Source organism: Corylus avellana, chromosome 7 (assembly GCF_965113065.1).
Source record: "Corylus avellana chromosome 7, dhCorAvel1.hap1.2, whole genome shotgun sequence".
NCBI classification, from domain to species: Eukaryota; Viridiplantae; Streptophyta; class Magnoliopsida; order Fagales; family Betulaceae; genus Corylus; species Corylus avellana.
In genome coordinates, this window is record NC_142496.1 from 5949081 (window position 1) to 6017321 (window position 68241).

The window sequence follows — 68241 nt, forward strand, 5'->3', positions numbered from 1 at the left end:
TATGGTTTTGATCAATTGGATTATGGGCTAATAGTAACATTAAGAATATTGTTCATCTCAGGGACAGTGGAGTTTTCAGTTGGATTAAGGGGGCTAATTTTCAATAAAATTAATCTTTTGATGGAACAAAGTGCTTGTTAGTTCTTCCTGTAATTCACATTGGCAAAGTTTGGCGCCATGGCTGATTCATTGAAGGTATTATTTACCTCTCCTTGTGCTCATAACATGTATTGGTGGGACTGTTGCTGATTTATGTTTGAAATATTGCGGTCATCTCCAATATATTATGTATGAACGTATGTTGTGGTCACTCACATTTGAACCTTATTTTTATATATTCGCCCTTTTCCCTGCATCTCATCCATGGCATTGTATTGGCCACTTGAATATAGTATGTTTATAACTGGACTAATCATGTAGGCTAGCTTACTTTCATGAGGCACTGTAACCCAAAGTTGTTCACCAATGTATAAAAATTGAGAAACGTTTTAGTTGACAAACTAATTATCCTATGTAAATATTATGTGGCCATGGATTCACCATCTAGACTATTGCATTATTGTATTGCTAACTGTATTTGTTCTTTTGCTTATTTTTCTTGCATTTGTTCACTTTTATATGTACTGTTGTAGCTTTGACATGGTTGATTTGAAAGAGTAATCCTTGATCAGTGGAAAAGCTGCTTGGTAATGGCGTTATTGCGTGCATTTTCATATTTATCCTTTACAAATTAGAAAATCTTCCTTCTGGTGTTTTAAGCATTTTCTTTTGGACATTGTGAATTGTAATGGTCATATTTCTCTTATCAGCAAATTGAATTTTTGTACTTGTAATCATTTCACTTTAGATTTTTCAATTTGATAAGCAATATGCATCACTATAAACTTTTAGTTGCCCTTTTGGTATTCTTTTGTCTTGACATTTTTATCGTTTCTTTTCATTATGATCATTTATATATCTTTTGAATATGCCCTCATCTTTTAAAATTGCTTTTTTTTTTTTTTTTTCTTTTTTTTTAATAATAATAATAATAAAACATTATTAGGGTTGAATTGACCCTAATAATGTTTTATTTTTTTTAGAATGTCAGACCCATTAGCATCCACTCAACCATCAGCCTCCACTTTAGTTCGGACACTGATGGTTACTTTTTTTTAGGGGTAATTACCTTTTGCCCTCATGAAGTACAGCGTCTTGGCACTTTCCTCTATGAATTACCAATTATGACACATGACCCCAGCAAACTACTATCTTATGACAAAAAGCCTTATTCCATCAGTCAAAGATGTTAAAATTGACGGTTAACAGTCATGTACAAGTCATGTGTTATTTTAAATTTTTTTTCTTCTACTTTTACCCTCACTTTAGACCGAGAGAATGACGCTTATACCCTTTTAAACCCTAATCCAACACATGAAAAAGTGAAGGCAAATGTGGAAGAAAAGAATTTAATATGGCACATGTCTTGCACATAACCGTTGACCATCAATTTTAACCCCTTTGACTGATGAAAAATGGGTTTTTTGTCATAAGATGGTAGTTTGATCGGGTCAGGTCTCATAGTTGATAGTTCATGGGGGGAAAGTGTCAAGACGCTCTAGTTCATGGGGGCAAAAGGTAATTTTTTTTTTTTTTTTTTTTTTTTTTCGGATCATTAGTGGACACTAATAGTTCACCATCAGCGCCCGCTTTAGTTTGGACGCTGATGGTTACTGTTTTTTTTTTTAAAATTTTTTGGGATCATTAGCGTCCACTTTAGTTAATAGTTCACCATTAGCGTCCACTTTAGTTTGCACGCTGATAGTTGCTTTATTTTTTATTTTTTGAGGATTATTAGCGTTCACAAAAGTGGACGCTAATAATTCAACTATCAGCGTCCACTTTCCTTTGGACGCTGATGGTTGCTATATTTTTAAGTTTTTTTAGGACCAAAGTGGACGCTAATAGCAGCCCATTAGCATCCACATTCAGTTGACGCTAATAGTCCACCATTAGCGACCACTTGAGTGGACGCTAATAGTAATCATTAGCGTCGACTTGTAAGTCGACGCTAATGATCAACGGTTGATCATTAGGGTCGGATGATTAGCGTCCAACATATTAGCGTCCAAAAGTCAACCGCGTCGACTTGACGACTTTTTGCGTCCAAATAATGTCGCCCCTAAAGACCTATTTTCTTGTAGTGTATTGCGTATGTCATAGATAATGTTTGAGGTGTGAAGATTTCAAATTATATCTTTGGCATTGTACGGGAAAAAAGTTTAAAAAATAAAAAATAAATGTAGTCTTTTAATTTTCATTTGCAAAAAATGGTGAGATAAAACAAAAAATGGAATAATTCTTTCCACTTTTGGCATTTGGCAAAGTGAATGAACAATACAATTTTTTCATTTCCTTTCCTTTTGGTCCCCTCTTTTATGCATTATCATTGAAGGTTCCGATTAGCGTTGCAGCAAATAAAATCGTATGAGTTCATTCAACTGATTAAGACCACTCTTTTCGCTGTTGCTAACCCGCTTTACTAGTTCAAGGACTAAGTCGTATGAGTTTTGCACATAAAATATCATAATTGTTTTTTTGTTAAATGCTTTATTAGTATTTGTTGTTTACTTCTAAATCAAATAGACCATTTAGTTTCAAAAATTGTCTTGTAAATGGTATTTGTAGTAATCTGATAAACAAATATGATTCTTTCGTTCATATTTCATTCAATATTTTAATGATTCATTGATATTATTTAAAAATATCTATAAAAAAAAAAAATGGCAAACAAAAAAAAAACGAAAAAAAAAAAGTCTAGTCAGTAGTCACCCAACACAATATATACAGCCATGCATGAATAAATGAAACTAAAATGAAAGGAAAAAAAAAAAAAATAGACATTAAAAACATATAGGAAGATCTCCGACAGACTAGTAAAATGGTTTATATATTAGTTATATTTGTTCTTAAGGCATAACTCAATTGGCTGGGGCGCTAGTTCGAATCTTCTTCTTCTCTCCTTATACAAATATGTTAAAAAAAAAAAAAAAAAAAAAAAAGGAGAGGTTATATTTAGTTAATATGAATCATTTTTTTCCTTTATACAAAGTCAAAATAACTTTTGTCCTAAGTAAATAGGGAGTTCTAAACTATTCACGGTAACAAACTTTATGAATAAAATATTAATTATTATTTTTTCTTTATCTCTCTTTTTTTTTTTAAAGAAAATAATAATAAAATTTTTAAAATGTTTTTTTATAAAAAAAAATATGTTAAAAACTTCATCATATATATTTAATTTCAACATTATAATAGCATTAATAAATAAACAAATGTGCTTCTTGCATGTTTTATTTATATCATAACACACTTGTCATTTTATTAGATTAATTTGTACCAAGTTTGTAGCTAATTCATGTCCCCATTTATCCCTCAATGTTAGGTAGAGGTGGCAAAACAGTTTATCGGGTAGACTTGTTTAGGGTATCCCGGACATGACCTGTTTAGCTAACGGGTTGGCCGCACCAAACCCGGACACGACACGACACGACAATTTAACGGGTCACTCGACATGACCTGCTAACCCGTTTAACTTAGAAAGTGATTTTTTTTTTTTTTTTTTTGAAAATGAAAGTGATGAGTTGGGCCATAAATGAGTCCAATGACCCGTTTATCGACATAATGACCCAAACCTGTTAAGGGTGAACCCAAAAAAAACAAAGGAAAGGCAGGTCACCTACGGGTTGAACCGCCAAGAACAAAGTAAATGGGTCAACCCGTTTATGACCCATACCCGTTAAGGGTAAATCAAAACCCGATAATTTCGTGTTGTGTTCGTGTCGAGTTCACAGGTCGTGTCAAAATTGTCAGTCCTAATGTTAGGGTTAGGAGACTCCCATGCATCCTTTTGTGATTATAATTAATTTAATCTAAGAAATAAATAAAAATCACTTGAATTAGAACCATCAATTTGCAATTCTAGAACCCTCACAATATATCGGATAGTGATAGATAAAGAGTTTTGGACCTATCTATATCTCACCTTCATCTTTTGACTGATGGATATCATAGGCTTATTTATAAGCCAAGACCCTTATCCAATTAACATTACATTGATTCATAAAATAAAATAAATTAAACTTATGTTGCTTCCTTCCATCAAGGGAGACAACTTTTAGTGAAATGAAATAATCTTTCACCTTTAGTAGTTATCTGTATATTAATTATCCAAAAGTTTTATTTAAATAAGAACTCTATTAATATTATATGCTATATACATATAATATATGTGACATGTGTGCCACCTTAGAAGATTTATTCTAACATTCTCCCACTTGGCACACATGACACATCTTTAAAATCATTTGGGTTACTAAAATTAAATATGGACATAATTAAAAACTACTCAAGCTTTAGTTTTATTTAGAGATATACAATACATGAATCATGACGGTTATGTTATTATATTAACATTTCCTTCCATGTATTACAATGTATTAATCTTTCTAAACAAAATCTTTATAAGGTATAATTCTTTATGAATAACTTCCAATAAGTCATTCTGGGTCTAACTTTATTCATCCCAACGGATAATACATGTACACAAAAATTTGATAACAATAACTTTATGTCTATAGACCAATTAGAGAGAAAATTAACACGAAATGAATTAATGAGTCTTATATACTCAACATGACTATATATTTCTTTACCGGTAAGCTTTTAGTCATGGGATCCACAATTATTAATTCAATGCTTAATAGACATTTTATGTCGCTTAATATTCTCTCTCATAGTGAGATACTTTATGTCGAAAATCTTTATGGGTTTCGTTATAAAATCAACAATCTCGAGACCTTTATTAAAAAGTCTCAACCATAATGCCTGTGAACTAAATTCATAGCATACAATAAATTATGCTTTCATAGTAGACGTGTCAGTACTTTAGTTTGCTTACTGCATCTCCAGGATATAGCCCCTTAGCAATAAGAAAATATATCATGAAGTAGACTTTTTACTATCTACATATTTAGCAAAGTCTGAATCTGAATAACCAACCACCTCTAAACGGTAGTGTAACTATAGGTCAATCTCTTGGTTTCTTGCATATACTGCAAGACTTTATTTGCAGCTCTCTATCAACCCAATCCTATTGTGATTCCAATATCATGTTTAGTGCATACTTGTGCATACACTAGACTGCCTACTATAGATGCATACAAAGGATTTTTAATATGCTCTTGTTCCAATGCATTTTGGGACATTGATCATTACTGAATTCATCACCTTTAATAATAGGTGCTACTGAAGATTCAAAGTTCTCTTTATTCTGAATCTCTCAAAAACGTTTTTTAATGTAGGCCTTTAGAGGTTTCGCCCAAATCCTTTATTTCAAAGTTTAGTGAGAAGAACTTTATGTAGCAAACCTAAATCATTGCTTGCAATAAAAAATTTATCTATATACAGTACTAAAAGAAAGTAACTTTACTCCCACTGACCTTAAGATATAACATTGATTAACAAGGTTCTTAATAAAACCATATGAGGTAATAACCTTGTAAAATTTTGTATAACATTGACCGGAGACCTATCTTAGCTCATAAATAGATTTCTTTAATTTGCAAGCTTTTTGACTTTTGTGTACCTACCATAATGTGCTCATGCACACTTTTGGAGGTGCCTAATGTTTTTCTTGAAAGCTTTTCTATTAGGGTGTTGGCTAAGCATTATAGGAACTCACCAAATGTTCCTTAATAACCTTTATAAAATCTTTGGAAAGTATTCAGGAATATAATCCTGATACATTTTATAATATGAGATTTTTTGAACATCAAACTTAGGCAATTATATTGCTCCCACTGTTCATGACTAGTAAGTGATTTGTCCACACGGAGTACCAAATCAAATTCCAAACACTCCAAAGTGAAAAGCACATTTTCTTTCAATCAGGAAAATTATCGCTAAAAAGTATTGCTACATAAAATACCAATAATTAAAGCAGTAGGAATGCATGCAATGACCAAGACAAACAAAATACTTTAATGCTATGAAGTAACTTTATTTAGATTAACCAATGTTAATTTAGTAGTAAATTCCAACCTACTTGTGAGCAAAGGCTACATCACGCATGAATTTACTAAATAACTTTATTAATAAGACTAGTAAATTTAAACATTAATAAATAAAAATTTCCTGTACCTGTGGGCCTAAGAAAATTTTATTTTTAATATCAAATTTACTATATTATTCTAATTAAATCATAAAAATAATAACCTCCATATGGAGCAAAGTCATTAAATTTATGAATTAATCACGACATAGATGTTTAATTTTCTTTATGAAGTTCATGTAAATAATCTTTATTTGATTATCATTATAAAATTAAGATGTTGTGGCTATTCCTAAAAATATTATAATAGTGACAACTTCAATAACATCTAATAACCATATAGACGCCAAAATTCATCTTTAAAATTTTTACAAAAATTTCTTTACCTTATTGTCATCATGACTTAGGATGCTGTGACTATTCCCAAGTCACTTTGATTTTCACAACCTCATAATGGCATCATGAAACTTCAATCTTTATGTTGATCACAAAATATCCCATAGCATAATACTTTAATAAATATATATGCTTTAGATCACATGGGATTTAAATAACAGATGTTTTCCAGAACAGTTAAGAACTATATATATAGAGTAAATGATTTCTGAACCAAAACTAGACAATGGCTTGATGGTTGAATGCCAATATTTCATTATATGTACTTGTGAAGGTTCGAATCCCCACTCCGGTCAAAATGGAACTACAATTTTGTCCCTGTTATGGCGCGTGTACACGCAGGTTCGGGTAACGAACTTCATCCCCTACCGTCAGTCGGGTCTAAAAATCAGATCTTGGTTGAGTCTCGCCCCATACGTGTCTAAAAATGGATTTTTTCATTATTCATCAAATTTCGCACTGAAACCTATTGAAATGCATGATTTTGGTTCATAATCATAGAATCTTTTGATTTATGGGTTAGAAAACATATGGGTATTCCAAATATCAATCAAAAGAAATCTTTCTATTGAAGAAAATACATGACCGAATCAAAAGAAATCATTCTATTAAAGAAAACACATGACGAAGATTTCAAAATTGGTGAAAACAATATTGCGTTTTACACAATCAAACCTTGTAACATACCCACAAAAGAACCATTAAACATTAAACTTCAAAAGATTTGGCCAAACCATACCCATTTTGAAACTTAAAACCCAAACCTAAAACCAAAAACTCAAAACTTGTAAGTAAAATATTCATATATTCTGAACACACAAATGTTCAATCACTCAAGAACCAATAAACAAATCCGTACTAAACAACATGGCACAAAAGTAGGCTCTGATACTACTAATGTAGGAATTTTGGAGAATATTTCACTTATAAACGTCAAATAAAAAACACTAACCTCTGACCATTGTTGCTTAAGTACCTGAATTGAATAATTCAGAAATTCATAAAGTTCTGTTGAATTTGCAATTCTAGAACTCTCACAATATATTGGAGAGTGATAGATAAAGAGTTTTTGACCTATCTGTATTTCATGTTCATCTTTTGACTGATGGATATCATAGGTGTATTTATAGGCCAAGACCCTTATCCAGTTAACCTTACGTTGCTTCCTTCCATCAAGGGAGACAACTTTTAGTGAAATGAAATAACCTTTGACCTTTAGTAGTTATTTGTATATTAATTACCCAAAAGTTTTTTTTTAAATAAAAACTTTATTAATATTATATGCTATATACATATAATATATGTGACATGTGTGCCACCTTAGAAGATTTATTCTAACAGGATTGACTACCATGAGACATTTAGTCCCGTTATAAAATCAGCCACACTTTGCCTTGTCCTTGCCCTTGCTATTAGTTTTGGTTGGCCAATCCGTCAAATGGATGTCTGGAATGCCTTTTTGCATGGGTATCTTGAAGAAGTGTATGTGGTTGAAGAAGTGTATGTGGAACAATCTCCAGGCTTCATTGATCAGCAATTTCCTGACTATGTGTGTCACTTACACAAGTCTATTTATGGACTTAAACCAGCTCCCCGAGCGTGGTTTACTCGGTTATCTTAAGCCCTTCTTAACATTGGTTTTATTAGCTCATAAGTTGATCATTCTTTGTTTATTTATCATACTGCAAAAGTTCATATATTTGTCCTTCTTTATGTTGATGATTTAGTGGCGATAGGTAATAATGAAGCAAACATTGATTGTTTAGTTAAGAAACTAGAGGAAGACTTTGCTATGAAGGATCCCGGCCCCTTGGGATTTTTCCTGGGAACCCAAGCAACTCGTGACTCAACAAGCCTTCATCTCCAACAATCAAAATATGTGTTGGATCTTCTCAATAAAATTAAGATGACTGATGCCAAGCCTTACAGATCCCCTTGTGTCTCAGGTACCAAAATGTCCAAGTTTGATGGTGGGCCACTTGTAAATCCAACTGAATACTGACAAGTGGTTGGCGCTCTTCAATATGCAACACTCACTCGACCGGATATAGCCTACTCTGTCAATCAATTATGCCCAACATATGTACAATCCCACCTCTACCCATTGGACCGCTGCAAAGCAAGTTTTAAGGTACCTCAAATAATTCGTTAACTGTGGACTACTTTATTCCAAGGTCCCATTGCCCTTCAAAACCTTTTGTGATTCAGATTGGGTTGGCAATCCGGACGATAGATGATCTACTAGTGGATTTGGCATCTCCCTTGGCTCTAGCTTAATTTCATGGTCCGCCAAGAAACAATATGTAGTGATGAGTGTCAAATATTGTATATTTGAACGCCTTCATTTGCATTTGCTAAGCCTTTAACTTTATTATTTTCTGATGTTTTGGTTAGTTTTGGTGTTTTAGTGTTTTGTAGGTTGCTAAGGAAAAAATGCGCTTTTAAAGGAAAAAACGCGACTCATTCCATCAATTCTGGGGCTTAAGACACTTTAGGGAGAATTGGCAGCAAATTTAGATTGAGAGATTATTCGCACCTAACGAGTCCCACTAAAAAAGCCATATCTAGAGTTGTAGAGCTTGGATTGAAGTGATCTTGATGTCATTGGAAAACTAACTCAAAATGGAAAGTGATGCATGAGTGTGTTTGAGCGCACTTGGCCAACCTGGAAGCGCTGAAATCCTAAAAGTAGCTTCTAAATATCATTCTTTTCAATTGTAAACATACGGAAATGCGCTGGGGGTGTTGTACTATGTCAAAATTCATGTTTTCTGGGTTTTTGGAGCTTTGACCTCCAATTCTTTTGTAAGTACTTTTATTTTAATGAGAATTTTTGTTTTATTAAGATTTATTTTATCATGAGGCTAAAACTTTCAATTAAGGTTGAAGATTAAGCCTCGTTATTGATAAACATTCATGTTCTTGTCGTTTTATGTATACGATGTGATTTTTAATTAAATTGTTGTTCAAAGTCAATTCAATTGTTTGATTAATTTCATTTGATTGAATGTTATTCTTTTATTCATGCTAAATTTTATATTCGTTGTGTTTCGTCTGGGGGTACATCGAATGATTGGATTGAGACTAATATCCATTGTGATCTACAGATACAGTGGATGATTTGATCTCAATTAAATATTTGTTGTGATTCTTTTAACTGATGGATTCATCGAATGATTTAATATGCGTATTGACGACTTTTAAACAATGTATAAACTTTTTGGGTGTCTATTGTATGCATAAAATGCAAGAACATGTTGTTTGATTTGGAGAGGCGGATTCGGAAAACCTTAGTGCTTTTCCGTTAATTGTTTTTGAAATCACCTTGTTTATTTTATTTTGTACGACACAATTTGAAAATTCGGAAATAGGTTGAAATATGGTTAATTTAAATTAGAAAATTGGTTTTTGCAACATAACTCCTTGTGGTTCGATCTCGCATTTGCACACGACTCGTGCGCATGCGAGTACAATTAAATTTGAACATCATGTAGTCTCTCACTCAAGCACCGAAGTAGAATGTCGCTCCATGGCACTGACAATTGCTGAATTATTTTGGCTTTGAATGCAATTACAAGAACTCAGTATTCCCATATATTCTCCTCCAACTTGATGGTGTGACAATGCAGGTTTCCTTGCTCTCGCATCTAACCCAGTGTTCCATGCTCATACCTAGCATATCGAGGTAGATGTTCATTTTATTCGAGAGATGGTTGCTAACAAACACATTTCTATTCGATACATCTCCACCCTTGATAAAGGTGCAGACAATTTCACTAAGGGACATACAACTGTTAGATTTGAATTTTGCAAGACAAACTGAAGATCTATGCGCCCTATAGTTTGCACGCCATGGGGGGAGGTGTTAAGCACTCTCCATCTAAACCTCCAGGAATCACGCCTTGCATGATGCAACAGCTACAACACATAATCTCCCACAATCATCTCATAATCTTCCAGAATCATCTCAATGGATACTGCCTATAATAGATGAGTTCCCATATACACAAGATCTAGAACCCAACTGCTACAGCTCATAATAGAAGAACTACCATTTACAACACACTCCAATGGCTACTTCCATATGATACATAGTGTTCCTTATTTACATTCTCACAGTGTGTATTCCTCTTCTACACATACAACTGCTACTTTCCTTCTGTATATTTTCCTTTTACACATATTGTAAGGAATCATGGACTTGATTATAAATATACAACATTTTACACTGTTTTGGTCAAGTTTGCCAAAACAACTTCCCTTCTATTTTACACTTTCGTGCTCGATGGATTGGCGGAGATGAACATATAACCATGCTTTTTGAATAGTCATTATGAATCTTACTCAAACCCATTACAAAAACAAATTACTAACAAAGAAGAAGAAGATGAACATATGCTCTCTCTCTCTCTCTCTTTTTAATTAATTTTTTTAATTAATTTTTTTAGTTTCAAATTTTTTAGTTTCATATATATATATATTTAAATATATTTTTTTTATTAATAGTAACATATGTCATCATTTCTTTGGTGATGACCTGGCACACTAACGGAATTCATCAAGTGTTTTGACCGAATTTGACTACATGAAGTAAATTGTTATTTTGGCCTACCTAAGGATTTCTGAATTATTTTTTATACCACATAAAGGGATTTGCAATTTAGGGTAACCACATGGACTGATTTTGCATTTATCTCTTTAGAAAATAATATTTACCTAGAACGAGAAGAAAATTATGAGATCACCCGGAAAATACTTAGCATTTCCATTTAAAATTAGTGCATTTAATTATATATTTGATGGTCAAGGGCTGTCTACTTCGTTTTCCGGGTTGTTTGTGAATAACCATCCACTTCAATTTTTTTTTTTTTTTTTTTTTTTTTTTTTTTTTAAATTAACTTCAAAACATTCTCACTTTTTATATTACATCATTCATTTTTTACTACTATTCAAATAAAATTACAATATAATTTTTTTTTTTCGCTTTTTTATACCCATCATTAATTAATTTATTTTTTCACAAAAAGCATAAACAGTGCTAGAGAAGAGGCGAAACGGATCCTCTCCATTTCAAAATCCCTCAATTTCCTCCATTTAGTTCATTTTGAAGGGTAGTGTTGTTTAAAAATTTTAATGATGGTAATGCATTAAATGCAATACCCTTCAAAATACACTAAATGGAGGAAATTGAGGGATTTTGAAATGGAGATGATCCTTTTCCGAGAAGAGGATGGTACTGATTATAATTTATTTAATCTAAGGAATAAATAAAAATCACTTGGCAATTAGAGAAACAAATAAACGTAAAATATATAGTTAACATTTATTTGCTTTATTCTTTTTCTTTTTCGATCTTATCATAATTGAGTAGGCCTATAGCATCCCGATATTTCTCTTCTTTTATCTTGTAAATAAATTCGAGTTTTACGCTAAAATAATCTCACATAGCGAAAAAATTGTATTTATCAATACAAAACAATACCGTTAAAATACTTTTCCTTATACAAAAATACCCAAAGCTATGCCGTACAAGGCATTTATACAAATAGTCCGACTGTCTAAACTGTAGGCAAACTTCACCAGCTTGGAATCTTTGTACATCTTAATATAAATCTCTAATCATAACTGGATAATTATCTTGACTTTCTATTCTTGCAAGCACTACAAAAACTGTGAAGTAGTGAGTCAATCGATTCCCGATAATATAAATCATTGTTAAATCACACACACACACACACACACACACACACACACACATATATATATATATATATATATATATATATATCAAAGGGCCGTACAAGTTAGAAAACCACAAGAATTCGTATTATTGGATATCAATATTATACTCAGTAAGTAAGAATACTTACCATGGGTTACAAGAATGAATCATCAAAAGTAATTACTTGTTGAAACTCATTCTACTGCAATTTATCATTATCCAAAAATTTCCCAATCACTGACATTCTCTCTCTCTCGCCCAAACTCTCTTTCTCACCTTCTCTCCCTCAATCTCCTTCTCTGATGCATCTGATTCTCAATCTCTCTATGGGGTTATAAAGGAAAATAAAAATAAATATATTGATAGTGGGTAGAGAGCTTTATGTGTGTGAGAGGATGAAGGTTAAAAGAAAGAAAATCAAGAAGGTGGGGAAAGTAGGAAAAAGAAAATATAAGTTAGGTATTTTACCTAGTGAAAAAGTACAACTCTTTACTTTAACTATTATTTTTTTACTATACACTCTAATAGATTCTCTATTTCATTCTCTACTTGATTTAAAATACTATTTCTCATTCTTTTTTTTATTATTATTATATTACTGCCAACACTTATTTAAAGGGAAAAACGAACACTTATATCAAAATCATTCATAAAAACAAAAATAAACACATATGAGGAACATTCATCTCACATGCCGGTACTAATTCTTAAAATTAATAACATAAATAAATTTTTTCATCCAACTGCAATTGATTTGTTTCCATCCATGTGTTTCTATGCATTCAATTTTTTCATCCCACTACAATTGATTTGTTTCCATGAACTAAATTTTTTCAGCATTTAATTTTTTTCATCCAACTGTGTGAAGAAATTCTGTGAGCAAGCGAAATAAATTTTGTTGGGTGAAAATAGGTAAATAAAGAAACAATAAACAAAAGAAAATTAAACAATATTTTATTAATCTGGTGTGGTACAATGAATAGCTCCAAATTGCTAAAAAAAGAACAATAATAGCGAAATGTAACTAATATTACTCTTTTAGCTAAGCAATTGGAGACGCTCTAAGGAAAGAATAAGTGGGTTATGCTCCAATTTAATAAACCAAATCTAATAAAATCCTAACTTCCATTAATAATCTTAAACCAATGAATTCCTCATTAAATCACGACTATTATAATCATACTCCAAATTATAATAATCAATTATCATATCTCTTAAATCTCCCAATAAAATAATCAAGATATAATCTCTCATATAAAATCAAACATCATGATCTAATAACCTCAAATCCATATTCATTCCTTTAATATTCATAAAATCTAATAAATTTCCTTAAGAATAAATATCATTACCTAATATCATCAAATAAATCTCCAAAATAAAACTTTTAAAATCTGGGGATATAATAACCTTAAATCAATATTCATTCCTATAATATTCATAAGATCTAATAAATTCCTCAAAAATAAATATCATTATCTAATATGAATAATATATCATTAAATAAATATCTATAAAATAAGACTTTTAAAATCAGGGGCGCTACAAGGCCCTACTCTCGTGGTGGTTTAAGGCTTTTGGGGAAAATCATGAGTAATATTACAAACATTAAACGTCACCAATTAACGACATATTACATCAAGCTCTCTGAAGTGCGCTCTGCAGAGATACTTGCCTAGCTTCTTTCCTAAAGGGATCGAAGGAGGCCATTCAAGGTTTTCCAGGCACAAAGAAATTTTACAGAAAGAGTAGAAGGCAAGTGATGGGCATGCATGGAATACTTGTGCAACAACAACGGCTACTTGAGGCCATAATTTTAGCAGCATTAGCTGCATCAGCATCAGCAGCAGAACCCACCAATTCAAGCTGCATCAGAACATGTGGATCGCTTCAAATCCCCTACCCATTTGGAACAACCGAAGGCTGTTACCTCGATCCAGCTTTTCTCATCACTTGTCATGACTCAACACCATTTCTGCGCCGCGGCCATATAAAAGTCCTAAACATATCATTGGATGGTGAACTGCGAGTCACAACCCCCATTGGCCATGATTGCCCCAACAACGAAACCACCTCCAGCTATAATTACGAGCTCAGTCTGCTAACGTTTTCTGTCTCATATACGAGGAACAAGTTCACTGCACTCGGTTGCGACACTTATGCAATTATTAGAGGTACATTGGAAAAGCAGAATTTTGCGACTGGATGCATATCAGTCTGTTCCAAAATTGACAGTGTGGTTAACGGGTCTTGCTCTGGGATTGGCTGTTGCCAAACTTCTATTCCACATGGAATGAAGAATTTTCGTGTGGTCCTCAGGAGCTTCAACCACCACTCCAAAGTAGGCGACTTCAATCCATGTAGTTTCGGTTTTATAGCAGAAGAAAAAGCATACAACTTTTCTTCCTTGGATCTTATAAATTTCCAGAACAGAAAGACTCTTCCGCTTGTGCTTGATTGGGCAGTTGGGAAGGAGACATGCCCAGATGCTCAGAAAAATTCGACAACCTATGCATGTAATGCAGAGCATAGTGAATGTGAGAATTCCCCCAACGGTCCTGGGTATCGTTGCATATGTCGGTCAGGTTATGAAGGGAACCCATATCTCTCTAATGATTGCAAAGGTAATGATATATTGTTTTTTTTTTTTTTTTTTTTTTTTTTTTTCCTTCTTTTATTTTTTCTTTTCTTTATATTGCGTAGTGATATACGAATGACTTACGAATTGATGATGATGAGGAATATAAATTTTGAAAATATGATGCTTAGAGAAAGATAAATTTTCAAAAATATATCATTAGAAATTGACAAATCTTCAAATCTATGAAACGTTGGAGCTACAAAGAATAAAAAATTGAAGAAAAAAATCTTAAAAATAACATTTAAATAAAATAATGAAAGCAGATCCTTAATTTGAAGAGCCAAACGTAGGTGATTTGGAAAAGTAAATAATTAAAATAAAGATCTGTGATTTTTTTTAGCTAAAATAGGAAATAAATTTAAGGAGACGGATGAGAATGCTACTAGCTAGTTTGTCCCAAAGGAAATAGAAAGAAATGGTTAGTACTTAGTACAATATAGGAGGACAAAATGATCTTTTTAATTTTTTTAAGACCATTTTACTCTTTTATTTTACTAAATTGGTGCCTCTCAATTTCCTTTAAAATCGAGAGGATCGCATTCCCTAGTTTGTGGGGGTGAATTTTCATTTGAACAAGAATATTACAAGTTCCTTTATATAACTACTATATTAATGTATTGTGTTTCAGATATTAATGAGTGCGAAATTTCAAATCCCTGCAATACGACTTGCACCAACATTCCGGGGAGTTTCAAGTGTGATTGTCCCAAGGGCTACGAAGGTGATGGGATGAAAAATGGAACAGGGTGCCGTCTTATAGTCACCCGCTATAGGAGTATCCCTCTTTTACTCGGTAAGTATATATAAATATATAAGAATTGTATTATAATTTTTTGGGAGCAGTTATTTTTTAAAATAAAAAATAAAAAATTTATTCCATGAAGGGATTTAGTTTCCCGATATCCAAAAATAGGTCATCCATTCTTTTGCCATTTGAAAGTCCTAGACACTACTTTTGCTTATGCGGAGAAAAGAACTTTTTAAATAAAAATAACAAATGTCAATCCGGGCCATTTTAGGTAATATTAGGATTTAGTCATTTTTCACTCAATTCTTCCATTGCATTTTCAATAGATTTCCTAATAAAAGCCATTTGAAATATCAACTATACATTATAAAATTCTTGGAAAAACGTCACTTAATTCTGTGAATTTTAATTATTTTTGCAATTACTCTTCCTAAAATTCAAAAACTTTTGATTTAATGTATCAAACTTTAATAAATTTGCCATGTCACTCCTCCCATTAGGGTTTAAAGTCATATTGGAGTGATATGCCTACCGCTGTAAACTTTATAAATTTACAAACCTATCTTAAAAAAGTGAGTTTGTTGGTGGCCCACAGCTTGCCGCATAACCCGGTCACAAGGTGGGTCTGGTGACCCATTGACCATTTCTCTTTCTTTTCTTTTCTTTCTTTTTTATCTTTTTTATTTTTTTTAAGAAAGGGTATTTTGAAAATTTTCAAGGCTTCCATTAGGATTTAACAAAAAATTATAATGATGGGTGAGATTGTAAATTTTTAAACGTTGAATACACTAAATTGATTATTTATTTATTTATTTTATACCTTTGAGAGGTGATTGAAAAGGTGATAAAAATTTGGAAGGCTTAAATGAAGTTTTCTTAAAAATGTTTTAAAAAATTGAAACAAAAAGGTGAAGCTAAAAATTGAGGGTGGAGGAGGTTGTTGGTTGTTGGACCACCCTAGCACCCCTTAGATGAGTGGTTCCACGACCCGTGAAACCTCTTAAGGATGGTTTGACCAACCTCACAGGAACAGAAGGTGTAAGCTCTGGGAGACGTGAACTTAATTAAGAGAAGTCTGAAGGCTGGAGTCCGTAAGATGATCAACCAATTCTCTTTAGGTTTTTGTATGATGCATCCCTCTAGTGGAAGCAGCACTCGACTAGGTCTTTAATGACTCAAATCTTGGTTTTTTTTTTTTTTTTTGAAAAAAAAAAAGAAAAAGTGTTTTAAAGACTGTAGTTGACATTTCACAAGCTTTGACATAGGCATCTTATTATCTTCAAAATGCAATATATTTGGTTCTCAACTGTTTCAATGCATCTGTTGTAACAAAGACGATGGTATTCATTTTGGTCCAAATGCATGTTTTTACATCTGTAGGTATTGGCATAGGCTTCTTAGTATTGCTCGTTGGAGCTTCTTGGATATATTGGGGATTGAAAAGAAGAAAGCTCATCAAGCTTAAGGAGAAATTTTTCAAACAAAACGGGGGCTTAATGTTACAACAACAACTCTCAAATTTCGAAGGGTCTGTAGAGCCAGCAAAAATCTTTAGTACAAAAGAGCTTAAAAAGGCCACTAACAATTACGACGAGAGTAAAATTCTTGGCCAAGGAGGCAATGGAATTGTTTTCAAAGGAGTATTACCAGGTAACAAAGCGGTTGCCATTAAGAAGTCCAAAGTTTTTGATCGTAGCCAAACTAAACAATTCATAAACGAGGTGTGTTTACTTACCCAAATCAACCATAGAAATGTGGTTAAGCTATTGGGTTGTTGTCTTGAAACAAGAGTGCCCATACTAGTTTATGAATTCATCACAAATGGGACTCTCTTTGAGCACATTCATTATAAAAGTCACTTATTCTCACTTTCATGGGAAAACCGTATGAAGATAGCAGTGGAAAGTGCAGGAGCACTCGCATACTTACACTCTGAAGCTTCTATGCCAATTATTCATAGAGATGTAAAAACTGCAAATATACTTTTAGATGATAACCTCACTGCAAAAGTGGCAGACTTTGGAGCTTCAAGGCTGATTTCTCTTGATGAAACACAAGTAAACACTTTGGTGCAGGGAACTTTCGGGTACTTAGACCCGGAGTATTTTCATAGTGGCCAACTAACAGAAAAAAGTGATGTCTACAGTTTTGGAGTTGTTGTGGCGGAGTTATTGACAGGTAGGAGGGCAATCTTGTCTGATAAGACAGAAGGTGAAAGAAATCTTGCTATGTACTTTGTTTCTTCGGTGATTGAGGATCGTCTACTTCAAATTCTTGACAATCACATTGTAAATGAGGGTAATATTGAGGAATTAAAGGAAGTGGCTAATCTTGCAAAAAAGTGCTTGAGTGTAAGAGGAGAGGATAGGCCCTCTATGAAAGAGGTGGCAATGGAGCTCGAGGGTTTGAGAAATATGAAAAAAAATCCACAGGAAAAGGTCGATCTCAAGACAGAAGAGACTAAGTACGTGGTCACTAACTCTACACAATCTTTTAGCATTGATGCTGGCACTAGCAATTCTTCTACGGTCACAACTACTGTCGCGTACGATGGCACAATTAAGGGCAGATAGTTTGCTAGTCCACAGCATACATTTTCGACATTTTGGCTGATTTCCTTCGTGGAAATATGTATGAAATTTATGGTGTCTCATGTAAGTGTAGGGGCGGACCCACCTTGCAAGGTGGGGGACCCTAGCAACTCCTAAGTTTTTAAACTTCTTCTAACTATTGCAGTTTTATACCAAGGCCCCTGCAAGGTTTTGTGTTTGGCCACCCCAAGGTTTGGTCTTGGTCACCCAAAAGTTTTTGTCTGGCAGAAGCAGCAGAGTTTAAAAACAAAATAAAATGTCATCTATCAAATTTGAAGCTATCTCAGTTTTTTATGCGACTAGATCCAAGGTTTATGAGCTACTAAGACTAGCTCATCACTAGCCATGATGAGGCCCTTGCATCAAACAGTGTGCTTCTGCTTATTCTGACAATAATGCAGTAAGATTGGCTTGAATTTGTCCATAAAAAAAAAAAAAAAAAATTTTATCGACAAGGCCAAGGTGCTCCCTCACCATGCCTATTTGACTATTTGGCGAGTGGTAGTGCTTAGCATGCAAGTTATGAGGAGAAGGTGTGCTGAGGATTGTGTTTTCAAGAAGATGAACCACATATGTTTGCTACCCTATTTCAAGATGCTATATTAATATATTCACTTAAAAGAAAAAAAGTCATTAGCGGTGATTCAAAGTTGCCCCTAATGAGTACAAAGTCGCAGCTATTTACAAATAGTGACGACATGAGGCCGCTATTTGGTGGCCAATACTAATCCGCCACTAATGCTAAATAGCGGCGACAACTAGGGTCGCCGCTAATGAACTTTTTTTTTTTCTTTTTCATCGCAAAAATAGTTTGACATGGGTCTTGGGTCACCGCTAATGAGGGGTCTTTAGGTTGCTGCTATTTAAAAGATCATTAGCGGTGACCACAGAGTCGCCGCTAATGACCCCTCATTAGCGGTGACCATAGAGTCACCGCTAATGACCCCTCATTAGCGGCGATTTTAAGGTCGCCGCTATTTAAATGAGAAAAAAAAAAAAAATTATTAGCAGCGAAATTGAGGTCGCCACTATTTAAAACATCATTAGCGGCGACCTTGAGGTCGGCACTATTTAAATAAAAAATAAAAAAATCATTAGTGACAACTTTGCGGTTGCTGCTAATGAATTTTTTTAAAAAAATTATAATTATAATAATTATATCTTTTTTTAATATAATAATTATAATAATAATTTTTTGACTATTCAACATAACCTAAACCAACTTTTCTGTCTAATTAAGAGTTAGCCAATTCGGTGTTAAAAATGCATTAAAACAAAGTACTCAAACAAAGATGACATACAAAGTAACATGGATATTTGGTTATCACATAACACGTACATGCATTTGAGGCACAAAGCACACAAGTGGTGGCACCCAATGCTTGGCCATGTTAAGATATCGCTTTTTGTGTCATAGATAAAGTATATTCTCCTATGATATATTTTCTCCTTTAAAAAAAAAAAAAAAAAAAATGGTGCCAGGCAAGGAGTCAAGAAGGACGAGCTTGACATTGAAGCCTTCCATAAAGCTCAGAAGACTCAAAAAATTTACAACATTTCATACCAGAAACAGACAAATAACTAACTATATACAGAGCAATGTGTTGGGATTAGAGCTTTGCAAGTGGAAATGAACCGAGTAATTTCATATAATTGAACAATGTACAGAGCAGCATCACCAACCAAAATGAATCAGAAATATGCACAACTTCATGCAATAGCAATTAACAAAGAAGAATATCTTTTATTTCCCTTTCAAGCTGAGCAACAAGGAGAATTAAATTTATGAATCCAAGAAAAAACCTGCCTCACTGTTTTTCATTTGCAAAAGTGAGGAGATTCAAGCCCAAACCACAACTTAAATTGAAAACTTTACGCTTAAATAAGTAAAAAAAACCATCCAATTTTCAACAAATAAAATTAGCCTATTGAGTAGCAGTGCTTTCGACAAAGAAGTTTATTTACTGCAGAGTTCAGTAAATGTAGTAAGTCCACACCTTAGTGACAGGAGAATATTGTGCTCTTGAATGCATGAGCTGAGAATCACAGAGAATGCATAGTAGATGAAAAAAGTGTCTGGAAAAGAACAGAAAAAACAAATCAAACAAGGAAGTTATATAAGTTGAAGGTATAGGAAATTTCCCAAGCACCCAACCAATTCACCAGCACCACCAAACTCCCAGCAGCCCCCTTCACAGCTATTGGGAAAATCTGGGAGAGAACAAGTTACATATAAACCCAATGATTTCTCTGCTCTCTTTTTTGGTATCCAAGAGGATAAAGTAGAAGAAACGGGAACACTATAGAGTCCTAAGTTGTCTAAGATTTGCACAAATTCACTTTGAAATGTTGAAAGTTACCTCAGACATGATCAACCAAGTGACTGATCCCAATCCAATAGAGGAAGATGCTATGTAAATCTGATTTCAATAGAACAAAAGAAAAAATAAAAATCCATCTTGAATTTGAATTTGAATTTTTACAACAAAACTTTGTAGTTATCATAGTTAATTTACCAGCACTCCAGCAACAGCAAATACTGGTACCCACTCCAGCAACAAGCTGTGGCTCTGATTCATTTATAACTTAATTATAAAAAAATAAAAAAAACAAATAAAAAAACCCTCGGCCTTAATTACCATAATAAAACACAAACACTAAGAAAATCAAGAAAAGAAAAGAAGTGAACTATATTTTGATAGAAACAGACATGTAGTTTGGCAGAAAACGACAACCATATGCTTGCCATAAGAAGGGATAGATCATAGAAAGTTTAGCATATTGATAGTTATACTCTCGCAAGACATTATTTTTAAATCACCAAACAAATATAATCAAAAGCCAAACACTCCAATTCACACAAATATAATCAAAAGCCAAACACTCCAATTCACATTCTACTCATCATTATAACTCCATGCAAGCCTCCCGCTCGCTACATTTCACAGTACTTCCACCAACAAGTGAGAGACAATAGGATTGAAATAACTTATCATCAATAGAGTCCTTTAGTGCAACAGTTTCTTGCCCATCTTTCTCTCCTGCCATCCTACATACACTACAAAAAGAAAATAGTGTTATATACTTGTATTAAATGGAATTAACTTCCACCAACAAGTGAATGACAATGGGATTGAAATAACTTACCCATTATTATTTGAGTCTTTTAGCGCCACAACTCTTTGCACATCTTCCACTAATGCCATCCTGTATACACTTAAAATGAAATATTGTTATATAAGATTACTCTCTTGCATTGTTTACTCAACTTGATAAACATGTCAAGAGAGGTTCACTAACTCAAAGTTCTTAAACAAAAAACTAGTCGAAGTTCTTACCTTCTAACACAAACTAAATTTGTTATAATCTTTATAATATTAAAACAACTTCTTCAACAAAGTACAACAAAAGCTCCCTCCAAAGTTCTTAAACATTCAAACTATTTAAAGTTCTTACCCTCTAATACAAGTCAAATTTGTGCCAAATCTTAATAATATTAAAACAAAGTCTTAAACAAAATACAACAAGAGCTCCTTCAGACGTTGCTTTTGCTTGCTTCAGATCCATAAGAGCCCCCTCCAGGCCTAGGAATAATAGAATTCATATCATAATCAATGATCTTTCTAACAATTACTTGATATGTGTGTAAAATAAAAAAATAAAAAAATAAAAAAAATTAATAATTGATAGGCAAGATTCTCTTACCTTCCTAGATGTTTTAGTAGCCTTTTTCATTTGTGCCTGCATAGCAGCTTTAGATGCTTTTGATTCCATAATTTCTGCCTGAAATGCAGCTTTTGCATCCTGCATAGCAGCTTTAGCTTCCTGCATTTCTTCTTCTGCGGCTTGCACTTTTGACTCCATAGCTGCTTGTGCTTCCTGCATTTCAGCTAGTTTCTTTTCGGTGTCTAACTGTTTAGTCAAACATTCATCATGGTTGTGTTGGTTGTGTGCTGATGAGGAGTTTGACCAGGTAGGTATGGCACCACAACCTTTTCCTCTAACATGTCCTAAGCGGTGTCCACCTAGCACCTTTAAGACAATGTCTTCTTGGCTGGCATTAGCGTTGTCAAAGTTTGCTGCTAATGATTCCATTTCATTCTACACAAGCCATGCAAGTTCATTAGACATATTTATCATGAGTACCAATTTCATTCACTTATATATTTACTCTCAGCATAGTCACTCACAAATTTTCCATCCTTGTTTGTGTGCATGTCCTTGTATATTTCTATGGGGTTGGGTATGGCCTTAATAATTTTTGCCTGCACGTAATACACATAATTAACTGTTACACTGAAGGACATTACTATAAAAGCTTAACACTATATATTCTTACCTTCTTGTGAATAACATTGACGAACGTCGAGCTGCCAATGGTATGATTTGTTTCCATCTGTGCTCTATTATTCTTATTTCGGTCAAATTTGTCTTGCAAAAATTCAATCAAAAAACATATTCATTTTATTTTTTATAGCTGAATACAAATCTTAGAAATAATAATTGACTATTTATTTGAATAAGATGCATTTAACTTCCACAAGGCGGTTTCGAATGAATCACATATAGCAAGCCATTGTTCTGGAGAAAGTCCATCTAGAACATTGGCCATCGCCTCGACTTCAGCATTGGCCACCCCTACTAAATCCTGGCTGTTCACATTTTGGAAATAAATTTTGTATTTCTTGGGGTGCAATTTGGAGTGATGCCTCTTATAGGCCAGATTTAATTGATGCTCTAAGGCATCCTTGTGCTTCTTTAGCTCAATATCCAAAACGAACTTACCCTGAGACATAGTAATTACGAAAATAATGGTCAAAATTTTGTCACATTATTTGTAGCAAGTGACATAATACACATACACAATGAGATTTATACCTTCACACGTTCTTCCAAACTCTTCACCATTGGATCTGGGACCTCGCTCCAACTCTAATAATTGAGGTTGCAATGATCAAAGACAATCGTAGAAATTATCCTCGACCACGCCTAGGCTTTTCATCCACAGGTACTTTACATTTATCATCCTATTCCAAAGTGATCGGACCATCCTTATTTATCATAGCATTAACACAATTCCATCTTGAAGTGTTGCATGTTGGACATTGTACTTTATCAGCATGTTATTTCCAGAAAAGGACACAATCATGAAGATGAAGATGTGGAGGGTTACGCACGAGGTAAAATTTTGGGAATATAAGAGATTATGTTAATTTACTGTAGCCGTATGATGTGGAGTGAGGGCTAATGTGTAATCTTATCTAGCGTCGTAAAATGATGTGAAAAAATTTAATTGTCTTTTTTGAAAGTCATAAATTAAAAATAACACGTGTGCGTTTTATTGTGCATAACGTGGCAAAGTGACAGATTTTGTTAAGTTACTTAACGAAAATTGATTTCAGGGAGTAAACTATTATTCTAGCATATCGTGAGGACCTATATATTATTTTCTATACCACGTGGAATGATTTACAATTTAGGCCAGCAACAGAGACCTATAAATTATTTTTTATACCACATGAAATGATTTGTAACTTAGGCACACCACAAGAACCAATTTTGCATTTATCCCTATATATATGGTTATCAAGTTTTTAAACGCTCTAACGCAATTTCAAATATACCTTCACATGTGAAAAAACAAAAAAAAAAAAAAACCTCGGAAAAGACTAGAAAATACTTCTAAGTCAATTGACATCCATTTAAGACCAATAGCCCACTCAGATACTAAGAGTCTGTTTGGGTTTCCAATTTGAAAATGTGTGATTTAAAAACTTGATTTTTAAAAATATAGTTAAACATTTTGCAAAATCACGTTTTGGCCTTTAAAATTGCAATTTAGTCTTTAAAATTGTACGTTTTCAAAAAAGAACTTATTTACCGGCAATAGGTTCTGCGTTTTCAAATTGCAATTTTTTAAAACGTAATCCCAAACTATCTACTTTCTGTGATTTGGTTTAAAATCGCACTTTTTTCTCTATGAAATTGCAATGCCACACGTAACCTAACACTTAGCTAAAAGGTCACACTTGTTTTATGAAATTGGGAGTTGAACTTAATTTTTTTTTTTTAATTTCAAAAAACTTATATAAATGGATCAAGGGTTGATCGATGTGACACGTTTATTAAACGAGTTGACCCATTTAAGAAAAATCCAAGCCCTTAAACTACTTGTCATGTTCGTGGGTTGCAGATTAAATTGCCGAACCTAATTGAGACTATTTATTTCTAGGTCAATATTTGAAATTGGTAAATATTAGGCGCTCTCCTGGTATCCTCATTATGGTGAAGTTGAAGGTGGATAATAACCGACAGCATCTGCTATCCGCATTTATCCGCTAATTGCTACCCGCTATCCACATATGCGGAAGTAGATAGAAAAAAGTAATATCCGCAAATGTGGATGCGGATAGCGGTTTTAGGGAGTGCGAATGCGAATGTATCTGCATCCGCCTTCCTTTATATATATATATATATAATATTTTTTAAATTATATTTTTCGGATTTGTAATTTGGGAAAACCTTTAATCCGATCTTGCTACAAAACCTTCCTTTTACAGCACCAAATAAACACTTGACACATCAGATTTGAGTACTGTTAAGCGCCAAAATATTCATATTTTAGCCCTTAACTTATATGTGTTAATTCCTTAGTTTTGTTAGTTTGTACAATTTTATTTCATTTTTGCATTTTCCTAGTTTTATAGGTTTTTGGAAGAAAATGAAGTAAATCTGAAAATATTGGACTTAAAGAGCAATTTTGAGAAAAACTGGAGGCTTTGGTAGTGCGATCGATCATAGTGAAGTTGTGATCGAGTGCACTACAAGCAAGGACCAGACGAGCGCAAGGGGTGCGCTTGTGCGCACAAGAAGCAGCCTCAATCGCGATCAAGTGCCCAACACAAAAGATCGATCACAGTCCTACGATCGATTGCACACGGGATGCGATCGAGCTCACCCGTGCGTGAGGAGCAAGTCAGCCTTAGCCTTATTCTAGAAAGTGTTTTCTTTTAGGGTTTTGAAGCCTTGTGCAAACTATAACTCAAACCCTACCATTTTTAGGGTATTTAGAGTATTCCTAAGGCCTATAACTAGACCCTTAAATCTTTAGAATAGACAGATAATTTCCAAGAAGAAGAATTGGAGCTCTTCAAGTTCAAGTTTCGGGTTTATTTTTTTCCTTTCTATTTTATTCTATGAAGATGTTTAACATCAAAAGTATGTGTAACTAAACTACTTAGTAGGGCTAGATTGAAGCCCTAAGTATGTTTATTTAATATTTCAATATTGGTGCCTTTGCGATAATCATATTGTGTTGCTTAACTTGATTAATTCTTGTTTTATTGAATTCCTCATATGTGTTTGTCTGATCAACATATATATGTAGTATGAACTAGTTAATTAAATCAATTTGAATGATTGAGTCCTGGGTTTAATAAGAGTAACAAAAGAAATCCATACCGAGTTTTTGGGTTAATCAACATGGGGAACCGGGAGTAGACACCCATGCCCTAAGCCTCATGTGTTTGTCGATTTTCACAGATTTATGCTTTTTTAAAGAACAACTTAGTAGACACTCATGCTAAATCCTTTATGAAAGAAAATAATTAGAGTAGACACCCATGCTTAATTCGTTGCTTAGGGAAATCAAAAGCTTTAGGAGTAGACACTCATACCCTTACGTTGGCAAACATTAAGTGTTCATAATATGATTGGATCATTTGCATATTGTTATATTATCTAAGTATGATTAGTGGTGGATATCAATGCCCTACCTTTTATTATTATTTACTCAAAATTAATATTTGTTTTGTTTTACTTAAGAAATTTTTTTAAAGCAAAATTTAGCAATTTTCGTGAGAACGATCTCGTACTTGCACTCTATGCTACTGCTTTAACCTTGTGCACTTGCGAGTTAAACGTACAATTATTTGTCTATTAATTTAGGTAGATATTTGCACAATAAGTACTAAATACAATGAAAATAAAAGCACTTGATCCAACCCAATATCACTTTTCTAGTTCAATACCAACCCCATTAACCAACGCTTAAACAACTCCCACCTCCTAGCCAAACATTGCCGCCAATAGCCACCTCCGGTGGAGCCTAGCCAAACACTGCCAAACAAAAAAAGAAAAGAAACCAAACAAAGTGTCCATTAAAAAGGACAACCTAATATTCATATAGAAAAATTTTACCTATCTCATACTATTATGTGCTAAAATATTCAAATTTTAGCCCCTTAATTTATACTTGTTAATTTCTTAGCTTTGTTATGTTGTGCTATTTTATTTCATTTTTGTGTTTTTGAAGGTCACGGAAGAAAAGGAAGCATCTCCGGAAATTTTGAGTATAATAGGCAAAATTGGGAAAAGTTGGATTGAGCGCTTATGCGCTGAAGCGCTTATGCGCTGAAGCGCCTAACACAGAAGATCGATCACACAACTGCGATCGAGCGCCCAACCTTGCGATTAAGCGCACCTGAGCACCTAGTTTCGGAAAGATCCTTTTTCCATATCATCTAGGTTTTCAAAGTCCTAATTGAACTTGGACTTTCAATTTTACTAAGGTTTCTAGGGGCTTCTAGGGTTTTTCTAAGCTTATAAATAGACCTCTAAGCCTCTTAGAAAGGGAGAGAAGCTTTGGATGAGAATTTGGAGGCTACTTTTAGGAGTTGTTTTCAATTCTTTCTTTTCTCTTTATTTTAATTACGTGCAACTAAATACTTTTGTAGGGCAAGATTGAAGCCCTAATCATGTCTCTTTAATATTTCAATATTAGCACCTTTGCTACAATCATATTGTGATGCTTAACTTGATTATTTCCTGCTTTATTGAATTTCTCATGTGAATGTGCTTGATCAACATATCTATGTGGTATGGATTTGTTATTTAAGTAAATTTGGATGACCGAGTCCTGGGCTTAGAACCCCATCACAGGTTCTTGGATTAATCAACATTGGGAACCGGGAATAGACACCCATGCCATAGGCTTCATGTGTTTGTCAATTTTCATAGATTTATGATTTCTTAAAGAACAACTTAGTAGACACCCATGCTAAATCCTTTGAAAAAAAAAAAGAATTAGAGTAAACACCCATGCCTAATTCGTTGCTTAGAGAGATCAATAGCTTATGGAGTATACACCCATGCCCTTAGCTTGACAAACATTAAGTAATCTTGATATGATTGGAACTTTGACATATTGTTATATTATTTGAGTATGATTAGTGGTGAACATCAAAACCTTATCTTTTCATTTATCTTTATTTCTTTTTTCATTATATCAATTTCGTGATAAATCTTGATATTTAATTTAGAAAGTCAATTCTAAGCAAACTCAACAATCCTCGTAGGAATGATCTCGTACTTGCACCCTATACTATCGTTTTGATCTTGTGCACTTGCAAGTAAAATGTACCAAGTATTTGCCTATTAATTTAGGTGGGTATTTGGCACAACACATACATCGAATAAGTAGAGAAGAAGATTCAACAAAACCCAGAACACAATCTGCACACCAAATTATATATTCAAACATGGATTACAATATTCAACATAATTCTTCTTTCTTCTGCACCAAGAAGTTAGAAACCAAATAGACCCCAAAACACAATCCATAATAAGCACACAATCCCCTAAAACACAAGACATTATTGTCATCTTCTCTTTCTTACACTTTCCCATGAACCAAAAACACCAAAAAAAGAAGAAGTGGGGTTTGATTTAGTTGAATAAATATACACACAAACACAGTATTTACTTAATTGAAATGAAATATTTAGCAATGATAATAAGAAAACATCATGTTGTGGATAGTTTAGAAAACAAATGAACCTATAGAAGCTGAAATTTGCCATTCAAACTCTAACTAAACATCATGTAGTGGATACTTTAAAAAAAAAATAAAAAACCAAGACTGTACTCAATGTACAAATTGCTATGCATACAAACCAAAAATAGACATTTACAATTCAATATAATGCTTCTAAAGCTGGAGCAACCAATCTCAGCCAAAGTAATTTGCAATACATTAATATATGCAACTTGCATCTTGGACAACAATGGCAATTTGGCAATTTGGCATTAGTCAAATAGCTTTGATACCTTACTAAATCCGTGTAGTAGCTTTCCGTCGCAGCCAAAACACTTTCTAAAGGTTTTAACATAGTACTTTTGGTCGAAAAAGGTACAAAAATATTTTTGTAAATCATGACCCATCGAGAGCCTAAATTTCTTTTAGGGACACTTTACCTCTCTCAACTATTCATCAATTTGCACATTTAACTACAATGTTTAAAAAGTGACACTTTACCCCCCCCCCTCCCCCCAAACTTTTAAATTGTTGCAATTCGACCATTCTGATTTTTTTCTTCGAAAACGCCCCCATCCCAAGTTAAAAAAATTAAAAATTAAAAATTAAGGAGTGGCCGGTCTGGGGTGGTCGAAGCCACCCCAGGCCCAACTGGGGTGGCCAGCTACCACTTAATTTCTAATTTTTAATTTTCTAATTTTCTAATTTTTATTTTTATTTTTATTTAACATGGGATGGGGGCAGTTTGGGGAAAAAAAAAAAGTCAGAATGGTCGAATTGCAACAATTTAGAAGTTTAGAGAGGTAAAGTGTCATTTTTTAAACATTAGGGTTAAAAGTGCAAATAGGCGGCTAGTTCATGGGGTAAAATGTATTTTCCCCTTTCTTTTAAGGTCACCACTTTGGTGGTATATATGTTTATTTATTATATACATTTGGTCTTCATGGGGTTTTTCTGAGTCATTTTCTAGAACTAGCTGAATCGTAATGTTGGAACATTACTAGTTATAGAAAATTTTATCAATTTCATATCTTAAAATGAAATTATATGGATTTTTTTCTTCTTCTAATTTTTAATTTTCTATACATGAGAGGTGATCAATTTAATATCAAAACCTATTGAAAATATTCATTATTAAAATTTATAACAAGAGTATTTATACTCATTTTATATTGACTGACGTAATGTATTTTAAATAGTTTATCATCTTAATTACTTATAAAATTACTTAAAATACCTTACACCTAGTAATATAAAGGGTTAAATACTTTATTTACCCATGTGATTTAACTTCTTTATTTTTTGACCCTTAGGATTTACTTTTTATCATAGGAGGTCCTTCTGGTTGGCCTAAAGACGAAGATGGTCCCTCCATCAAAATTCAGTCCAAAATTTGACAGAACGCCATGTCAACACCAGTCACGGGTCGACATGTGTCCATATAATTAATTAATTAAAAATAATAATTTTTTATAAAATTATATTTAATTAAATTATTAAAAAATAAAATAAATAAAAAAACAATAAAATAATAAAATAATAAAAAAGGTAAAAAAGTTTGGAGGTGGCCGTAGCTACCCCCTTGGCCATTTGGGGGGTCGCTGGCCACCTCATTTAGCCATGGGGGTGGCCAATATTCAACATTTGATCGTGTTTGGATTTCTAAAGTTTTTTGTTTGTTCAGATTTAGAATATCAGCTTTGTTTGATTATCTAAAGAGTTTGGTTAAGAATCTAAACCAGATCTGTTGGTGTATATAGATTGATTTGTGGTTGCAGAAGCTTGCACTGAAGCTGAATTTACAAGACGACAAAGCCAAGCAAAAGGCCTTGAAGACTGTCTTTGGGCTTTCTAGTACTAAATCATTGTTTCGACTCAAGGCACATGCACAGGGATGCCAGTGATCGAGCCTGGTGACAGAGACATGACCGATGAAGTGAAAGAAGCGATGAAGGAAGGCGCGGAGAGGAAGAAAGAGCATACACAGGAGATGAACAAATTAATTATTAGTCGAAATTCATTGAAGCTGTGTATCAGCAATCAAAGAGAGAAGTACTGGATTGATAATCTACCATAAACTTCATCCAAGTTTTTTTGGGTACCCCCATATTGTTGCCATTTGGGCTCTGGGTGATTGTTAGGAAAAAAAGTTTACACTCAAAGATATATTTTTCTCATACCTTATAGATTGTGTTTAGTCTATTTTGCTAGTTTTTTCTTTTCCTAAGCTATTTTGCTTGTTGTTTGTACTATTGTGTATTTACGATGATATGAGTTAAATGTAAGACTTATATGCTTTATTTTATATAAACACGCATAAACACATATAAAGAGATTATATGTACCTATGTGGTTTTGTATTTATATAAGTTGGTCCATCTCCCCACCCCCCCCCCCCCCTCCAAAAAAAAAAAATCGTCTCCCCCACATAACAAATCCGACTTCCACCCCTGGATCGAGCCAATTAAAGAAGAAGTAGCAAGGGAACCCGAGTTGCAACAATTGGCTAAATGCATTGAAGATGGAGAAGCTCTTAGTCCACGGAGTTATAAATCAAGCATTCTTTTACAAGGATCATATATATTGAAGGTCTAACATGCCACTAACTATGGCCATAATTCATAAATTTCATAGTGGCACTCATGAGTGCTTTGTTGGGAGTAGTGTCCAAAATTCCAATTGGTTGGATGATAGTTTGGTTATAATTGAATAATTATGTTTGTTCTTGATTTTATTATTGAACATTGGACATATATATTGATGTCTTACATGTATATATTTATATATGTGATATTGATGTTTTTTATATATATATATGTTATGAAAAATGCTACACTTACCAAATTTGGTAAATGTAGCATTTCTTGTATGTGATTGTGAAAAATGCTTAATAGGTAAAATATCACAATTTATGCGGAATTAACGGATATTTAAATCTAAGCAAACAATCATGAAAATATGAAAAATCAAACACAAGGATTTTGGTGACGAAGAGGAAAGATTTTAGAAAACGTTCTAAAAAGAAAACCTCTCCGGGGTAGCCAAACCCAGAAAATTACTATCAAAAGATTATCTAGAGATTACAGACACTAAGAACACTTACAACCCTTTGCAAGACCTTGGCTCTGTAAGTATGACAAGCCTAAAACTCGTCTTCTTGCTCACAATCTTTTTCAACGTGATTCTCCTTTACCGGATCCTTCCGATAGACTTCTCAATGAAGCACACAATCAAACTAACAAAATCCTCTACAAGGAACAATTTGCTCTTAACAAATATTCTCTCTCAGCACAACCTCTCACGAAACCTAGCCACCAATTTCGTACATCTCTCTTCCAAAAGAGATATATTTGTATGAGCCCCCTAAAAACCTAGACACGTCACACACTTTACACACGTTTAAAAACAAAATCTGATGCGTGGTGTCTGAATAGGGGAAGAGCCTATCTGGACAAGGCTTGCGTTAGGGGAAAAATAATGCTTGCTGGAATTGCTATCCAGACAAGCTATCTTGTTGTCCGGACAGCCTCGGCAGGGAGTGGAACTTGGTGTTTTCGAACTTCCGTTTCATCACCAAATAACAAGAACTAACAAACTCCCAATTTTGGCAATTCGGTGACAAAACCAATATGCCGAGCCATCCCATCATCTCTGCATATTTACTCCCCCTTTTTGTCATAGAATGACAAAAAGTCTTTATGTTTCCTGAAACAGTTCATAAAATATATCAAGGCATATGTGGAATAGGAATAACACAAGAAGAACTCATGATGACATGTAAATGAAAAATGCATGAAGTTTAATGCAGATCATGGCGGCACATCAATACAAACTCCCCCTCAATGTTTAACTCATTTATCAACAAGAAACTGGTCAAGAAAAAAAATTGGTTTTTCCTACTCAAACGTCAAATGAACACACATGATAAACACATCAACGACTCATGCAACAATAAATATCCTAAACATGCTCAAAATATGCAAAACATTCATGAGACTAGAAATGGCAAGACACTCATATTACTTAACCCAAGCAAAGAAAAAATGTTCCATTCAACCTAAGGTTGTGTGATGTGTTTGTAAGCCATTCAAAGACAAAAATTAGCAACTTACAAAATGAGAAAAAAGTTTCACCACCATGAGGTTTTGACAAGTATATCAAATCAAAAGTCAAACCTTAACATACGAGGGCTTAGCTACTCTCATCCTATACATTTCTCTTTATAAAACAATTTGCACAAGTTTGACACAGTGAAAAACTAAAAATAACAAAACAAAGTAAAAGAAAACAATATGCTCTAGGATATTCATAAGAATGCATGACAACCAATCCTAGGTATGTGGGTGACTCACCTAACATCAGGTGAGATCACCACCACTCTCCCTCAAGGGGTGAATGGTATAATCTTTCCTAACCTATACTTGAGAAATCTTAGGTCTAGACTTTGCTCAAACTTATCTAGCCTAGATAGCACTTCTCTCGTCATTATGACCAAACTCTCACTTTCTTTCCTAGAATAGGAATTTTCATTTATATGCACATGAGGTATCAATTTAAAACAATTTGGTCGAATATGATTAACTTTGCCACAATGATGATAGGTGGGAACAAACCTTTGAGAAGGTAGCCTTTTATGAGGAGGGATATATTTAGACTTTGATCTAGGTAAACACGACTCTATATCACATTTTTCTTTCTTAGGAGAAACCGAGTTTTTCCAAAGTCTTTGGGATTTAAACTAAAAACGGTTTGGTCTGATGTGACCAATAATCCCACAATGGTGGCAGGTAGGAACAAACTTAGCCTCAGTTTGTTTCTTAGAAGAAATCTTGGATTTGGGCTCAATACACTTATTCAAACAAGAAGTTTTGCCCCTATCCAAGCAGACTATATTAGCCTTGACTTTTTTAACATTCACAGGCTTAACATGCAAGGTATTTATGTCAGATTTAGAAGCATGTGAAGTAGAGCTACCAACATTATCAACAATCATAGGAATCCCAGAATTATCACCATCAGAGTTGTGAGTATGCATTATTTTCTCAAGGGAATTGCTAAAGAATTTTTCCAATTGAGTTTCTAACTCTTTTAATTAATTCTCTAACAAGTCAACTTTAGAAACTATAACATGATTTTCAGATCTTAAAGAATCAATTAAGACATGTGATTTAGACAATTTAGTTACAAAAGATTCTTTCACATGTTCAAGATCTTGAAAACCGTCCAAACAATTTGTGTATTTATGTCTCAAAAACATGAATTTTTCCAATAAATTGTTGAAGGGGTTTATAAGTTCATATCCCCTTGAGAAGTATTCATAGCAAACAAGGAGTCAAAATATCTCACTCAGGACTTTCATCCAAACAGAGTGAATCCACTCCGATACCAATTGAAAAACACTTAACAGGTCAAATATTACAGTTTATGCGAAATTAACGGACATTTAAATCAAAGCAAACAATCACCAAAATATGAAAAATCAAACACATAGATTTTGGTGACGAAGAGGAAACCTTTTAAAAAACATTCAAAAATTAAAGCCTCTCCAGGGCAGCCAAACTCAAGAAATCACTATCAAAAGATTATTCAAAGATTACAGACACTACGAACACTTACAACCCTTTGTAAGACCTTGGCTCTGTAAGATTGATAAGCCTACAACTTGTCTCCTTACTCACAATTTTCTTCAACGTGCAGTGATTCTCCTTTACCGGATCCTTTCGATAGACTTCTCAATGAAGCGCACAATCAAACTAACAAAATCATCTACGAGGAACAATTTGGCTCTCAACAAATATTCTCTCTCAGCACAACCATTCACGAAACCTAGCCACCAATTTCGTACCTCTCTCTTCCAAAAGAGATGTATTTATATGAGCCCCCAAAAAATCTAGACACGTCACACACTTTACACGTTTAAAAACAAAATCTGTGGTGTCTAGACAGGGGAAGAGCCTATCAAGACAAGGCCTGCGTTGGGGGAAAAATAATGCTTTCTGCAATTGCTGTCCGGACAGGCTGTCTTGCTGTCCAGACAGCCTTGGCAAAACTAGCTTGTATGCTTTTATGGAATTGCTATCCGAACAGGCTGTCTTGCTGTTCGGATAGCCTTGGCAAGGAGTGGAACTTGGTGCTTTTGAACTTCCATTTCATCACCGAATTCGCCAAACAACAAAAACTAACAGATTGTATATTGTTCTACCATATAATGTACATAAGGTTCTTAAGTTACATTGTATTTGACTATGATATAAGTAAATGAACTTTCACACAGAAGATCCTAGTCATCGGTCCTTATAACTTATAAAATTATTGTTTGTAGTTGTAGATAGAATTGGAAAATCTATCTAGGCTATAAAATGTCCACCTTAACAATTTGTCTTGATTCGAAGAAGAAGTTGGTTTCGGATTGATATGTTGGTATAAGAGCAAGATAGTGCCATGCATCGAACAGACCATGTGAGATTGTGAATATTCATTCTTTTAATACTGTAATAAGAATGATGTACGAGCACAATGACTTATTTGACAGTTACTCTAAATCCTGATAAGATCATGAATTCAAATGTAAAGTGTGGGTTACTTTGATGCTTCAATAAGTGAGATCTTCCTACGGTCAACATCTCAATTCATTAGGTGAAAGCATGTAGCATTATGAGAACATCAACTTGAAGAAGGAATCAAAGTCTTTTGTCAGGAACAAATGGATAAAGAATATTCTCCTTTATGTAGATTTAATGGGAAAGATTATTTTAAAGCTTGGGCCTGAGTGTTTCAGTTGGATTTGTTGAAACTTTTGTGTACATTGTGAGATGGAGTCTTATAGAGTACAAAAGGATAATCATGTAAGTAAATCAGGTACTCAAATATAAGAGGTAGTGAATAAAGTAACAATTTGATGTCTTTGATTCGACTACGGAAAATTCACTGGAGGGGTAATATGTAGTAAATAGGTATGTCACGGGGATTAATTGATTAATTCAAAAATACAAATTAGAGTGTTGTCACATTTGTTTAGTGGAATCAATTGTGATTAATAGTATAGTGTGACAAGTCATGGACGACAAGTCACTACAAAAAAACAATTTTTTTTTTTTACTGGAAATTTCTGACCTTTTTTGGTGTTCGACGCGTCAGAAAATTTTTCTGACATGTCATTTCTGACGCATGTTGATTGTCAGAAGCATAGGTGTCAGGAAAAAAATTTTCCTGACGTGTTAGTGGGTAGAACGTCAGAATTTTCTGACGTTCTACTATATCACACGTCAGAATAATTTTTTGACGTGGTAAATGTCTCCACGTCAGAAATTTCTGACGTGGGAGTTCTGCCACGTCAGAAAATTTTCTGACATGGTAGAGATGCCACGTCAGAAAATTTTTTGACGTGGTAGAGATGCCGCGTCAGAAAATGTGGAATTTTTTTAAAATTTTTTTTGGAATTTTTTTTTTCAATTAAAAAATTTATTAATTTAAATTAATTTTCAATTAAATTATTTTTTTTTTTAGGAATTTTTCTGCACCACTCATGGTGCAGAGAAACGAGAATCAAAAATCTTCTCTGCACCATTTGGGTTTTTGATTTTAGGAATTTCTCTGCACCTCCCTTCTTTTCTCTTCTTTTCTCTTTCTCTCTCTTCTTTTCTATCTCCGGCCAGCAGCTCTCCCTATCTCCATTTTCTCACTCTCTCTCTCTTCTTTTCAATCTCCATTTTCAAAAACCCAAACCCAAAACCCAAACCAAAAAAATTTTCAAAAAATCAAAAACCCAAATGTCGAACCCAACAAATCTTCAAAAACCCAAAAATCTTCTTATCTTTTTTTATTTTTTTATTTTTTTAATTTCTTATTATTATTTTTTTTAACGTACCCAGCTTCTCTTCTCCTTCTCCTTTCCTTTTTCTTCTTCTCTCCTCTTTTTCTTTTTCTTCTTTTTCTGCTTTCTTCTTAGATCTGCTGCTTTCATTTTTTCCCTCAAGATCTAGTGGGAGCTGTCATACGTGCAATGTGCAGAGAAAGGAGATTGAGAAAGGAGAGAGAGAGTCTGTGGAAAATAAATGAAGAGGGAAAGAATAAGAAGAGTGAAAAAGTTGAGGGGAAAAAGAAGGGGGAAAAATTTTAAAATCTCGCCCATTTTTTTACGAAAATGTCAATATCGGGTATCGAGGGGATTTCTGACATGCCATGTGTCGCACGTCAGGAATTCCTTATGTGCCACACATGGCACGTCAGGAAACTACTTTGAAAAAAAAAAAATCTGACGTACGATATATATCTATAATTAACTGTTTATATATATATATATATGTAGTGTTCTGATGTGGTACAGTGCCACGTCAGAATTTTCTGACGTGGTACGGTGCCATGTCAAAGTACAGTGCCACGTCAGAATTTTCTGATGTGGTGCATTGCCACGTCAAAAAAGTTCTGACGTGGTAAATGTCGCCACGTCAGAAAATATTTTATTTTTTATTTTTTAAAATTTGTAACATTTTTTAGGTGTTCCAATATTTAACACGTCAGAATTTTCTGATGTGTTAAAACAGGCACGTCAAAAAATTCTGACGTGCCACTATTTACACGTCAGAAAATAATTTTTTGACGTTTTAAAATACACACGTCAGAAAATTTCTGACGTGGCAACAGAACATGTACTGTAGCCACGTCAGAAAATGCTATTTTTTTTGCACTACAAAAAATTAAATGTTTTCTGACGTGTCAGGTAGTCTGACACGTCAGAAAATGTCCCTGACGGGGCCTTTCTGACGTGTTTCACGCGTGAACATTATAGGTGTCAGAAATGGAAAATTTCTAACGTATCAAGTTTTAACCTGTCAAAAATTTCTGACATGTTATAATTAACACGTCATAAATTATTTTCTGACGTTTTAAATTTGACATGTCAGAAATTTCTGACGGGTCAAATTTCAACACGTCAGAAATTTCTGACATGTCACAAGTTGACACGTTAGGAAAATTTCTGACGTGTCAATTTGTGACACGTCAGAAATTTATGACGTGTCACACATTGACACGTCAGAAAATTATGGTTAGTTTTTCAATTTTTTTTCACCCCCTCAATATATTTTTTTGAATTTTTTTCGAGACTATACCCGAATTTTGGATTCCAATTAACCTGATATACAATTTATCCATCAATCATTGCAAACAATTCTAGCTATTTTTCCATCAATCTATACAAATAACCTAAGTCATATCCATTAACATTAAGACACACAAAATAACATATATACCAAGTGCGAATAACCAACCACAATTACCAAAAAACTATCTTTGTTATCATCCAAAAAACTATCATAAATACAATTACATCAACAAAGTAACTTTTATACAAGTATGAATGGCAAACCAGACGGTCAATGCTGATTATTGACATTCATAGCATCCTCTCCATGATGTCTATCACCTGCAAACGATAAAAACAAACAATCACCAAACAATATTCACTATGTAAATTAAAATGAAAAATGTCCGAATATTCACCCAACTCAGTTGTTGAGTCTAACACAGTAAATGATATAACAAAAAATTGTAAAACGATGATGAAGTTAATTAGTAAGAAATGCATATAAAAAAAAAAACCAAAAATTTATTCCACATAACAATCAATGCTGACGTTAAATTTATAGACATGAGCAGCTGCGCTTCATTTTTGCCATGGCAATTATGTGAGATATTAACATTTTAATTTGTTGAGGATATTAACACATATGACTTTACATATATTCAAATCATGTTATATTAACTACTTAAAATTATGATATTCATCTAGTAAAGACTTGATCGTTTCATACTCTCACACAATCACATACACTAGATTGTTAATATTCGACAAGGACCATAGTTGTACATCGATCTCATAATACCAATAAAACAGTTCAAATGCAAAGCTCGTACGTACCCACATCCACCAGCAAAACCAACCATGATATATAAACCAAATTCAACAGGATTTACATCATTAATTAAGAGAATGACTATAACATATATATCCAAACTCTAAATTTATAAGTTGACATATATATAGGTTTTAGAAGTTCACATATATATAGGTAAAGTTCTAAAAACACATTGACCATTAAAAAATGTCATTACCTGCTTCGCTGTTGATCGACGATGGCACCACCGCAATGGGTGGGGAAGCTCCCTCTGGTGCAGAGCTGAACTGCATCATTGCCTCGATCTGGCGCAATCGGGAGTCAAACGTTGCCTGACGTGCATTGTTCGCTGCCACCAATGTGTCTATCTCTTCCTTGTGCTTCGCCCTCTCCGCCTCAAGAGCTCTGTCAAGCGTTTCTTGTGATATCATGGAGTGCCTGGTGTTTTCTGACCGTGCTTGTGACATTGTATAGTATGAGCGTATGCAGCCCCGCACGGGCAAAATATTCGATCTAGCCTACCGAACCCTACCAGCGTACTCAGGCTTATTTCCAAGCGCTTGTGCATACGCGTCGTTTGGCGCCCACTTGACCGTTCCCTCTGTGATGCTAGACGACGCTGCAGGGTCAGTGGGTATCAGCTCCTTCATCCTTTTCTGTATGTTACATCAATTATTGGGTCAGTGGGTCATACAACTGTTAATTGTAAATAATTTATCAAATATATAAACAAAGAATGAAATTGTAGCATACACATCTCTTTTCCACAATATCATTCGGATATGTACCGTCCGTCTTCGTGTGCGTGCGGATGTAACTCTCTGCGCGAGTAGGATAAGTGCCCAGACGTATGGCCTGCCGAAAAAATCGGACATACAGATATTTTTAAATATATCAAATGATTTGTTGTTTACATGGTAAATTACACACTTACTTCCTCATGTGTCGCTCTGGCATAGCTCTTCGATCCGGTGCAATGGGGCGTATTATTTAATGCTCGCAAGCTCTTCATTTTTGCCGCATAGTCCTACACAGTTACCATATTGATATGTTAATAACCTAAGGAAATTTGGTTTTAGTACTCTTTATTCGTGACACTACACAATAAAGAGGCAATTTGGTTTTACATGACACCCGTACATGTTAATAAAACCAATTATGACACTACACAAAATGAAGAGTTTAACTCATGACCTACCTTATTCTGACGAGTACACTATCTCTCCAATAAGATTTCCACGTCTTCGGCGTTGTACTCGAAGAGTTTTTGTTCCCCCACTCTTGCCCGTACAGTAGCCAGAGTATCTCCCTCTGTAATGCCACAAACTCTTTTAAGCTCATTCCTCCAAGTCCGCAGCTTTGATCCCATATCCTTGAATACTTCATTCTTTATGGCTTCCAAATTGAATTCGGGCGGGACGAAAAAGTATGCCTGCACATGTTCAAAATTGTTAAATTAAAAAAACCTAAAATATATGTGTGCAACTTAGAGCGTATATATACATATATACATTATGAGTATTTTACATAATATGCAACACATACCATCAAGGCGTCCCAAATATCCTCCTTGGTACGCTGCGGTACCTTCGTCCAACTGTCCGATATTCGAACATAATTGGAGCACCTTATTACGTCTCTAGCCATCTGTTTAAACCTTATGGAGCTAAAGCCGACGGGTTGGCATGCTGCATTGTACTCCATTATGATCCATTTGCCGGTGGGGACTCCTGGCAACCTGTGCGAGTTAAGGATGGTAAACACCTCAATAATGGTGTTTCCCTCTGAATCGATACCTAACAGATTAAAAAATTACCGATGTAAGTTATGTCGAAATCAATACTAATTACAACTAAATTAAGACATATATACATGACATTCAAACATATCCACTTACTTATGGTCCGGACCTGCCGAGAGCATAACTGATCGTCGGGAGCAGGGTCAGTGGGCTGCGGGTCAGTCGTGTCCTGTGTCGCACCAATACCGTCTTCATCGGCCGATATCTCACTGTCGTCGGGACCTGCGTTGTATGTTTTTTATAATATTTAAAATTATATAAAGTTGTAGTTGTAGTTAAATAACATAATTGATATCGAACCAATATAGTTAGAAATTTCCAAAAAGCTTGCAATCTTTCCAAAAAACTTTCGGCTATACCTGCGCTATGCTGGCTGTGTAGCTGCTCTACATGTCCCTCGGTACTCTGTCCAAGCTGGCTGGATGGCAAATACCCCATCTGGGCCATGCCTGCCCGACCGTATGGATTATGGAGAGGGATCTCCCCATCCATATCGCTTGGAAATACTGATCGATATCCGTCCTGAATGCCCAAAACCTGAGCAACGTCTCGTTGCTCGCTATCATCAAGGTGGTCTGACGGAGACCCAAGAGACACAGACTGTCGCACTACAGACGAGCCCCTGCGTGATCTTCTCTTCCTCCTAAGACTCATAGTAACCTGCAAAAAATACCACAAACTCAATTAATAACGTATACAATGTATGAAATATTCACTACGTTATGTATGCATGACTCACACGTATGAAATAAGATATATACGAGATTTTACCCAATTAAACAACTATATTAAGTGCGTTGATGTGCATATAGTGAACAACTACCAATCTATATATATATATATATATATATATAAAATCTTCTTGAATGCAATTCAAGTCAGAACCAGAATCAATTAAAGCAATAACATAGTTGCGATCTCTTTGCTGCCTTGGTATACACCCTTCTCTCTTTCTCCCCCCCTGAGTATAGTCTTGCTCTTTTCCTTTTTGCTTACCCCCTGTTATCCTTTCTCTGTGTCGAGGTTCTAGTTGCTTGGTTGTAGTTCACCACCCCGTCAGTACAGTTTCAAGTTACCACCCGGTCACCTCAGTTTGAGAACCTGTAAGTCCCGTTGAAAAGCCTGGGTTGGAGTGTTAGGGCATTAAGTAGGTGCTGAGGGCTAGGCCAAGGGTATGCGTAACCTGTATGTTAGGCCAAGGGTCTGCGTGGGCTAGTTGAGCGTCTAGGAAAGACATGCTTAGAGAGTTTAACCAGTGAGTGAGTACCTAGGATGAGATCCTTTAAGACTTCACCCAGTGTGTGAGTTTCGAGTTTAGTTTGTGTGTCAAAAATGTGGAGATCTAATTCTTCTGTTAGCTCTAATTCCAGTTTGCCACCGGACGTGGTTAACTATGAAAATATTTTGGTTGATGGTGATAATGATTTCAGTAAGTGGAACATCCCTAAGCTGGACGCTAAGGATGTCTACAACACTACTTGGTTTCAGTCTTCTTTTAAAATTCAATATTCTGTCAAAACTGTTGAACAAACCTTTGCGGTTTCAGGTAATAATCAGACTATTACCTTGTTCAACAAGAAATTTGTTAATGATGCTCTTGCTAAAAAATACAGATTTTTGCATATTGGTTCTGTCCAGGTCGCAGTCAAGCCTTTGACTCAACTCAGTATTAATGCTTCTGTTTTGCTTTGTTTGCGTGATGCTAGGTTTCTTGATTTTAAAACCAGCATTATTGGCTTGATTCAGTCATCATTATTTGGTGGTCCTGTCCACTTTGATGTTTTCCCAAATATGTCTCTCTCTTTAACTGATGTTCATATTCTGAAAGCACTAACGCTGAATATACTCACATCAGGTTATAATATGGAAGAAGGTAGCCATTCTATTGCTATCATCTATCGTATTTATTATAAATTGATGAAAACAAATCTGGATCCACGTGCTGTGATTAAGAATCCAGGCGAATCGACTCTGTTGATTCAGAGTTCTACTCAGAATGCTCATATTAAAACTCCAAAAATGATTCGATGTGCTGAGATTGACCTCCCCAACGAATGGCTTTTGGAAGGTGTTGCAAAACCTTCTCGAGTAGTTAACGATGCCTCTAATCTTGATTACATCCAGCAATCCAGGCGAATCGACTCTGTTGATTCAGAGTTCTACTCAGAATGCTCATATTAAAACTCCAAAAATGATTCGATGTGCTGAGATTGACCTCCCCAACGAATGGCTTTTGGAAGGTGTTGCAAAACCTTCTCGAGTAGTTAACGATGCCTCTAATCTTGATTACATCCAGCAATACATGGATGGATCTGTTAAAATCAATTTTGCTGATTTGAGATATTCAAACAGAATTGAACGTCCCCTGTTGATTAACGAACGAATGAATTCTTTTACTGGTTCAACAACCTCAGAAGAACTCCGTCGTAGAGATAAAGATGTCGACGAATCACTTAACGATTCTCCTCATCTTCATCCCACAGTTAATCCTGGTTTGAAACTCAAAGGAATTTCTACCGATTCCCAAGTTTCATCTGCTTTTTATTCTACCAAGAATCATCCCCTAACGGATGACGAAGGTGGATCTCTTTCTCCTTCTGCTTCTAATTTTGTTGCCCCTATTCCCTCAAGTTTCCCTCATCAGTGTAATGTTATCACTGCTCATATCAGAGATTTCTTCTCTGTCATTGATTGGTCTGCTTTAAACAAAGATTTTTCTTCAAAAGAAAATCGTGAGTTGCGGGATGCTTACCGTGCCAAATATTCTCAAAAGGAACGAGATCGAATCAAGGTCAAATGGATCGAGACTATGATCGAGTCCCAAACTCACATTTTATTTTTTGATTTTCTCAAAAAACATTTTCCTGACGATAATGTTTTAAATGTTGTCAAAAAGAAGTTTGTCAAAGAGGATAAATCTGTCATCAGAACTTCCCACCCTCCTGTTGAAAACACTCTTCTTGATGTCAACAATATGGTTGTCAAATGTTCTCCTTTCAAAACTCATGATAAGGACCCTATCACTAACGATTGGAGAATCATCGAGCAAAACAATTTTGTTATCAAAGGGAAACTCCCCTCTCTCTCTTCTGACTCAAAGGTTTCCTCGAATCTTCCAAAGATTGAAAAAACTCTGGATTCTCCCCCTAATTTGTCAAAACTTTCATATCAAAAGACTTCTCAAACAAACCTTGAGAAAATTGGCAAATTTCTTTCTGAATTTTCTAATGATAGTGCTAGTTCTTCTGAACGAGATTTTGGCACCAAAAAAGTTTTCTTCCCCGATTCCGAAAATTCCTCTCAACAATCCACTGAACCTAACGTCAGAATTCTTGAACAAAACTTTGGTAAGATTGAAATGGAACCTAACTTCCAAAGGATCTTTAACGGATCCGTCAATCCTACGAAAGATTTTGAGTCTGTTATTCCTAATAAAATTAACCATGATTGTATTGGTACTTGTTCTGTTCTGACCAAATCTGAAGAACAAAGCAATACTAAAACATCTCCTGAAAACACTTTGGGAAAAATTTCAAAACAAAAATCCAAAGTAATTACAATCTCAGATTTAAAATACGAGATTCGTAACATTAGGAAAGATATGGTTGATTTAAAAAAGAAGAAAAAACTCCCCATCTCTGTTTCTGACAAAACCCATTTTGTCAATTTAATCAACAAAGTTGTTCCTCCCAAATGGCATTCTAACGTGCATATCATTGTTCCTCTTGATTTCACCCTTGATGTTATTGCTTTGATTGATTCTGGTGCTGATTTAAATTGTATCCAAGAAGGATTAATTCCCAACAAATATTTTGAAAAATCCACTGAACGATTGCATTCTGCCAGTGGAGAAAAATTAAACATCAAGTATGAATTGAACAATGTTCATGTTTGTCAAAACAATGTCCGTTTTCATATTCCTGCTGTTTTAGTCAAGAATATGACTGATAAAGTCATTCTTGGTCTGCCTTTCATTGCCATGCTTTACCCCATTACAATTGATGACACTGGTGCCTCAACTGTTAAGATGGGATTTGAAGTAAAATTCCCTTTTGCTCCTGAGTCTGAAATTGATAACAGTTGTTTAAATCTGGTCTCCGCCAAACATAAACAACTCAATTTCCTTAAACAAGAATTAAGGTATAAGAAGATTGCTGAACAACTCTCTGACGAGCTTTTGCAATCAAAAATTTCTTCTTTCAATACCTTGATTGTTGATTATGTTTGTTCTGATCTTCCTAATGCTTTTTGGCATAGGAAAAAGCATATTGTTTCTTTGCCTTATGTTAAAGATTTTTCTGAAAACAAAATCCCAACTAAAGGTAGGCCTATTGAAATGAATGCCGAAACTTTAGAATTTTGTCAAAAAGAAATTGCTGATTTGCTTGCTAAGGGTATTATTCGTAAGAGTAAGTCCCCTTGGTCCTGTGCTGCTTTCTATGTCATGAAAAATGCTTAATTAGAACGAGGTGCTCCAAGGTTAGTCATTAACTACAAGCCCCTCAATGATGTTTTAGAGTGGATTAGGTATCCTATCCCCAATAGGAAGGATCTGGTCAGTCGTCTTAACAACGCTGTTGTCTTCTCTAAGTTTGATCTGAAGTCAGGTTTTTGGCAAGTCCAGATTAAGGATAGTGATAGGTACAAAACGGCCTTTACTACCCCTTTTGGTCACTATGAATGGAATGTCATGCCTTTTGGTTTGAAAAATGCCCCAAGTGAATTCCAGAATATTATGAACGATATTTTCAACCCATTCAGCCATTTCATTATTGTTTATATTGATGATGTTCTTGTCTTTTCAAAGTCCATCGATGAACACTGGAAACATTTGAAATCGTTTCTAGAAACCATTCGATATAACAGGCTTGTTGTTTCTGCCAAAAAAAATCAAACTTATCCAAGATAAAATCAGATTTCTTGGGTTTGATATTTCTAAAGGCCAGATTCGTCCTATTGACAGGGCGATTTAATTTGCTGATAAATTTCCTGATGTCATCACTGAGAAATCACAACTTCAACGATTTCTTGGTTCTTTAAATTATATTGCTGATTTCTACAAGGATTTGCGAAAACATTGTAAACCTTTATTTGAAAGGTTGCAAGGAATCCTCCCCCTTGGTCTGATGTCCATACTTCTCTTGTCAAAGAAATCAAACTCCATGTCAAGACTCTCCCTTGTCTAGGCATCCCTTCTGATAATTCTTTCAAGATTGTTGATACTGACGCCTCTGAAATTGGCTTTGGAGGTATTCTGAAACAAGTTATTTCACCAGGATCTAACCCAGAATCTTCTGAACAAATTGTTCGATTCCATTCTGGATCCTGGAATTCTGCGCAGATTAATTATAGTACTATTAAGAAAGAAATACTTTCTGTTGTTTTGTGCATTACTAAATTCCAGTCTGATTTGCTCAGTCAAAAATTTCTTTTGCGAATTGATTGTAAATCTGCCAAGTATATTTTGAAAAAAGATGTTGAAAACATTGCATCAAAACAGATTTTTGCCAGATGGCAAGCTATTTTGAGTGTTTTTGATTTTGATATTGAATACATCAAAGTTTCAAACAATTCAATACCTGATTTTCTTACCCGTGAATTCTTGCAGTGCCACAATGGCCAGCAACAAAGGAAAGGAAAAGGTTAACCCTGTTTTGAAGCCTTGTCCCTCCATCCCCCTTGATTCTATCCCTCTTGATTTCCTTGGAGAACCTGTGACCCATACTTCATGTGTTTTTGGGAAATCCCCACATATTCTCCAGTCAGATTCTTTTGCCTTTCATGGTTATATTACTCCTGCTTTAGACTCCCAAACGGAACCCAATTCCCACTCTGGTTCTCAAACGGAACCAAGTTCTAATCCTATTGTCCTATCCTTCCCCTGGGTCACTCTCCCTTTTTCTCAATATTTATTTTCTTCTCAAGATCTTTCCAGAACCCCTGAACAACTGGCCCATAACTATTTTCCTGCTAAATTTCATTGGATACCTGAACATCCTCTGAAAGATTTGTCATTTTTTACTGATATTTTAATCAAAACCAAATCTGTCAAATTTAGGACTATTCCCAAGAAAGACAACCCTCTAACGGCTGTTGGGACTATTGCCTATATTGTCAAATTCATTTCTGTTGAAGAATGGGGCTCCCACCCATCTCAACTTCTCCCCTCTTCCAATTCTCCAATTCCCTTTTCATATTATGATTATGTCAATGCCTGGTTTCGTTTTATGCTTTACCAGAACCCTGAGTCCAAACACTTCTGGTTCATTACTTTCATTGAAGATTTCAATTGCCTGCTTCCCCCTTGGTTCAAACATTGGTGGGATTATTTTGGCCTAACAATTGATGTTCTTCCTAATCCTCTTGTTTATGCTTTTCACCTGTTCTCTTCTCATGTTACCTGTAAAGGCTTTATTGCCCATTTCAACCCTATTTTTTCTCCCATGCTTTATTTTGCCAAAGAATTCAAAATTCCTTGGTTTCTCAAATGGAAATATGTCAGAAATCAAGAAAAAATTGAAAGACGCTGGTTTCAATGCAAAACTTGGACAATGTCTCCAAAAATTGGTCCCATTGTAAAAAAAGTTGAGCTTATGTCTCGCAGATATGATGCCATTGTGCCATACTCTGCTCCTCCCCTTCCTCCTCCTGTCCCCAAATATTGTTCCAAAAAGAAGCAATGGATTCAGACCTATCTTGATTCTATTGGTCCTCTTGATGATAATGAAGAATAATTTGGGAACAAGGTATCTTCCAAAATATAGCCACTGACGGTTAGCTTGGAGTTTTCTTTACAGGCCCTTAACGGCTGTTCTGATTGTTCACTGTCCCTAACGACAGCAGAAGAAAATGTGATCTCAAACGGGTCACTATTCAGATTGTTCTTGGAGTTATTGTGCAAAATCACTGTTCACTTTTACTGTTCATGTCCGGACGACACGCGCAGGATTACTGTTCAGATGCACTGTTCACTCACTATTCAAGTTTTGTCTGCCGACACTACAGTGCCGACAGCTACTATTTCAGATTGATTTCTTTCACTATTCAGACGGGCTCCAGACGTGCCTTTACTGTTTACTTTTACTATTTCAACTTTTGACCGCATGAACACGGTTCATGATTGTAATTTACTGTTTATGCTCAGCCTATATAACGGGCTCCCCTCCCCCATTGTAAAGCAGAGGTTTTTTTAGAGTGTTTCCTCAGCTCCTCTAGCTATTCGCCTTCAGATTCTTCTTCTTCTTCTTCTTCTTCTCTGTCCCTTACTCCAATAAGTTCTAACGCTTACTTCTGTAAAGGTTTTATCATATAATCTATAACGATTATCTGTTTCCAATTTATCAACTGCTTTTAATTTTAAGTTGTTTATTTTGATTATACAATTGTCATACCGCCATTTTGGACGGTTCTACTGCTTTGATTTACAACTGCTTATTTTCTGCATTCTGGTATCCTTCTAGAAACCATTCGATATAACGGGCTTGTTGTTTCTGCCAAAAAAATCAAACTTTTCCAAGATAAAATCAGATTTCTTGGGTTTGATATTTCTAAAGGTGATAAGAAATATTATTACAGTCAGTTAGTCGTTAAGACGACTGACCAAATCCTTCCTATTGGGGATAGGATACCTAATCCACTCTAAAACATCATTGAGGGGCTTGTAGTTAATGACTAACCTTGGAGCACCTCGTTCTAATTCATCATTTTTCATGACATAGAAAGCAGCACAGGACCAAGGGGACTTACTCTTACGAATAATACCCTTAGCAAGTAAATCAGCAATTTCTTTTTGACAAAATTCTAAAGTTTCGGCATTCATTTGAATAGGCCAAGCTTTAGTTGGGATTTTGTTTTCAGAAAAATCTTTAACATAAGGCAAAGAAACAATATGATTTTTCCTATGCCAAAAAGTATTAGGAAGATCAGAACAAACAGAATCAACAATCAAGGTATTGAAAGAAGAAATTTTTTATTGCAAAAGCTCGTCAGAGAGTTGTTCAGCAATCTTCTTATACCTTAATTCTTGTTTGAGGAAATTGAGTTGTTTATGTTTGGCGGAGACCAGATTTAAACAACTGTTATCAATTTCAGACTTAGGAGCAAAAGGGAATTTTACTTCAAATCCCATCTTAACAGTTGAGGCACCAGTGTCATCAATTGTAATGGGGTAAAGCATGGCAATGAAAGGCAGACCAAGAATGACTTTATCAGTCATATTCTTGACTAAAACAGCAGGAATATGAAAACAGACATTGTTTTGACAAACATGAACATTGTTCAATTCATACTTGATGTTTAATTTTTCTCCACTGGCAGAATGCAATCGTTCAGTGGATTTTTCAAAATATTTGCTGGGAATTAATCCTTCTTGGATACAATTTAAATCAGCACCAGAATCAATCAAAGCAATAACATCAAGGGTGAAATCAGGAGGAACAATGATATGCACGTTAGAATGCCATTTGGGAGGAACAACTTTGTTGATTAAATTGACAAAATGGGTTTTGTCAGAAACAGAGATGGGGAGTTGTTTCTTCTTTTTTAAATCAACCATATCTTTCCTGATGTTACGAATCTCGTATTTTAAATCTGAGATTGTAATTACTTTGGATTTTTGTTTTGAAATTTTTCCCAAAGTGTTTTCAGGAGATGTTTTAGTATTGCTTTGTTCTTCAGATTTGGTCAGAACAGAACAAGTACCAATACAATCATGGTTAATTTTATTAGGAATAACAGACTCAAAATCTTTCGTAGGATTGACGGATCCGTTAAAGATCCTTTGGAAGTTAGGTTCCATTTCAATCTTACCAAAGTTTTGTTCAAGAATTCTGACGTTAGGTTCAGTGGATTCTTGAGAGGAATTTTCGGAATCGGGGAAGAAAACTTTTTTGGTGCCAAAATCTCGTTCAGAAGAACTAGCACTATCATTAGAAAATTCAGAAAGAAATTTGCCAATTTTCTCAAGGTTTGTTTGAGAAGTCTTTTGATATGAAAGTTTTGACAAATTAGGGGGAGAATCCAGAGTTTTTTCAATCTTTGGAAGATTCGAGGAAACCTTTGAGTCAGAAGAGAGAGAGGGGAGTTTCTCTTTGATAACAAAATTGTTTTGCTCGATGATTCTCCTATCGTTAGTGATAGGGTCCTTATCATGAGTTTTGAAAGGAGAACATTTGACAACCATATTGTTGACATCAAGAAGAGTGTTTTCAACAGGAGGATGGGAAGCTCTGATGACAGATTTATCCTCTTTGACAAACTTCTTTTTGACAACATTCAAAACATTATCGTCAGGAAAATGTTTTTGGAGAAAATCGAAAAACAAAATGTGAGTTTGGGACTCGATCATAGTCTCGGTCCATTTGACCTTGATTCGATCTCGTTTCTTTTGAGAATATTTGGCACGGTAAGCATGCCGCAACTCACGATTTTCTTTTGAAGAAAAATCTTTGTTTAAAGCAGACCAATCAATGACAGAGAAGAAATCTCTGATATGAGCAGTGATAACATTACACTGATGAGGGAAACTTGGGGGAATAGGAGCAACAAAATCAGAAGCAGAAGGAGAAAGAGATCCACCTTCGTCATCCGTTAGGGGATGATTCTTGGTAGAATAAAAAGCAGATGAAACTTAGGAATCGGCAGATAAAACAAGAAGCCACATTTAAAAAACTATTATATTCTGAGAAAAAAAAAAAAAAAAAACCCTAGCGAGCTACCATGATAAACATCATCTTCCATGCATGTGCATATACAACGAGCGTACAATAAGTAAATAATATATATAAAAAAATAAAATAAAACAAACACCTCCATCCATTACATGCTCACAAATACTCAATCCAGTGTATTAATGAAACATCATACGGATTCATGACAAAATAAAACATAAATTTGATAAAACAACACAATATATATATATATATATATATATATATATATATATATATATATACCTGCAGGAGATCAGCTGGAGTTGATTGATGGAGAAGTTTCGGCCGGAGAACCGCCGGAGACGGCAATGGCGAAGTGATGGAGTTGGCCGGAGAGCTATAGAACTTGCTAGGTAGCTGAGAGATAGAGCTAGGAGAGAGAGCTGGGAGAGAGAGCTGAGAGAGAGAGAGCGTGCGGGAGAGGGAGTTGAGGGAGCTGATGGCGCGCCAAAGGAGAGAAGAAAAAAAAGAAAAAATGGGGGAGGGAAGAACAAGGGCCAGGCGGGAGAGAGAAAAAAAAATGGGAGAAAAAAAGAAAAAAGAAAAAGAAGCAAATGATCATGCAGAGGCGTGGGCGATGGGACGGGCCAGCAGGCGCTGGCCTTCCCAAGGCCACACGCCTGACGTGCTAGCTTGGCACGCCAGGAATTCCTGACGTGCCAGCTTGGCACGTCAAGCATTCCTGACGTGCCAGCTTGGCACGTCAGGAAATTCTGACGTGCCAAACATGGCACGTCATAATTTTTTTAAAAAAACTGGTGTTTTTTGGGCAAATTGTTTTATTTAATTAATAAGGTGATGGTAAAAATGAAATTGAATAGAGTAAAATATAAGATTACTAAAAATATGAATCCACCCAATAATTAAGATGTGGTTAAAACCTTATTCAGACAAAAAAAAAAAAAAAGATGTGGTTAATTAACCCACCTTTTTCATTTGAGGAGTTCACTAATTAAGAATGCTATGACAGTCTACTAATTAAATTAATACCATTGTTGTAAAATTAAAGAGTGTTCATCAATGCACTCTAACTTCTACTATAAACTCGATCCTTCCAAACTTGACATAGTAGACAACAGTTCATGAAATGATTAAGTAATTTTAATTTTCACCATGGCCAGTCACATAATTAAGTTTAAGAGTAGTTTAATCATCTTACCAAATTATGGCTGCTGGCCACTTCGAGTTAAGCAAACTTATAGGAAAAATTGTAATATTCTAAGTATTTTTCAAAAATCAAAGAAGAAAAAAAAGTTTGTAAATTAATATATAGTATTTACAAAAGATTTTGTAAAAAAGATTTTGTGTTTCAATCCTTCAAGTTGCAATATCTCCAAGTGGATGGGTCTTCGATCTTATGCATCTTTTGATCCTCCTCTATATATATATATATATATATATATATATATATATACACATAAATCAATAAGAATTTGTTCTTTGTTGTACCATAATTCAATTCAACTTATTTTGAGAAATAGGATAATGTGGCAATTAACTATCATAAATTTGGATCAACAAGGCTAGGGCTTGTAAAATTAAAATAAAATCAAGCATTATCATGTACGTTATCCTAGTTGTATGACCGTAGAATAATATATGGTATACTAAATATTGGTTTTGTAATTTAATCAAATGTGTATATATATATATATATATATATATATATATATGACAGAGTTTTTCTTCAAATTGGACAAAAGCAAATTTTCAAAATCAAAGCTATAAAAATGAAATGTGTATGTCAAACCTAAATTAAGGATATATATATCCTCGTTCATTTGGAATCTCCTTAAAATAATAAAATTAAGTAAAATTAGGCATATTGAAGTATATATATATATAAAATAAAAGTTGCATTAACAAAAAAAACAAAAAAAAAACAAAACAAAAATAATACTACTAATAATAATAATAATAAAAGAAATTCCTGACATGCCTTTTTTGGCGCGTCAAGAATTTCTGACGTGCATTTTTGGCACGTCAGGAATTTCTTTTATATTTTTTATAATTTATATATTTTATATATTTTATGTTTTTGGCAAAAATAAATTGAACAGTGTAAATAATTGAATGTGAACGAAAAATGCATCCACTCAATAAGTACAATCGAGGTGGTTAAATCAAACCACACTAATGATCACTAAATTCTTAAATGTGCATGCGGTTCAAACCTAAAGGATATGTAACATTTTCCTCTTTTATTTGGAATCTCCTTAAAATAATAAAATTAACATTATTCATATTGAAGTTTTGACATACATAGATGTGTATATATATATATATATAGGAAAAATATATGAAGTTGTCATCGTTTCTGTTGTATATATAACTGTTTCCACGTTGTACACTAAAACAGCTTTATAAAATGGTCTGATTGATTGACAAGATCGAAATGAAGATGATCAAGACATGAATTAAGAAGAAAACCTAGCTATTTGGATGCAACGACAAGTTCATCATTTCATGTTTGTTTGTTTTATCTTCAATTAAATAGTGTTTTTCCGTGAGAAAAAAAGACATAGCAGAGATAATTAGATTTTAATTTCTATACTAAGCGAATGAAGAATAATAAATCAAAGTCAAGAGCAGCATTAATATTTTTATTTAATTAATAAAGATCTGGAAAGATTTTGAGTATGATTTTCATTTAAAATCGTTCCTAATAAAAAACAAAAGTTAGATGAAATATATTATAAACATGATATTAAACAAAAATAATAATAATAATAAGAAATTCTGACGTGTCGAAGTGACACGTTAGAAATTGCTGACGTGTCAAAGTGACACGTCAGAAAATTCTGACGTGCCACTTTGACACGTCAGCAATTTATGATGTGTGAAAATAGCACGTCAGAAATTTTCTGACGTGTCAGACCTTGACACGTCAGAAAATTATAAAATTAAAAGTTATTTAAATAAATTTTTTAAAAATTAAATTGAATGAAAATATACTGACGTGTCAAAAAGTCACACGTTAGGATTTACTGACGTGTTAAATATAACACGTCAGTAAATCCTAACGTGTGACTTTTGACATGTCAGTAAAAAATTTGTTGACGTGCCAATTTTAGCACGTCAGGATTTACTGACATGGCAAAAAAATGACATTGTTTGCCACGTCAGAAAATGACCGGTTTTTTGTAGTGTTGTAGTGAGTGTTACATGCCTATTGGAGATGATTGTATTTTTCCCTTTAGGTCCTTTGAGTTAATGTAAATTAACTATTTAGTTTTGGGCCTAAGTTATGTATTTATTTTTTTGAGTTGTTTTATGTTATAAAAATTGGGCCAAGGAATTTAATTCTTATGTGGCTTGTTATTTGGAGTTGATTGGGCTTAGGAATTTAATTCATAGAGGTTTAAGCAATTAAAAGAGATTTGGGCTCATAGATTTAATTCTTAAGGGCTTCAGTAGAGTTAAAAGAGTAATATGGACCAATTGGATAAAGGCCAAGGCCAAGCATTGGGATTCAAGGAAACGGGTTAGGGTTAAACCTAGCCATAGGCCCATAGAATTCTAGGATTCTAGAATTCTTTTTGCCCACCTTTCCAAGTAAACCTGAATCTATAAATAGATTACCCTAGAGTAGCATAATGCATACTTGTGAGTGCATAAGAGTTGTGAGAAATATACAAGAGAAAAAAATACATATATATTTTCAAGTTTATGCTTCAAGCTAATAAATTTAAGAAATTGAGAATAGTTTGTGAGTCCACACTCACTCATTTTCAGTTATCAAGAATACGATTTGAAGTCTGAATTAATTCCTCAAGAACTGGAAGCCAACTTGCTCTTCGTCGTCAAACATGCAAGAAGGATTTCAAGCAAAATTATATATCCCAACATGCCTAGAAGATGCTGAATTTTCATATAAGTAACACTAAATTGTGTTTTTAATTTTAAATCTAACCTTATTTTCTTGAAGTAAAAAATATTTGGAATTGCTTTCCATTGCGTATACTTCTATATGCATGATCCTTAGCTATTCATGGGGGTGGCCTATGAGGTGGCTACGTCCACACACCCCCCCACCCCACCACCACCTTTTTTTTTTTTTTTTTTTTTTTTTTGCGTGTTTCTGTTTCCTAGGCATTGAGAAAGTTACCGGTTCTACCCAATGTATAGAGAACCAAAATAACTTCCCTTTAGCCTCCATATGCATTATTTTAATACAAATTTTTTTATCTCTCCTCTCTCATCTCTTTATTTTTCATTTTTTAATGTGTTGAAATTTTATAAACATTTTGAGAGTGTAAGTAGGAACTTATATTTTGTAAAGAAGTAATTTTTAATTGATATAAGGAAAAATAAGGGAAGATATATATTGTAAATTATATTTAGATACGGAAGTAAAAAGTAGCTTTATTTTTAAATTTAAAAAAAAAAAAAAAAAAATCAAATGGAATGCTCTCACATATCGCCATATTGTTGCAATTTCGTGTTCCCAAAAGGAAGTACGTAGCATAAGGTGGTGAGCGTTGGTGACAACACTTGGGTAGGTAAAAGACCTAAGCATTAATGAAATTACAATTACATGAATGTTATAAAAGTTGTATTTTTATTAGAGTTATAAAAGTTTATTAGTCTGCTATTCTAAGCTCAAATTAGTGAAATTACAATTTCCTAAACACTCTAGCCGATTAGCCCTAGTTTAGTACGTACGTACGTATGTTGTTGTTGTTCTTCTTCTTGCATGATTGCATCCAAATACATGAAAAATTAATTAGAACTCCATAAGAAACTCCTTGTCCTTCTCAAGCCTCTCCATAGTTGCTGCATCCAACCTAATCTCCACATTGATGATCCTCCCACCACTCTTCCCCTGCAACAAGTACACCATCCCATCAAACCCATGTACGTACGTGTGAGTCACACTCTCCGCCTTCCCCCACCCGAAATCCACCCCGTACGCCGTGAACCTCGGTGAGCTCCCCACCATCACGGGGTTCACTCCGGCTTCCTTAAACTGGAACATCTTCGGTGACCTCTCCCACTCTTTGTTGCACTCCTCGATGGCCTTGGCGTCGTGCATTTCTATTGATTTCTGAATCATTGCAGCACCAAACTCTGCCGGGTTCGCCGATAACAACCCGGCTGTCGTGACAGTGAACACTGCTTGGATTAGGTTCCCGAAGTAGCTCTTCGGCATCGGCGGCTCAACCCGCTTCCGGCAATCTGCAAAGACGGTGAACACGGTGTGGTCTTCGGGGTTCAGTTTACGTGCATGGGTTACATGACGCCAGATATGGACGGAGAGTGATTGGAATGTGGAGAATGGTTTCGAGCTGTCCGATGAGGAGGGAGGATTTGCGTTGACTTTTGACTTGATCTTGTCGATGGCAGCCTCGGAGAAGCTGAAGATCTTCTCCCTGAGTTGTGGAGCCGGCTTTGCGTCGCCATTGGATGAAGCGAGTGTGTCCGCGGGGAGCGAGATGTCGAACTTCCCATGATCTCATGAAGTGCCACGTGGAGGTCCCGTCGACGATCCCGTGGTTGAATGCGTGCCCCATTGCGAGTCCGTCTTTCAGCTTGGTTAACTACGTACGTCAACGACGAAGATACGTGTTTTAGTGGGCTCAACTCACATCACAATATCACATGCATGTTACATATAACATTTATTTAACGAGAAATAGTTAATAATAAATAAAAGAAAGAAATTGATGAAGTTGAATATGATGGGACGCTAGTGGTGTGTCAAACAGACCAAAATTCTCAGCCCTTATCCTTGAATGAAGTGTAAAGTGTTGCTTTCAAGAGACAAGAGACAATTTGCGAAAAAAGAAATTATTTGGCTGGTGGAAAATGCTATCGGCGGACAGGTGATAAATATTTGAAGGCACTGGGCCCAAATACGACAGCATGATAAAAATAAAAAATAAAAAAGAAAAAAAAGAAAAGACAGTAAGCTACCTATTAAATTTAATATGATATTAGAGTATATATCTTTAGTTCTTATAATTTATCTCTTATTTCAAGCTCAAATCCGATATCCGAAACTCAAGATACAATCCTTTTAGTAAAACTCTTTAGGTGTGAATTTAACCAAAATGGGTAAAACTGTCTTGCATCATTCTCACCGAGTTGGAGATAATTCGTCTTTGAATTCTGATAGTTCTTGCCTCGATCCTTCGGAAGCCCAATCAATCTCTTCCATTCCTTTCTCTTCAAAAGCAAAACAATGCAATATTCTACAGTAAATAATACTTCACTAATCACCACAAGACTATGATTATCATACATGTTCTCCCATTCATACACCATGAATATCTCCCAAAAGGAATCAATGATCTCCTTCCTTTTAAATATAAAATTCTTCACCGCATAAAAATCATCAAAAACCTTAACATCAAGAGAATTTGATAAAATATTTTCTACCCCAAGGAAATCAACTTTATTAACATCCAAATCAAAGACTTCACTTTTAGGGCTCATCAAGCACATGATGTATAGAACTCTCATCAACAAAATTTTCAATATTATCTGAGAGATTTACCTTTTCCAATAATTCCTCTTCTTCGGGATAGATGTCCCAATCTACTACAGATTCTTCCTCGTGATCATAGGACAAAGAACTTCTCATAAGAGCTTCATCATTGATATCACTATCATAGGTTGGTGGAGAATCTCAATCCATGAATCCTTGTGAAGGATCTTCAACATCTTCATGAACATCTCCATGTTTGAACTACTCGTCAATGAACTCGTATTCTTGGAACTCTTCATCAACAAATTCATCTTCCTTCTCCACATAAGATGGATTTGGTAGATGGATTTGAGGATCACGAATAACGGTCAAGTTGGCCTGTCGTGGACTTTGCGTGTCAAACCATATCTTCTTCTGTTGAGATCGCACCCAACTAAAGGTAACCGTGTCATCCTCATCCACAAAACGGGAAGTTGGTTGACAGCGACGATCGTTAGCAACTTCGATGGCGGCAATTTGATCGGATAAGGCTCTGATTTGCTCCATCAGCCTATTGTTAGGGTTATCCCACATCGGTTGTAGAAGGGGCTAGTGGTCAGTTTATAAGTGTGGGGAAAAGCCTCACCTCTTGAGCTAGCATTTGGGATTGAGAGAGACCCCCAAGACCACCTAACACTGGTATCAAAGCCCAGGTTTACCAACAAGTCTTGGCCCAACAGTCCACGGGAGAAACGGGTTGTCGTTGCTCTAACCCAGGGCCGATGTGTGAGTGGGAGATTGTTGTGATTATCCCACATCAGTTGTGGAAGGGGTTGGTGGTTAGTTTATAAGTATGAGGAAAAACCTTACCTCATGAGCTAGCTTTTGGGGTTGAGAGAGATCCAAGACAACCCAACACTGGTATAGGGTGATCCCTCTTATGTGGGGACCAACCCACATGGACAAACAAAAGGGTTAAAACCCTTTGTTTGCTACATATAAGGAACGCATAGTGCGTGTCCTTGGTGAGAAAAAGAGACAAAGAAGAAAAAGAAAGAGGAGTGCGGTGTCGTGAGGGGGAGAGAGAAAAGAAAATAAAAAGGTTTTTTCTTAATTGTATCCGTCAGAGATTGAAGGTCGTTTGTGATCTGATCTTGATGCAATTTTAGTATGTTGCTCTTGACGACAAGTGCTACGTATTAGCTGGTGTCGATCATTGGAATTCCTCTCCAGTCGCTTGGTTGCTAATACCTACTTGGTGAGATCTTTCTTTATTCTTGTTGGAATCCACTTTAGGGTGATGAATTTATGTTTAATCCAAAAATGCATGTATTCTTGATGTGGTGATAACCTCCAGATATTTCTCTAAGGAAAACAATTGTAAACTCATTATTGTTGATAGTGAAATGTTTAACTGGACTAGGTCATGTGGTTTTTACCTTTGCATTGAAGGGTTTTCCACGTAAAAATCTTGGTGTCTTGCATGTGGGTTGCTTTATTATTATTATGCTACTGTAACTATTTAATTTGCACAAAGAGGGGTGGATTAGTTCCGTTGAGCATCTGAAATTCGTGTTTACCCTTAACAAAGTGGTATCAGAGCCTTTGGTTCGTTGTTCGTGTGGAGTTCTTGTGTGAATTAAATGGAAGAGTCATCTAATAGCATGGTTAAACTCACAGTTTCCAATTATTCAATTTGGAAGATTAGGATGGAAGATATTTTGTATTGCAAGGAGTTGTTTGACCCCATTAAGTTGAAAGATGTCAAACCAATTGCTATAACCAACGATGATTGGAAGAAATTGAATAGGAAAGCCGTTGGATATATCAAGCAGTGGGTTGATCAAAGTGTCGTTCATCATGTAGCCAAAGAAGTTGATGCTTACAATCTTTGGCAGAAGTTGGAGAGTCTTTATGAACGAAAGACTGCTCAAAACAAAGCTTTTGTGAGAAGACGGCTTGTGAATTTGAAGTACAAAGATGGGCATAGTGTTATAGAGCATCTAAGTATTTTGCAGGGATTGTTGAATGAGTTGTCTACGATGAAACTTGCACTAGAATGAGGTGCAAGCATTACTTGTGTTGAGTTCTTTGCAAGACAGTTAGGAAACCTTAGTGGTGTCGCTCAATAATTCGGATCCCAACGGTGTAATAACTATGGGTATGGTAAAAGACAACATGTTCAATGAATAGGCAAGAAGAAAAGAACAAGGTATTTCTTCTCATTCAAAGGCATTTGTTATACAAAGGCATGGGAGAAGTAAAAGTAGAAAACCTGACAAGTATGACTGTCGTGACAAGTCAAGAGGAAAGTCCTACTCAAAAATAGACATAAAATTTTTCCACTATGGCAAGCCTAGGCATATAAGAAGAACTATAGAAAGTTTAAAAGGGAACAGTTGAAAGGAAAAGACATTGTTGCATCAGATGGTGATGTAGTCTTTGCTTTTGTTGAAGCTTATGCAAATGTCACATGTGATGAATCTACGTGCGTAGTTGATATAACAACATTTTTTCATATTAGTCCACATAGAGATTTTTTCTCTTCCTACACCAATGGCGATTTTGGTTGGGTCAAGATCGGAAATGAAGCAAAGTGTAAAGTTGTGGGCATGGGAGATATACAGATAGAGACCAGCATTGGATGCAAATTAATTCATAAGGATTTCAGACATGTTCCTGAAATGTGCTTCAACTTGATTTCTATTGGGAAACTTGATGATGAAGGCTACCACAATTACCTTGGAGGTGGACAGTGGAAACTGAGCAAGGGTTTTCTTATCTTAGCCAGGGGAAAGAAGATCAACACTCTCTACAAGATAGCTAGAAGACTAGTCAAGGGAGATGCGATTGTTGTTGAGAATGAAAACTTCACTAAGCTATGCACAAGAGGCTTGGTCACATGAGTGAGAAGGGACTTCAGATTCTCGCCAAGGAACTACTCCTACCTAATAATAAAGGTACGTCACTAACGCCCTGTACTCATTGTCTTGTTGGAAAACAAAGAAGAGTTTCATTTCAAAAATCTTCTTCATCAAGAGAGTCTACTATTCTTAATTTAATTCACACTGATGTCTGCACTATGAACACTAAAACTCTAGGTGATGCACTTTATTGTGCGACTTTTATCGATGACCACTCTAGAAAGGTATGGGTGTTTTCTTTGAAAACAAAAGATCAGGTATTGGGCGTGTTCAATGTTTTTCATATAAAGGTTGAAAGAGAAACTGGAAGGCAGTTAAAATGCGTCCGTGCAGACAATGGTGGTGAATACAGATGACTGTTTGAAGAGTATTACAAAAGCCATGGCGTTAGGCTTGAGAAAACTGTGCCTAAGACTCCACAGCATAATGGTGTAGCAGAGAGAATGAACAGAACCATCTGTGAGAGAATTAGGTGTATGCTCTCTCATGCAAAATTGGCTAAAAATTTTTGGGGTAAGGCAATGAGGACAACAGTTGACTTGACAAATCTTTGTCCTTCAGTTCCTTTGGATGGTGAAATTCCTCAAAGGGTTTGGACAAGGAAAAAAGTTTCTTTTGAGCACTTGAGAGTGTTTGGCTGCAGGGCATTCGTCCATATTCCTAAAGATGAGAGGTCAAAGCTTGATAGCAAAGTCAAGCAATGTATCTTCATAGGTTATGGGCACGAGGAGTTTGGTTACAGATTGTGAGATCCAGTTAATAAGAAAATCATACGAAGTAGAGATGTTGTATTCTTTGAAGATCAAACTATTGAAGACTTGGATGAGAAAAAGGCAGAGTGTCTCAGTGAATACCGTATTGATTTGGATCCAGTGATTCCTCCTTGTGTGATGCATGATGAACACATGGGAGATGTACTAGAAGAACAGGTTGATACAGTTGGTGAAAATGGTGAGCCTACAATTGATAATGTGGAGTCAGAAGGACACCTAGAGCAAGCTTCTTCAGAACCATCTGCTGAGATTCGGTTGAGGAGATCAACCAAAGACCGACAACCTTCCAAAACGTATTCAATTAATGAGTATGTGTTACTTTCTGATGGGGGAGAGCCAGAAAGTTATCAAGAGGTTATGCTACATGACCAAAAAAATCAATGGTTAGAAGTCATGCAAGACGCGATGAAATCCTTGCATGAGAATCACACCATATGATTTGGTGGAACAGCCTAAGGGCAAAAGAGTACTCAAGAATAAATGGGTGTTTAGATGCCAGATTGAACCAAACAGATCACAGCCAAGGTACAAGGCGCGACTAGTTGTAAAGGGGTTCAGTCAAAAGAAGGGCATTAATTTTGATGAAACTTTCTCACCCGTGGTATGATGACTAAACCATTGCCTATGCAAAAGCTTGAAATTTGTAGAAGTGCGGCGGGCTTGGTGGAGTCCCCCCACATAATCGGGAAGGGGAGATTTGTTAGGGTGGTCCCTCTTATGTGGGGACCAACCCACGTGGACAAACAAAAGGGTTAAAACCCTTCATTTGCTATATATAAGGAACGCATAGTGCGCGTTCTTGGTGAGAAAAAGAGACAAAAAAGAAAAAGAAGAAAAAGAAAGAGGAGTGCGGCACCATGAGGGAGAGAGAGAAAAGAAAATAAAAAGGTTTTTTCTTAATTGTATCCATCAGAGATGGAAGGTCGTTTGTGGTCCGATCTTGATACAATTTTAGTATGTTGCCCCCGACGACGAGTGCTACGTATTGACTGGTGTTGATCGTAGGAATTCCTCTCTAGTCGCTTGGTTGCTAATACCTACTTGGTGAGATCTTTCTTTATTCTTGTTGGAATCCACTTTAGGGTGATGAATTTATGTTTAATCCAAGAATGCATGTACTCTTGATGTCGTGATAGCGTCTAGATATTTCTCTAGGAAAGACAATTGTAAACTCATTATTGTTGATAGTGGAAGATTTAACTGGGCTAGGTCCCGTGGTTTTTACCTTTGCATTAAAGGGTTTTCCACGTAAAAAATCTTGGTGTCTTACTTTTGGGTTGCTTTATTATTATTATGCTACTGTGACTATTTAATTTGCACAAAGAGCGGAAGATTAATTCCGCTGATCATCTAAAATTGATGTTCACCCATAACACATATATAGCACAAATTGCTCTTCCTCGGGCTGCAAACGAACCGTCAGTCGTTCATCATGTGTTGTTTCTTTGCGCTCATGCACAACACCAAGACTTGCATACTTGTTTCCTACATCATGTCTTCTTCGTGCCATGGCAGGAAAGTTGCTGGCCTCTGAAACCAACTGACGTCAGGCAGAACTAAGATTGTCCTAACTGCGTATGATAGCAGCAGAAACTAAGAGTTGAAGGTTGAAAAGGGAATTCAGGAAGAGAGAAAATAACAATAGAGAAGAGAAAGTCCCTAATTGCCCAAAATAAGCAAACAAAGAAATAACTCTGAAAGACTTAAATTTAATTGATAGTATAAACTAAATTTTAAAAAACAACAAAGACTAGATGTCTTTATATAGGTAAGGCACCTCCTAAATTAACAAGGAAAAGGGGAAGCAAACCTAATTATAAAAGGAAAACAAATCGTAATAGGAAAAGGAAAACAAATCCCAATAAGAATTGAAAAACCTAATCCTTATTACAAAAAGAAAATATAATCCTAATGGAAAGGAAAATTAAAATACACATGCATAATTAAAATAACAGTTTTCTCAATTTTGTCCTGCATCAGTCTCTCCAGGTTGGAAAGAACTCGCCCTTGAGTTCAAATCATCTTTTCCTCGATCTTTCGGATGTCCAATTAATCCCTTCCATCCAGTACTTCTCAACGTCAAAGCAACTTGATACCAGAAGATAAACAATTTGCAAGCCTTCATAACATGACTTTGAGTATTATATTTGAAGTTACTCACACCAACTTGAGATAAAATAATCTTCAGAAGCTCTTGATTGAGTTACATAAATTCACCATCCGTAAAAAATTTCCGAAAACGATGAATTCTTTCCTGGCCATGAAAATTCAGAATTTCCTCCAACATGCCGAAACCAACGTCAAGATTTTGTTTAGGAAAATTTGAAAGAAAATTTCCAATCCCAAGAAAATCAACATAATTAATTTTTTCAAGACCCCATTGAGATATTACACTATTTGGAATTTTGTCAAACACACGGTGGACATCATTCTCTTCGACAAGTTTTACGGTATCACGAAATAAATTTATCTCATCCAATAGATCCTCTTTGACATGATAAATATCATAGATTGGTGGAGAGGCCCAATCTACAGAAAAATCTTCCTTAATAAATTCATATTCCTCCTCCACATAATATGAATTTGGTAGATGGGCTTGAGACTTACTAACAATAGTCAAGGATGTGAGAGTACCGAAAATTTTTGGAAGCTCAACTCTAAAGTCTAAGTCTTCATGCCACTCATCCTGAACACGTACCAGAACCAGAATAGGCTTGGGATATAGGTTCTTGAAATTGGATTCTGAATTGTTACCGTTAATATCGCAATACATCTCCAAGTTTTGCGCCGCTAGACGCTGGGTTAACTTCGCAACCTGCCTTTGCAAGTCTTCAATCTTCACGTCTTGTACACTACACGCGTGGTAGGGGCCTTCCTCATTCAGAACGTGTCCACGTCGACCACGACCACCAGTCATGAAAAGCTAATGGAAAAAATTCATCCCTAGAAGACGCTAATCTTTGATACCAACTAATGCTGGGCGGGCGTAGTGGGTTTGCAATAGCAAACAACAATAGAATCACAACTTTTCTTAAACCAAGATTTTATCAAGAAATCAAGGCAAAAGGGATAGAAAATCACTCACAGAGTGTTTCATATTGATAAATTGATCAAAATACATAAAATCTGCCTCTTACATATTAGGTCTGCGGTATTTATAACAATAAGCAAACTTGGCGCAAAAGTAAACCTAAGCCTATTATGAAAATTTCTAGAATAATAAAGGGAAAATTAAAATTAAATAAAATCCTAATTTAAATAACGTAAATAATAAAGTAAAATATATTTGATTGCTGGATTATTTGATCTGCTGGAATAAAATCTTCATTAAAGTCCCCAATAGAGTATTCAATTCTTTCCTTATTGGATTATTGCCTTTATTTCTGTCCAGCCAAGTTTACCCATTTTGGTTAAATTCGCACCTGAAAAGTTTTACTAAAATGGGTAAAACTGGCTTGCATCAAGAGTATAGAAAGATCTCACAATATGCAATAAAATCACGCAAGAACGTTGTCCTTAAATATTGATTCATGCCTCCCGAAGTGTATAACTCGGTGCGATTAGATCCTTTGACACGCAACCTCTTAGGATTAGACAATAGTGTCTACTTTCGTTAAGGACACACTTCCAATAACGAAGACTAGTAGAACAACTCTTTGATCTTCTTGATGAAAAAACCACATAGAGAAAACAAAGAATAAAAGACACTAGGTGAACCTTCAACTAGTTCAAGTGGCTGATTTATTTGGATAGGATAGAAATCTATGCACTAGTTTTTTTATGGGAAAAATAGAATACTCTATATGAAAAAGTATAACTTATTTATAGTGATATTCTTTGTTAGAAAGATATCACATAATCTTTGTTAAAAACTTGATAAACTTTTAATACCAAACGGTCATAACATTAAAGATTAAAACCATCAAATTGACCAACGGTAATAAATCTTAGAAAACCATTTGGTCATAAAAAATTGTTAATGACCAACAGTCATATATAACTAATATTTTGTCAAAATCTCATGTCTTAATAACCGCCATTAATGCTTAGAAAAATAGTAATAGCTATTAATAATTATAGAAATATCAATGCATGTTAGTGACCAAATGGTCAAAACAAGATTTAATGATTTGTAAACAATATTAATGACCAAACGGTTATAAACCAAAATAGTTAAAGCTGACTTTTATTTCCCATAAAAAAATCATGAAGATAATATTAAATGATAAAACATTTTCAAAAGATTGAAAAATAAATGTTTGTAACTCATTACAACAATTAATTGTTTCTTATCCCTATATTAAGTTGTACAATGAATGAGTTGTTAAGTTGTTCGGGTATTTAAAGGATCTAAGAAGTAGCATTATTTGAAGCACTGGAAATGAATCAAGCCATGTACGTACAGAAAATGAGTAATTTAGCACTCTTGCTTGTCTTGGCTCTCTTCATGAGTCAACTGCTAACCGCCAACGCTGACCCCTACCATGTTCACATTCGAAACGGGTTCAAAGATTCTATTCTAGGAGCTCATTGTAAGTCCAAAAACGATGATCTTGGCTTTCAATATATTGCTATAAATGGAGAGTTCCAATGGAAGTTTCACTACAACTTTTGGCGCACTACACTCTACTTCTGCAACTTGTGGTGGGTCGGTGGACATCGAACCTTCGATGCGTTCTTGTTTGATCAGGTTTTTCTTAGTCAGAATTGCCGCTATTATGATTGCTTTTGGAAGGCTCAAGAGGATGGAATTTACTTGTTTAATTTTGATAGTGGAAAAGATGAATTACAATACAATTGGGAGCATTGACAACTTGAAGGCAGAGAGTATAATGAATGATCGAGCAACTTTTTTAATTTCCTCCAATAAATAAAACGAAAAGCAATTTCTCTTCCCAATGTTTTCTAAGTTTTCTGCACTCTACATCTCTGTCTCAGAGTCTTGAATTCTTTCTTTTTTTTGTCTTTATTTATTTATTTATTATTATTTAACTATGCATGCATCTTTTTTTGGATTGTACATATATGTGACCAGTATATGCTTTTGCAAAATTATGTAGTGAGGTTGATTCTACGATGTTGTCTGTGGCATTGATGAAACTTATCCCCAAAATCTTACTCTGTGTGTAACATTCCCTCATTTCCATCTTCCTCGCCACGATTTGTGAACATTTTGCGAGAATTTGAGGGTCGCATTTTGTGAAGCGGCTGATGAAGATGAAGATGTGGGAAGGTTATGCACGAGGTAAAATTTTGGGGATATAAGAGATTATGTAATTTATTGTAGCCGTATGACGTGGAGTGAGAGCTGATGTGTAATCTTATCTAGCATCGTAAAATAATGTAGAAAATTTTAATTGTCATTTTTGAAAGTCATAAATTAATAATAACGCGTGTTACGTTTTTGTTGTGCATGACATGGCAAAGTGACAGATTTTGTTAAGTTACTTAACGAAAATTGATTTCAGGGAGTAAACTTTTATTTTGGCATATTTTGAGGACCTATAAATTATTTTTTATACCACATGGAATGATATGTAATTTATGCCAACTACAAGGACATATAAATTATTTTTTATACCACATAAAATGATTTGTAATTTAGGCCCACCACAAGGACCAATTTTACCTTTATCCTATATATATATATGGTTATCAACTTTTTAAGCTATAACATAATTTCAAACATACCTTTAGATGGTAAAAAAAAAAAAAAAAAAAAAAAAAAAAAAAAACTCAAAGAAGACTAGAAAATACTTCTAATTCAATTGACATCCGTTTAAGACCACTAGTGTGTTGTTACCATGCACAACAATGATGAATAATATAGAATTCAAAAAGAGAGAGATCAAGAGAGAGTCGAAACACAAATTTACGTGGTTCAGCAATGTGCCTATGTCCACAGGAGAGAGTGTGGCTATATTTTACTATACAATGATTTAGGGTTACAATATAACATATTTACAGGAAAACCCTAATTGTAAGTATTTTGAAAAATCCCAAAATACCCCCAAAACTTATTTGTTTCCAGGCTCACATAAACTAATTACACCCATTGGGCCAGTAGTAGAATATGAGCCACTTGTTCCAACAATCTCCACCTTGGCGAGTATTCACCTCTTTGAAGAGAATCAAGTATTGGGCCTCCTCTCCTTTCTAGCACCTGGAGACATTTGTCAAATCCAAGCAATGCTTGAACTTGTCTGCATTAACAAGCTTCGTCAACTTGTCTGCTGCATTTTCAAAAGTGTGAATCTTTTTTAAGTAACGATTCACCTGTAGCAAGGAATTCCCCGATCTTGTGAAGCCTCACATCAATGTGCTTGGTTCTCGCATGATACACCTGGTTCTTTGCCAGGTAAATGGCACTCTGACTGTCACAATACCAGAACCCCACCTTGCTGAATACCCAGCTCCCTAACTAACCTTGTAAGCCACAAAGCTTCCTTGGCAGCCTCAGCTGCCATCATGTACACCGCCTCAGTCGTGGACATCGCAACCGTGGACTGGATCATAGACCACCAACATATGGGTCATCCTGCAAGAGTGAACACATAACCTGTGGTCGACCTCTTGTCATACAAATCCCCTACATAATCCGCATCTACATACCCGAAGACGACAAATCACTTTTCTGTCTGACAAAAGTGATGCCATTCTCTGTAGTACCTTTCAAGTATCTGAAAATCCATTTGATTGCATCCCAGTGATGTCTCCCTGGATTCACCATGTACTTGCCCACCACACTAACTGCATGAGCAAAATCTGGCCTGGTAAATACCATAGCATAGATCAGACACCCCACTGCACTGGCATATGGGACCTTAGACATGTCTTTAGTTTCTTCAACTGTCTTTGGACACTGTGAGGTTGACAAATGAAAATGATTCGCCAAAGGTGTACTCACTGAGTTTGCATTCTCCATGCTAAACCTCTCCAACACCTTCTTCACATAGCCCGCCTGAGATAGCCACAATCTCTTGGCATCCTAGTCCCTGCGAATCTCTATCCCAAGATTCTTTTTGGCTGTACCCAAATCTTCATGTCAAATTCTCTACCCAACAAAACCTTCAGGTTGTTGACTGTTAAGTGCCAAAATATTCATATTTTAGCCCTTAAACTTATATGTGTTAATTCCTTAGTGTTGTATGTTTATGCCATTTTATTTCCTTTTTGTATTTTCTATGTTTTTGTAGGCCTTTGAAAGAAAAAGAAGTAAATCTGGAAGTATTGGGCTTAAAGAGCAAATTTGGGAAAAGCTAGAGGCTCTAGTAGTGCGATCAATCGCAGGGGAACTGCAATCGAGCACACCACAAGCGGAATGACCAGACAAGCGCAAGGCGTGCTCTCATGTGCACACAAGGAGAATCAATTGCAGACATGCGATTGAGCTTATACGGGCTGCGATCGATCGCACCCGTGCGCTGGAGAATAGTGAGCTGCGGCCAGAATGCACTTTCGTTCCATATTAGGATATTCTAGGACTAAACCCTACGAATTTTCTAGGTTTACTGGTGATTCAAGGACTTCTAGAGGCCTATAAATAGACCTCTTAGCTTATAGGAAAAAGAGTGGAGAAAGAGGCACAAGCTCTAGAAAGGAACTAAAGTCTAAATCAAGAGGAGTTTGGGTTTTCTTCTCTTCCACCTTTTATTTTGTTATGTAGTTTATATTTTAAGTAGGGCTAGAATGAAGCCCTAATTATGTTTATTTAATATTTCAATATTGGCGCCTTTGTGATAATCATATTGTCTTGCTTAACTTGATTAATTCATGTTTTATTGAATTCCTCATATGTGTTTGTCTGATCAACATATGCATGTGGTATGGACTACTTAATTAAATCAATTTGGATGATCGAGTCTTGCGTTTAATAAGAGTAACAAAAGAAATCCACACCGGTTCTTAGGTTAATCAACATGGGGAACAGGGAGTAGACATCCATGCCCTAGGCCTCATGTGTTTGTCGATTTTCACAAATTTATGTTTTCTCAAATAACAACTTAGTAAACATCCATGCTAAATCATTTAAGAAAGAAAAGAATTAGAATAGCACTCATGTCTAATTCGTTGCTTAGCGTAATCAATAGTTTAAGGAGTAGACACCTATACCCTTAGGTTGACAAACTTTATGTATTCATAATATGATTGGATCATTGACATATTATTATATTATTTGAGCATGATTAGTGGTGGATATCAAAGCCCTACCTTTACCTTATCTTTATCTTTATTTCTTTTCCTTAGTATCAATATCAATCTCGTAACAATTTTGGTATTTTAATTACTTCTAAAACAAAATCAACAATCCTCGTGGGATTGATCTGGTACTTGCTGCACTATACTATCGTTTGATATTGTGCACTTGCGGGTTAAAATGTACTAAATATTATATATTAATTTAGGTAGTATTTGGCACAACATTGACCTCCAATATACTCTTTGCTGCAATAAGCATGTCATCCATGTACAGTAACAGAAGAATAAATGAGCAATCATCAAGGCTCCTCACATAAACATAACAGTCATACTCACATCTCATGTACCCAATTCTGATCATGTAGGAGTCAAACTACTTATACCACTGCCTTGGAACTCCACGTAAATCTGCTCCTCCAAATCACCATGGAGAAAAGGTTTTTCAAAATACTTACAATTAGGTTTTTTTTATAAATATGTTATGTTGTAACCCTAAATCATTGAATAGTAAAATATAGCCACACTC

The 68241-nt window shown here is 35.0% G+C and overlaps 2 pseudogenes; one reads left to right on the top strand and one right to left on the bottom strand.

Moving 5' to 3' along the window:
• Positions 1–13971: 13971 nt before the first annotated feature.
• Positions 13972–18171, top strand: LOC132185389 (wall-associated receptor kinase 2 pseudogene; annotated as a pseudogene).
• Positions 18172–54136: 35965 nt separating this feature from the next.
• Positions 54137–56413, bottom strand: LOC132185388 (BAHD acyltransferase DCR pseudogene; annotated as a pseudogene).
• Positions 56414–68241: the final 11828 nt, after the last annotated feature.